This window comes from Taudactylus pleione, unplaced genomic scaffold (assembly GCF_031769625.1).
Source record: "Taudactylus pleione unplaced genomic scaffold, aTauple2 ptg000081l, whole genome shotgun sequence".
Lineage (NCBI taxonomy): Eukaryota > Metazoa > Chordata > Amphibia > Anura > Myobatrachidae > Taudactylus > Taudactylus pleione.
In genome coordinates this window covers 1,088,695-1,160,783 of record NW_028284483.1, presented here as the reverse complement: position 1 = coordinate 1,160,783, position 72,089 = coordinate 1,088,695, and positions in this window count along the sequence as shown.

Sequence of the window (72,089 nt, the reverse complement as noted above, 5' to 3'; positions counted from 1 at the left end):
TCCATCCTCTGTTGCACAGTGTGCCCTATAAAGCACAGTCCCTGGTGACTCAATGTATCCTACAGAGCCCGATGTACCCTATAGATCACAGTCCCTGGTAGCCAGTGTATCCTACAGAGTCCAGTGTACCCTATAGATCCCAGTCCCCGGTGACCCAATGTATCCTACAGAGCTCAGTGTGCTCTATTGATCCCAGTCCCTGGTAGCCCAGTGTGCCCTATAGAGACCAGTCCCTGGTAGCCCAGTGTGCCCTATAGATCCCATTCCCCGGTGACCCAATGTATCCTACAGAGCTCAGTGTGCCCTATTGATCCCAGTCCCTGGTAGCCCAGTGTGCCCTATAGAGACCAGTCCCTGGTAGCCCAGTGTGCCATATAGAGACCAGTCCCTGGTAGCCCAGTGTGCCCTATAGATCCCATTCCCCGGTGACCCAATGTATCCTACAGAGCTCAGTGTGCCCTATTGATCCCAGTCCCTGGTAGCCCAGTGTGCCCTATAGAGACCAGTCCCTGGTAGCACAGTGTGTCATATAGAGACCAGTCCCTGGTAGCCCAGTGTGCCGTATAGAGACCAGTCCCTGGTAGCCCAGTGTGCCCTAGAGAGACCAGTCCCTGGTGTCCGAATGTATCCTATAGAGTCCTGTCCCTGGTGGCCAGTGTGCCCTATAGATCCCATCTCTGGTGACCCAATGTATCCTACAGAGCCCAGTACCTGTGGCCCAGTGTATCCTACAGAGCCAAGTCCCTGGTGGCAGAGGGTGCCCTACATAACCCAGTCCCTGGTGACTCAATTTATCCTAAAGAGTCCAGTCCCTGGTAGCCCAGTGTGCCTTGTAGATCCCAGTACCTGGTGACCCAATGTATTTTACAGTGTCCAGTCTCTAGTGGCAGAGTGTGCCCTATAGATCCCAAATCCCTGGTGACCCAACATATCCTACAGAGTCAAGTCTCTGGTGGTCCAGTGTACCCAATAAAGCACAGTCCCTGGTGACCCACTGTATCCTACAGATCCCAGTACCTGGTGGCCTGTTAGTTTCTCCCTCACTGAACTACGACAAATAAGAGCTCCATGCAAGCAGGGGCATCACTGGGGTTGGTGTCATCCAGTGTGCCAAATAGCTTCCCGTGAAGTGGTGTGATCTTATGGGAAGGGGGCATGGCATCGTTGCACACCCCCATTTTTCTCACTCTGAGAGCATGACCAGCCCTCCTGGAGATGCTGGGCTGCTCCCAGAGACTGTCTCCGCACTGCCAGGTCCACCTCAATGACCGGGAGCAGGGCACTGCACAATAACATCACAGTGCTGCGTTTGGTTCTCGGTCACTGTGGAGGAACCAGCAGTTTGGTGTCACCCCATCAGATAATGACACACAGTGCTCCTCACATCTCGCTCATGACACCTCTGCGTGCAGGACAGGAGACTGATCATTATGAGCAGGACCATTACAAGGTTTCTAGAAGCCCTAGGCACAATTTTAGCCTATAACCTCACCTCCCCCAAGTACCCGCTTCCTAGTTCCTCGCATGTGATTTTTGAGGTGCCATCATCCCAAAGATGTCACTAGGAAAATGGCACCATGAAGGAGGAAGTACTTGTTTGCTGGCAAAGGTGAGCATACTAGAGACTTGTGTGCACTGTCCCATTCTAAATACACCTATGGCAGAGACATATTAACATGTGCAATGGGCCCCCTCCTCTGAGCAACAGCCCACCATCCCAAGTTAAGCATCTGACCTTGTGCTGACAAGCAAGTCCCTTCTTCTCTGTGGCGCCAAGGTTATTTAGGAAGATGGCACATGCACACAAGAGAAGAAAAGCCCTGGTAAAGAGTTTTTGCTTTCATTGCTTGGCACCATCTCCCTGAAGATGTCACTATGGATGCAGGGTATGTGGTGTGGGGGCCCCCTGGAACCAGGGGCCCACGTGCACCACACACCCTGCACCCATTATAAATATGCCTATGGGCAGGAACAAGTGGAAGAAGAAATAGCTGGTCTTCTGACCCATGAAAAATATAATTATTTCAGAGTTTCAAGAGTTGTATGTGCATCCGGTTATAGGTGTGTTTAAGTACAGTGTGTTTTTAAATAGTGTACACGTGTATTGAAGTGTGTTTGTTTGGGAGAGGTGGATGCCCATAGCCATTGTGTGGCTTGATCTGGACTAACTTTTTATTTGCGGAATGCAGATTACAAAAACTACACTTGTAAGGATAAGCCATCAGGAACAGTTCTTACATCACTACAGAGAATGATGACGTTCAGCCATAAAAACAATGCACTTTCCACTGGGTCATACCTGCATATTTTAGCACCCTGAGAAGTCACCCCCCACACGCACATTAGTAGCGATAGTCACATGCACTGCATAGAAAAGGGAGCTGGGAGCAGGAAGATGGAAGTCAGGCGTGTCCTTTAGTGCACCTGGCACCTCTCCAGCTGGATACAGGCTGCCTTGTGCCCTGGGCAGCATCACCAGCCTCACCAGCCTTGTTAGGGGATGCAGTCAGGAAGCCGACGGTCGAAATGCCGACCGCCGGCTTCCAGACTGTCTAATCCCGGCAGGGGTCTAATGATAGGCGCTGAAATCCCGACGCCTGTCATTTTACCTACAGTATGCCGGGAGCCCGACGCCCGGCATACCGATCGAAGGTAATCTGGGTGGCGGGCGTGGACAGCTGCGGGGGTGGAGGGTTAGGTTATGGGCTCCCGTGGGGGGGGGGAATTAGGGTTAGGCATCCCCCCGGGAGACTTAGGTTTAGGTTGCGGGGAAGGAGGGGGTTAGGTTTAGGCACTTACAGGGGGGGTTAGGGTTAGGCACTTGGGGGGGTAGGTTAGGGTTAGGCACCACTAAGGGAGGGGTAGGGTTAGGGGGGGGGGGTTTAGGTTAATGAATATAGAAAATACTTACCTGTCGGGTTAATCACTGCCGCTCTTCCAGCGTCGACATTCAATACCATCTTGCTGGCCAAAGGATCATTAACACAAATGTTTCCTCTGTTGCCTGGAACATCCTGAAAACCCAAGCCCCCAACATTCTGTCCCAACATTCTCCTCTCTGTGCAAAGAAGAAAAATGAAGAATGACCTAGCTACACTTGGCCTTTCATGGCTGCCACATAAGTACCTACCTAAAGTATTTTATCATTGCCAGACTAAAGCCTGAAAAGTTACTAAAAATTCAATTTAAAATGATTTCAAAATATAATCATTTCTGGTAGAAGTAACACTCCCCACAGTCATGAAAATGGGTCTGGTCATAGAAGTACAGTATATACCTCTCTATCTTCACATGTCAGAAAATACAATACCCTCAATCCATGTAACAATTCTCATAGCGGAGAATTTCCCATTTGACGGTGTAATGTTAGATGCAGTTACTGCAAGAGTTAAGAAGAAAAGAAAGCAATTACACTACGTATAAATTATAACCTGCCATTAAGTGATTGTGTTTGCCTGTGTATTTTGGCAAAATCTCGTGTGCTAGAGAGGTGGAAGAGTACACCTAAACGGTCCTCAATAAATCACACAGGCGAGTGCTAGAGCGATAATGTGTGTTTACATTGCTCCTTCAGTTTATTTTAGCGTTACTGTTATGAATAGTTACTGATCGGGGGCTGTATAGATTACTGCACTGAATCACTGCAGACAAATGTGATTGTAGAAACTTTGTAGAAACTAAATGAAAACAATTTAGCAAATCAGTGTTGAGCTGGTGAAAATACACTGCAGCAAGGAGAGTACATTTTAAGCGGATATCAACACTGTATGGGCAGGGCCGGCCATAGCCCAAATTTTTTGGTATACGAGAAAGTTTTTTGACGCCCCCCCTATGCAGTGCCCACGGTAGTGGTCCCCCCTGTGCAGTGCCCCTTGTGCCCCCATTAGTAAGCTTATATAGTGCCCCCAGTAGTAGTCCCCCTATGCAGTGCCCCCAGTAGTAATCCTACCTTCTAGTGCCCCCATTAGTAATCCCCCCTTCAAGTGCCCCCAGTAGTAATCCTCCCTTCTAGTGCCCCCAGTAGTAATCCTCCCTTCTAGTGCCACCAGTAGAAATCCCCCCTTCAAGTGCCCCCAGTAGTAGTCCCCCCTTCTAGTGCCCCCAGTAGTAATCCCCCCTTCAAGTGCTACCAGTAGTAATCCCCCCTTCAAGTGCCCCCAGTAGTAATCCCCCCTTCTAGTGCCCCCAGTAGTAATCCCCCCTTCAAGTGCCCCCAGTAGTAATCCTCCCTTCTAGTGCCCCCTGTAGTAATTCCCCCTTCAACTGCGCCCAGTAGTAATCCTCCCTTCTAGTGCCCCCAGTAGTAATCCCCCTTTCAAGTACCCCCAGCAGTAATCCTCCCTTCTAGTGCCCCTTGTAGTAATCCCACCTTCAACTGCCCCCAGTAGTAATCCTCCCTTCTAGTGCCCCCAGTAGTAATCCCCCCTTCAAGTACCCCCAGTAGTAATCCTCCCCTTCAAGTACCCCCAGTAGTAATCCCCCCTTTAAGTGCCCCCAGTAGCAATCCCCCCTTCAAGTGCCACCAGTAGTAATCCCCCCTTCAAGTACCCCCAGTAGTAATCCCCCCTTCAAGTGCCCCAGTAGTAATCCCCCCCTTCAAGTGCCACCAGTAGTAATCCCCCCTTCAAGTGCCACCAGTAGTAATCCCCCCTTCAAGTACCCGCAGTAGTAATCCCCACTTCAAGTGCCCCAGTAGTAATCCCCCCTCCAAGTGCCCCCAGTAGTAATCCTCCCTTCTAGTGCCCCCAGTAGTAATCCCCCTTCAAGTACCCCCAGTAGTAATCCTCCTTCTAGTGCCCCTTGTAGAAATCCCCCATTCAACTGCCCCCAGTAGTAATCCTCCCTTCTAGTGCCCCCAGTAGTAATCCCCCCTTCAAGTACCCCCAGTAGTAATCCCCCCTTCAAGTGCCCCCAGTAGTAATCACCCCTTCAAGTACCCCCAGTAGTAATCCCCCCTTCAAGTGCCATCAGTAGTAATCCCCCCTTCAAGTGCCCCCAGTAGTAATCCCCCCTTCTAGTGCCCCCAGTAGTAATCCTCCCTTCAAGTGCCCAAGTAGTAATCCTACCTTCTAGTGCCCCCAGTAGTAATCCTCCCTTCTAGTGCCCCCAGTAGTAATCCCCCTTCAAGTACCCCCAGTAGTAATCCTCCCTTCTAGTGCCCCTTGTAGTAATCCCCCCTTCAGCTGCCCCCAGTAGTAATCCTCCCTTCTAGTAAGCCCAGTAGTAATCCCCCCTTCAAGTACCTCCAGTAGTAATCCCCCTTCAAGTGCCCCCAGTAGTAGTCCCCCCTTCTAGTGCCCCCAGTAGTAGTCCCCCCTTCTAGTGCCCCCAGTAGTAATCCCCCCTTCAAGTGCCACCAGTAGTAATCCCCCCTTCAAGTGCCCCCAGTAGTAGTCCCCCCTTCTAGTGCCCCCAGTAGTAATCCCCCCTTCAAGTGCCACCAGTAGTAATCCCCCCTTCAAGTGCCCCCAGTAATAATCCCCCCTTCTAGTGCCCCCAGTAGTAATCCCCCCTTCAAGTGCCCCCAGTAGTAATCCTCCCTTCTAGTGCCCCCTGTAGTAATTCCCCCTTCAACTGCCCCCAGTAGTAATCCTCCCTTCTAGTGCCCCCAGTAGTAATCCCCCTTTCAAGTACCCCCAGCAGTAATCCTCCCTTCTAGTGCCCCTTGAAGTAATCCCACCTTCAACTGCCCCCAGTAGTAATCCTCCCTTCTAGTGCCCCCAGTAGTAATCCCCCCTTCAAGTGCCCCCAGTAGTAATCCTCCCTTCTAGTGCCCCCAGTAGTAATCCCCCCTTCAAGTGCCCCAAGTAGTAATCCTCCCTTCTAGTGCCCCCAGTAGTAATCCCCCCTTGTAGCCCCTCCCAGTAGAGACAAACGTAATAAAAAAAAAAACCACTTACCTGAACCCCCAGCTCCTGCTCCCGCCGCCGCTATCATCTACTCCCGACCATTCTCCAGGGCTGCTTTGCATTATGGGAGAGACTTCATGACGTCATGAAGTCTCTCCCATTACCCACTGCTGGAGCCGGAAGATGGCTCCCGCAGTGGGAGCAGCAGCAGCCAATGAGAGTCTGACAGACTCTCATCAGCTGCTGAAACAAACACACAGCTGCCGGCACCGGCGGCTGTGTGTTTGGCACTGTGTAGCGCTGACCGAACTCCGTCCGGTCAGCGCTACACGCGCAGTGCAGCTGTGTCACAGAGACACAGTCTGCATCGCGGTAATTCTGCATGGTCGCGGCCGCGGCGCCCTTCACCATGTGGTGCCTTACGCGGCCGCGTACCATGCGTAACCATAGAACCGGCCCTGTGTATGGGCCTGATTCATTAAGGATCGTTATTGCTAAAGCGTACGCAGACGGCCGATGGTTGCGTACTGCGCATGCATCGGAAAGCGCGAAGGTACCACTGCGATTACATTGCAATCACACAGACCACAGAGTGAGTGACAGGCAGTGAGTGTTTGGGGGTAGTGACGGTCTGAGAAACGCAGGCGTGCCTGTAGGTTTGAATGCCGTTGCATGGGCGTGCATACATTTTCCAGTGCGATTGAGTACTTACTTCGTGCAACGAGGTTAGCAATTTCTAAGTAAGGTCAGGGCTGCTGTAATCCTGCGTGAGGAGCCCATGGTACCTGAAGTTACCGATGTTTATGGAGGTTAGCAAGGTATTACGGATGTGAGATAGCTGTAGTGGGCGTCTCTATGCTGGCAGTGCGACGGTATGGCAATAGCAGTCATTAGCGTATTTTCACAGCAGCCCTGCGTGTGTAATCGCAGCCACTATCGCATTAGCGATCCGTAATGACTCAGGCCCTATGTCCTGTAAGTTTCTATTAACACTGTTGGTACGAGGGTTGCTCTGTGCCTAGAAAGTACATAATAAAATACATAATTGAAGTTCTTGCGCAGTACAAAACACAGTAATGCTCATTAGCTCTGCTTCAATTTGCGCAATGCTACAACCACAGTAGCTATGCAGTTTTCAGGATCCATCTGATGATACATTTGGTGTAATAGTGAAATGTAACAATCTAACTTTCCTTTAGTGCCAAGTTTGGTGCCCATTTTAGTTTTATTACTCACTGCTTATTACCCAGCCAAAGGCATTGATAGGGCCTACTGTACCAACTATAGGTTAGTTTCACGTAGTTGTTAAGAAGAGGGGCTAGTGACATAAGTGAAGTCATACACTGATCAGCCAGAACATTAAGGCCCCCATTTAAATGTCACTGTGTATGATAAATGGTGCTCCAGCCAATCAGCTCCCAACTGTCATTTTTCTAACAGTTGACAGTTGGGAGCTAATTGGCTGGAGCACCATTTATCATACACAGTGACATTTATCACTCGTTTTGGTGATAAAACTCATTAGTAAATGGGGGTCTAACATAGCAGACAGGTGAAGTGAATAACATTGATTATCTCGTGAAGAAGTGGGATATATTAGGCAGCAAGTGAACAGTCAGTTCTTGAAGTTGAAGAAGTTGATGTGTCGGAGACAGGTAAAATGGGCAAAGCGTAAGGATCTGAGCGACTTTGACAAGAGACAACATGTCATGGCAAGACGCCGGGTCAGAGCATCTGCAAAACGGCAGGACTTGTGGGCTATTCTTGGTATGCAGTGATTTGTACCTACCAAAAGTGGTCCATGGAAGGACAAGTGGGGAACCAGCGGCAGGCTTATCGGGGCCCAAGGCTCTTTGTTGCACCTGAGGAGTGAAGGCTAGCCCCTCTGGTCCTATCTAATGAAGAGCTACTGTAGCACAAATTGCTGAAAAAGTTAACACTGGCTATGATAGAAAGGTGTCAGAATGCTCAGCGCATCACCGCTTGCTGCGCATGGGGCTCTGCAGCTGCCGACCAGTCAGAATGCCCATGCTGACCCCTGTCCACCACTAAAAGCGTCTACAATGTGTATGTGAGCGCCAGAACTGGACCATGGGGTACAAGAAGAAAGTGTCCTGGTCTGATCAATCATGTTTTTCTCTACATCATGTGGAGGTTTAGGTGCCCGTGCGTCATTTACTTGGGAAAGAGATGGCACCAGGATGCACTATGGGAAGAAGGCAAGCCGGCGGAGGCAGTGTGATGCTCTGGGCATTGTTCTGCTGGGGAACCTTGGATCCTGGCATTCATGTGGATGTTACTTTGACATGTACCACCTACCTAAACATTGCTGCAGACCAAGAGTTGAAGGTGTTGACTTGGCCTACAAATCTCCCAATCCCATTGAGTGTCTTGTATTTATACTCAGACAAAAAATACTGAATGTCAATCTTTTGTCTCTTAAGAAATCTTTTTTATTCAAGATTTTATGAATTGTAGATCTTCCTTTGTAATTTATCTGATTGAATGTGGATGTAGTTTACAATACGTGTGTCACATAACAAGACCACTCCACGTTCAATTTATGGAACATAAAAGAAATATAATACAGGGAATAAAAAATCATCCTGTGTATAAACACTAAACACATTGCTTTGTGCCAGAATGGACAAATAAGTAATGTTATATAGAATAAAAAATAGAATTAGTTAAATCTACATGTGGGGGGACAGATTTTGTATACTTTGTAGACGTGAAGCATATTGGTTCTTTCGGCTAAAAACTCTTATGCCATAAGGACTAAGGACCTCATTCAGAGGCGCTCGCAAAATGCGAGCGCTCGCTCTGAATGAGGGCGACCGCATCTATTTTCCGGCCCGGCCTCCTGGCCGCTCGCTAGGCTGTGGGTGACCACCCACAGCTTTAGCGAGCGGCCAGGTTGATGGTCGCCATGGTCAAGACTATCGCGACCATCGGGGCTTGCGACAAGACCCTTGTGGTAGGGTCTCATCTGCCGCAAGCCCCAGTGAGCTTTCGTCTCTATTAGAGCCGGAAGCTCACCACTGACATCACGAGTGATGTCAGTGGGGCCGCCCTCAAACGGCAGGTGTTCCGTCTGGAACGCCTCAGTTTGGCAAGCCGCCCCGCCTACAAAATGGTGCGAGCTGTCAATCACCATCGACAGCCGCCCCTTTTGTAGTAGGCCCCGGGGCGAGAGAATTTCTCTCTCGCTCCGAGGCTTGCGCATGCGCAGGGCCTCTACATCGACCCGCTTGCGAGCGCATTGGCGCTTGCGAGCGGGTCTGAATAAGACCCTAAATGAGACAGTGGAATTAAATATCTTATAGATGAATACCTCCCCCCCACCCCACCTCTGTATTATGGATATGAGTTCATTGATATATTACCATCTTGAATTAAACTATGAAATTTTTTGGGTCTTTTATATAGTTAGTCTTTTTTTTTAGCTTTTATATTGTTAAATTTTATGGCTTCAAATATATGTCACAATTTATGTCGTATTTAATAATTTATATATTATGTGTCCCTATAGATAGTAAATTGGATCCCCATTATATTTCTTCAGTGGAACACATGAAATATGGCATTTGGAAAACATGAGAAAAACTATGCACATGTAAGATTCATACTTTGAAAACGAGGCCTGAAGTGTATAGTGGTTTGCACATGCACTATACACGGAGAAATGCCGTACTTTCAGCAGGAAGCCGGTATAAAGGAGCCTAACTGAGTAATGATGGTTACTTCTGAGGAAGCCGCTGACCAGTAAAGTAGGTGGAGAAACGCATAAAGTAAACACTGGCAACGTTGGTTGTTTTTCGGACTCCAGCGTGATCTTAAGCCAGCGTGGATATGAGAGTCCTGGTTGGAAACCCTGTTAAAAGTATAATACAAGATATCCTCCTGAAAGGCTGCATAATAGTAAGTACAGCAGCTGGGAGACAAGGGACTGAAGCAGCATTAGCTTGTAAACTTTCTACCACATTGGTGATTATTTATATACATTACTGGATAAAGCATAGTAAAAGAGATATGTTTATAATGATGCACTGTCTTTTGTTGGCTTATGCCCTCTGAGGGGGACGGTATTAATTACTGCTATTGCTATTGCTACAGAACTCTTGATACTAATTAACAAGTAACATTGTGGCTGTTCCAAATTGCTACTAATTATCAACTAAAACTGCTATTGCTACAGAACTATTGCTATTAACAAGTAACATATCAGCTGCTCTAACTTGCTACTAATTAATATCTATACTAATATAATAAGAATGTTGTATCTGTCTATTTGTTCCAAGTTGGCACAAAAACTATTGACCATTTTCCTGAAAAAATGCAGAAATTTGTAGTGGAAACTCCTAAAAATAGCCTGCATTTTGTTTCATCTCGATCCGTAAAGTTAAAGCTGAGTAATAACAAAAACAAAATCTAACATCATCAATGCAAGAGATTGGTGTGGCACCATGCACGTGGCCGGTAAGGGGTGGAGGGAGAGTTGCTTTGGGTCACTTGAATAGGATAGGCTACATAGCAGTCTGTGCACAGGGCACACAGTAACATTGGTGTGAGTGGTGGGTGACTAGGATAGGCTACATAGCAGTGTGTGCAAAGGGCACACAGTGACATTGGTGTGAGAGGTGGGTGACTAGGATAGGCTACATAGCAGTGTGTGCAAAGGGCACACAGTGACATTGGTGTGAGAGGTGGGTGAATAGGAGAGGCTACATAGCAGTCTGTGCACAGGGCACACAGTGACATTGGTGTGAGTGGTGGGTGATTAGGATAGGTTACATAGCAGTCTGTGCACAGGGCCCACAGTGACATTGGTGTGAGTGGTGGGTGATTAGGATAGGTTACATAGCAGTCTGTGTACAGGGCACACAGTGACATTGGTGTGAGAGGTGGGTGAATAGGAGAGGCTACATAGCAGTCTGTGCACAGGGCACACAGTGACATTGGTGTGAGTGGTGGGTGATTAGGATAGGTTACATAGCAGTCTGTGCACAGGGCCCACAGTGACATTGGTGTGAGTGGTGGGTGAATAGGATAGGCTACATAGCAGTCTGTGCACAGGGCACACAGTGACATTGGTCTGAGTGGTGGGTGAATAGGATAGGCTACATAGCAGTCTGTGCACAGGGCACACAGTGACACTGATGTAGGTGGTGGGTGAATAGGATAGGCTACATAGCAATCTGTGCACAGGGCCCACAGTGACATTGGTGTGAGTGGTGGGTGAATAGGATAGGCTACATAGCAGTCTGTGCACAGGGCACACAGTGACATTGGTCTGAGTGGTGGGTGAATAGGATAGGCTACATAGCAGTCTGTGCACAGGGCACACAGTGACACTGATGTAGGTGGTGGGTGAATAGGATAGGCTACATAGCAATCTGTGCACAGGGCACACAGTGACACTGATGTAGGTGGTGGGTGAATAGGATAGGCTACATAGCAGTCTGTGCCCAGGGCACACAGTGACATTGGTGTGAGTGGTAGGTGAATGGGATAGGCTGCATAGCATTCTGTGCACAGGGCACACAGTGACATTGGTGTGAGTGGTGGATGAATAGGATAGGTTACATAGCAGTCTGTGCACAGGGCACACAGTGACATTGGTGTGAGTGGTGGGTGAATAGGAGAGGTTACATAGCAGTGTGGTGTGAGTGGTAGCAGTCTCCTCACAGGGCACAAAGTGACATTGGTGAGATTGGTGGGTAAAGGCACTGCTGCCACCAGTCTGTATAGCGCTGCTGGTCATGTGGGCCACTCCCGCGACAGGGCCCCCATGCAAAGCAGTACAACTAGAGCACCACACATAAAAAATATGTTGGCAGAAGTGATTTCATGGTGGGTAAAACTGCGGGCAACAGCTAGTATTTTAATAAATATTGTATTATCTGACTGATAGCACTTCCATATTTGTATTTGTTGTACATCAGTAAGATTGGCTGGAGAAACTTTTCCAAGCAATGGAGGCGAAATCCTCGGAACGTACAGAAAAAAGATCTACTGCTAATGCCTTGGTGCCTTGACGGGTCAGAGCTGTTTTGACAGCATGAGAGGGACCTAAACCATAATAGGCAGGTGGTTTTAATGTTATGGCTGATCAATGTATATAATGGCTTTGCAACTCAATAAGATCCTAAAGGTACTGTAGCAGAAGTCTGGAACACACCATCTGATATTCACCATGGAACGCACATAGCTAGCATAGGACTACTTAGTCTTGGGGTCACAGTTTGTGGACAACGGTAATCCTCTCAGTGATGTCATCTTAGAGATAATGATGGCATGTGGGGACACAGTGTTGCATGCGGGGAGAACATAGAGCAATTACGTGAGCTAGTATGGTGACAGCATGTGGGGAGCACTATATGGCATGTAGGGGCATAATAATAACATATGGGGCACTGGCAGTGATTGCATGCAGTATATGGACTGTTTCAGTTATGGCATGTAGGGACCACAGTAATGGTATGCAGAGACATAGTGATGGCATGTGAGGGCAGTGTCAGTGATGGCATACATTATATGGACTGTTTCAGTTATGGCGTGTAGGGACCACAGGGAATGTACTGTAGTCAGGAAGTCGGTGGTTGAAAGGCCGACTGCCGGCTTCCCGACAGTGAGAGGCCGTCATTAGATTAATGATAGGTGTTTAAATACCGATGCCTATCATTAGTCCAATGCCGAAATCCCGACCGAATGTAGGTAAGCCAGGTGTCTGGAGTTGTTAGCTGTGGGGGGAGAGGGTTAGGTTTAGGGACTCCCAGGGAGACTTAGGGTTAGGCACCCCTGGGAGGGTTAGGTTTAGGGTGCATTAATGGGGGGGCTAGGTTTAGGCACTAGGGGGTGTTAGGGTTAGGCACCACTAAGGGAGGGTTAGGGGGGGAGAGGGGTAGGGATAGGATTAATACTTACCCTGCCGGGATCACCGGCCTTCCGGGGTCAGTATTTCATCCGCCGGGCTTAGGTCTGGCGGTATAACATACCGATTCCGGAGCACAGAAATGGCATGTGAGGGCAGTGTCAGTGATGGCACTATATGTGACCGGTTGAGGCACAATTATGACATATGGGTACATGGGATCCAGTTAAGATGCCGGTGGATGGGATTCTGGACATCAGGATACCAAAGCCAGAATCCCGACACCCATCAGCAGGGGCATAGGGAGGGTGGTTCTAGTGGAGCGCAAACTCGAAGGGTCCGGAGTTGCCGCCTGCTCTGTACCTGGCAGCTGTCTAAGTTGACAGCCTGCCGGGCAGAGGCGGGCTGGGCCTGGGAGCATGGTGCCATGATGTGCCCACTGGGCCGCGGGCAGTCCGTGTCTCGTGTAGTGCTGACTGGACACATAGCCGTCTCTCATTGACTGCTGCGCCCACTGCCAGAGCCGGGCTGGAGCTCACTCATGAGCTCCATGTTCCGGCTCCCACAGAGGGTAGTGGATAATGTAGAGCGGACCGGCCATGAGGACGAACGGAAAAGCTGATGTCGGCGGCGGGAACGGGGATTCAGGTAAGTGTTTTTTGTTTTTTTTATTGCTTGTGTGTCTACTGGGGTGGGGGGGGGCACTACAAGGGGGGGACCACTACTGGGGGCACTACAAGGGGGTTACTACTACTAGGGGGACTACTACTGGGGGCACTACAAGAGGGGACTAATACTAGGGGCACTACAAGGGGGAGACAACTATTAGGGGCACTGCATCAAGGGACCACTATTGGGGCCACTGCATAAGGGAGGACCTCCACTGGGGTCACTATAAGGGGGGGACTACTAGTAGGGGCACTACAAGGGGGAAACTACTACTAGGGGCACTACAAGGGGAGGGGACTACTACTAGGGGCACTGCAATGGGGGGGGAGGACTACCACTGGGGTCACTGCATCAAGGGACCACTACTGGGGGCTCTATATAAAGGGCAAAACTGGGGGGACTGCATAGAGGGGACTACAACTGGGGCCACTATTTAAAGGGCACTGCATAAGGGTTAGCACTATTGAGGGCACTGCATGGGGGGACTACTACTGGGGGCACTATATAAGGGGCACTGCATAGGGGGTACCACTACTGGGGGCACTGTATAGGGGGGATTACCACTGGGGGCACTTTATAAGGGGCATACTACTGGGGGCACAAGGGACACTGCACAGGGGGGACCACTACTGGGGGCACTGTATAAGGGGCACTGCATAGGAGGGGGTCACTACTGGGGATACTACTGGAGGCTTGCATAAGGGGGACCTCTCCTGTGGCACAAGGGGCACTGCACATGGGCACCACTACAGGGGGCATTGCATAAGGGCTCAACTACAGGGGGCATTGCATATGGGCACCACTATAGGGGCACTTCATATGAGCACCACAACAGAGGGTATTGCATATGGGCACCACTACAGGGGGCATTGCATATGGGCACCACTACAGGGGGCACTTCATATGGGCACCACAACAGAGGGCATTGCATATGGACACCACTACAGGGGGCATTGCATATGGGCACCACTACAGGGGGCACTTCATATGGGCACCAACAACAGAGGGCATTGCATATGGGCACCACTACAGGGGGCATTGCATATGGGCACCACTACAAGGGGCACTTCATATGGGCACCACAACAGTGGGCATTGCATATGGGCACCACTACAGGGGGCACTTCATATGGGCACCACAACAGAGGGCATTGCATATGGGCACCACTACAGGGGGCATTGCATATGGGCACCTCTACACGGGGCACTTCATATGGGCACCAACAACAGAGGGCATTGCATATGGGCACCACTACAGGGGGCATTGCATATGGGCACCACTACAGGGGCCACTTCATATGGGCACTACAACAGAGGGCATTGCATATTGGCACCACTACAGGGGGCATTGCATATGGGTACCACTACAGGGGGCACTTCATATGGGCACCACAACAGTGGGCATTGCATATGGGCACCACTACAGGGGGCATTTGCATATGGGCACCACTACAGGGGTCACTTCATATGGGCACCACAACAGAGGGCATTGCATATGGGCACCACTACAGGGGGAATGGCATATGGACACTACTACAGGGGGCACTGCATATGGGTACCACTACAGGGGGCTGCCCCATATCTTTATTTTTACTTCTTTTTACTTTAATCCCACATGGAGCCACCTCCTTCCTGGAACACTTCAGGGGGCGGGGGGGTGGCGCCATAACACGCATGTGCTCTGGGTGCCCTGGCTACGCGCTACTCCTCTGCCAGTCAGAAGACCGACGCCGCTATCTGACGCCGCTGTCTTGAAGAGATCAAGATACCGACGTCAGCATCCCTACAACTGGCATCCCGAAGGTAAGCATGCTGGTTAGCATTAGGGCTAGCCCAGGGGTGGGGTGGTTAGGTTTAGGGACCTCCCGGGATGGGCTAGGGTTAGGCACCACTGGGTGGAGGTTAGGGTCGGGCACCAGCCCAGGAGGGTTAGGGTGCAGGAAATGGGGGTTAGGGTTAGGCTACGAGGAGGAGTGGTTAGGGGGAAGGAGGGGTTAGTCTACTTACCGGCCCTTGTCAGTATTTTGCACATCGGGATGCCACTGTTGGTCTTCTGACTGCCGGCATCCCGTCCGCCGGTCATTGATACCGATTCTGGATACACTGCGACAGGGATGGTATATGGGGGCTTGTATGGTAGGAGCAGACACAATCGAATTGTAATTGCAAATATGAATAAACTAGCTTATAGCCTTCCTCTCTCATTTACCTCCAGCTTGTGCCATCCAAATATCTCACTTTAATGTTGTTGCTGATCTTAGTTTTTTTTTAAGTGATCTGTTTTTGGTTCTAGCAAAGTTGAAAATATCTTGTGGTAATAAATCTATGTATCTCTTGTGGAATATTGAATGTCTGACTCGTTCATATTTCAAATATCTACCAGCAGCTGACATCCATCCATATTTAAGTGGTGCCCTTTCCAGGCTCTAGGAAACTCTGGAAGTCTGATTAAACTACTAAATTCAATTTCTAGCCTGGTGGCGTGTGCCCCAGGGAGCTGTGGGCAGTTTCAACTATGAAACATTTTCTTTTTTTGGCCAGTTACCACTCTTAAATATTATTACTTCAAATAGTTGATGTGTTGAATTTTACATGAAAAGCAGTTTCATCCAGTATAAATCCTGATAGGAAAAACCAGCTCCATGTGTGTATACTGGCAATACCAAACTAGCAGGTGAACATCTAAGAATAATATATGACCCCATAACTCATTAAAATGAACAAAAAGGGTGGTGAGATTCCATTTTCATCACATCACAGGTTTGATTCTTCATGGTTGCTGTTCACTTTTTGGCATGCGTTCTTTGAGGCGCGGAGCCATAGTGAAGTGAAAATACCTTAAAAAAGACTCATGCAAACTCCAGTCTTGTTTTGCAGTGTCTGGCCCAGTGACCACTGTATCTGCAGCAACACCTCTCTGTTGTTACAATGTTGCAAAACATGAATCTTTCTAATGTCGCGTACACACTAGACGATAAAAAAGAACGATAACGGTATAGTTCAACGATATATCCAGGGGCGTATCTATAATGGATGCAGGGTGTGCAGATCCAGGGGGGCCCTGCACCCATATAATTTATAACTCATCTGTCCGTGGCCCCGCGTCGGGTGTCAGTGCTGCACAGAACACCGGAAAATGGCCGCCACGGCCATTTTTCCGGCGTTCTGCGCATGCGCAGTAGACTTAGTGCCCAGAGTCTACTGCTTCTGCAGTGGCCGGCCAGCCACGTCAGTCGGCTGGCGGCCACCGCTGAGAGAGGAGAGAGCCCTGCACGGAGAATGCACACGGGCCACCTCCTCTCTCTCGTTTATCATGGCTGACATCGGTAAGTGTGTGTATACACTTACCGATGTCGTCTCCCCCAGCTGGGTCCCGTCGCTGATGATATCTCCGCCTACACATATCGTCTAGTGTGTATGCAGCTTAAGAAGCAGGAATTCTGTACTGTTAAAGGAAGACAGTGAGATATACGCTATTCCAATGTTTATGCAGTTAAGGGATAATGCATAATCTGCTTATGCGCATGAGTGGCATGGCGCATGCGTCAAAGTCCATTACCATTGTCGCTCTCAGCGTCAATTTTCACGCAGGGTGATTATCAGTTGGGCACCATTTGGGAGAGGTAACGGGGGTAAGGGCGGTAAAAACGCAGGCATGTTGACACTGTATTCAGGGGGGTCGAAGCCTGTACCTGCGATCCAGTACGCAGTTAACATGGCTCCGGCATCTCTGTACATATGTCCATTCTGCACGACCAAAGGGCTACTCAGAAGTCCAATTATCGAAGGATCTGTGTCCAATTTTGTGGCCCTGTACGCTGTCGCCTGTATTTGCGAAGCCTCAGGTGGGCGTCTCAATACATACCCATGTGGCTGCTTATTGCATAGTCTCACACAGTTGCTGCCTACAAATACATATAACTTGACACTAAGGGCCTGATTCAGAGCCGGACGCTCTGACCAGAGCGCTCGCTCTGAATCAGGGCCCTCCTCCATTAAAATGGAGCGTCCTCCTGGACGCTCGTATAGCTGTGCGTCACCACCCACAGCATATACGAGCGTCCAAAAAGATGGTCGTGATGGTCCTGACCATCGCGACCATCGGACTTGCGAGGGAAACCCTGCGGTCGGGTTTCCCAGCCACAAGCCCTCGAGTGATTTTGGCTCTTTCAGAGCCAAAATCACTCCCACTGACATCACTAGTGATGTCAGTGGGGCCGGCCCCAGACGGTAGGCGTTCTCATGGGAACGCCTCCGTCTGGCAGGCACGCCCACCAAAGGGGGCGTGCTGTCAATCAACATCGATAGCACGCCCCCTTTGGTGCGAGACCCCGAGCGATGGAAAGCCCGTCGCTCGCCGGGTCACGCGCATGCGCACGATGGAGCTCCCTCCGTCGTGCGCATGCGCAGTGGGGAACATCGACCCACTTGCGAGCGTACTGCCGCTCTCGAGTGGGTCTGAATGACCCCCTAAATTCACTTCATCAGATTCAACATCTTCTGGTTACTCAGGATTCTCATCTAGCGACCAAATCGCAAGGAAAACGGTGATTATGGTCCTCTGATGACTCCGGACGGCGGACACTGTAAACATGTGTGACTGATGTTCCAGGCACGGCCCTTCTACATTATACAAAAAATAAATTGCTGCAGCAATATTAAGCCAACATATAAATGCAATTGCAGCTACGCAACGATCCTTAGCACAATACTTATAAACTAAAAGGCATAAACTAAGATCCCACCCTCCGCAGCCTCTCTCATCCTTAAGTCAAATAGTTCAGTTTACATCCTCCAACTTTTATTTTTTTTTCCGGAGCAAATTCTGCACCAAGTAGCTGGATTATTGCAGGGCCAGAGTTAGGACCACAACGGCCAGGAGTTGGAAAATGCCCCGAGGGCCTATTGTGCGAAGCTGTAATTAGTGATGTGTGGGTGTGGCCAGTGGCGTGTGGGTGTGGTCATTGCCAAATGGGCATGTACAACTCCTACACTATCATCCCAGGGCGGGATGCATGACACATCGCACCACTCTTTGCATGTATGTCGGCATTAATTACGCCTATATGCATAAGGATAAAAGACACTTCTCTCGGTAAGAGTTGTCCTTTGCGAGTGAGGCACTTCTATGACCCAGAAGTCCCTCTTGCGTCCTTCTGAGCGCAGGCCGCGGGGGGTGCTGGGAGGGATCTGATTGGAGCCCTCTCACATCACTTTGCGCATAGAAGCCCATATACTACATCCAAGTCCCGGAATGTATCGCATTCCAGGGCTTGATGCGATGAGAAATGCGGTCAAATCCCCGAAGACTGCATTTTTTTGGGAGGTTTGATCGCAGCATGCCACCCAATGACTGAAATGCGTGAAGGTACAAATGTTGCATCATCTCGTGAGAAATATAGAAATAAAATGTTAATACATCATGCTGCTATGATGATGGGCCTAATTTTTTGTAGAGGCCTGGGGCTGTAGTCCCACCTGCACCATTGTTATTCCAGCCCTGGATTCTTGTCTATCTCTAAATCAGACGTATATATCTGGCCTGATTCAAGTTGAACACTATGCCGATTTTCACGCAGTTGAGTGATTACCAGTGGTCTGCGCTTGCGTCACAGCCGCATCCCTGGGAGGTGCCTCCTGTTCACTGAGGGCGTGTGGCTGAGCGGGAACATCACAGTGGAGGAGTGGTGGCCGGAGTCCACCTGCAGGTTCAGAATAGGAATGGACATCGGAATCCGATGTTTACTAACCATCAATGTTTTTGTTCCAATTGCAGTGTTTTTACAATTTGATGGTGGCTGTCCGATGTTTGCCACCATCGAGTGTTCTGGTGGCTGTTTTTTTAAATTCCTGATAGCTATGCCTCCACTGGCTTCTTCCTGGCTACTGTGTCTGCAACAGGGCATCTTCATGGGTTCATTGGAGGCTGTCTCTCACTCTCTGTCTACCTCAGACACTAACCTACTCGGTACCTGACTCCCTCCCCACTCTTGGCTGCTGCTGAGCAACACGGCACATTGCTATCGCTGATTGGCTCTCACTGTCTCTTGCTGTTTTAGCACCCTGGCCAGCTCCTATACAGCAGCTTGGTGCAAGATTTGTTTTCTGTGACTTTGCTTCACTAAAATCGTCACTGCTCAGCTCCCTTTTGTCACAGATGAATGGTTCATACACATAAACCTTCCTCAACAAATGCTGTAAAGAATAGTTAAAACCCCATCAAAATCCATCCAGTGATTCAAAAGATTAGCCCGAATGAACAGGCAGACCCCTAAACCGGGGACTTTATTATATATAGAGAGAGAGATTAAGACACACAAGCCGAATGCATGAATGAGACAAAGTAGTCTATTTGTGATATCATTGAGAGGCCTTATACCAAATTAACATAAAAAGAATAGTTAAAAGACAATGCAGGGAATGTGGGCTAAAAATGGCGTATAGTTACTATAAGTAGGCGGTGCATAGGAGAGATGTATCAATTCATCTGGAGAAGTTACCCATAGCAACCAATCAGATTCTACCTATAATTTTCTAGAATATGCTAAATAAATGATAGCTAGGATGTGATTGGTTGTCCCCATTAAAAGGTTTGATAAAACTCCACCTAAGATACTAACTTGGGCCATTGTACCTAGAACACTTGTTTTGCACAGAGGTCTAGCTCACAATACCCTCTGAGTTTCAGAAAATCTGTGGCCTATTTACTGTATGCACTACGTAAGTGTGCACGGGATGTAGTTTGGAAGCCGACGGTCTAAATCCCGACCGCCGGCTTCCAGATGTTCTAATCCCGGAGTGGTACTAATGACAGGCGTCTAGACGCCCGTCATTAACCAGATGCCGGAATACTGACGCCCGGCATCCTGATCGAAGTGATGCCGGGCGCGGACAGCCGTGGGGGGGGGGAGGGTTAGGTTTAGGGCTCCCGGGGGGTACTTAGGGTTAGGCACCCTCCCAGGAGGTTAGGCTAGGGGAAGGAGGGGTTACGGTTTGGCATCCCCCCGGGGGACTTAGGCCTAGGCGACGGGGAAGGGGGGATTAGGTTTAGGCACTTACAGGGGGGATAAGGGTTAAGCACTTGGGGGGAAAGTTAGGGTTAGGCACCCCTAAGGGAGGGTTAGGGGGGGGAATTAGGTTAGCGATACTTACCTTAGGGATGATCAGGACTTTCACCCTTCCTGGGATGCCGCTGTCGGGATTTGAACTGCCAGACATGCGTCCGGCGGTAATACTTACTACACAGTGCACAAACAGATGCTAGAGTCCCAAGGATATGTGTATATTCGCGCTAAGCTTACACATTAGAAATTACCTAATTATCTCTCTAAAATGGAAGTATCTTATTTTATACTGTGCAAAGAAGTATATGGGACCTATTTTGTTCTATGCAATATCCATCTCTCTGGAAAAATGATTCTTTGAAAGCAAAACTTAACTTAAAATAAACAAATAAATTAGACACTAGCATCCTATGGTGAAAAACTCAGAAACGCTTGTCGCAGTTTAAAAAAAAAATGTTTCAGAATTGTACAGAACCAGAGGACAAACTGTGGTTGTTTCATGAATGTATGTTTTCTCAGCTCGAGATTCCCATTTTTCATTCTTGGCCGTCTTCTTGTGCTGTCTTGTCTATTATGATGTTGGCACACACTTCAGTCTCTGGGGCTTCAATACTAGAACAAAGGAGAGAACGATCTCCAGGTTCCCTGTCAAGCACAATTCCCAAACTCCCCCAATGCTTAGTAGGAGCCATGAACTGAACCGAAATTATCATTTTTGTCCTTTTTCCAGCCAAAACCGTCTGAAAGGGTTTTTTCCCCCCCAGTTTTTGTGTTATTGTTCTTTTTAAGAGAAGAATATTTCAAGACACAGAACCATCTCTGTAAGACGCACCTTGTAGTTTATAGTTATTTCTGATCATATGACAAAAAGGATTTACATTCAATGTACACAGGATAAAACCACTTTATTGCGGGATTTACATGTTTCCTTGATGACATTTTGTGGCTTTCGGCTGCGACGGTGAATGCTGAGTATATACTGTGGGTATAGTGATTTATTACGTGAAAAGCGAACATTCTGCCGGAATCACAAAATCACAAAGTGCATAAACATGAGGCTATGAAGGATCGGTAAAGTATAAAAAGTTACTTTGACTACAGCCCACAAAACTATCATATACTATAATAACATATAAGTACAGTTGAGTAGAATCACAAAAGTGTACACACTCTATATTGCACTTACTTTGCCCAACCGGCTCAAAGCTGGTGGACAGTAGGGCAGGCCCGCCAAGAGCCACGGCGGGCCCGGGTAATAGGGGCGCGGCCTAATCGTGGGAGGCGCTGGCAAGGGAGGCGCTCTGAGCCCCCTCAGCCCGGCGCAAAGCCAGGGGGTCGCGATCAGTGTGATCGCTCCCCCCACAGGCATAGGAGACTGCTGTAGCTGCTCCAAGCAGTTTCCCATTGCAGCTCAGCACACCCTGGGCTGATGTGAGGGTGGGGGGGCGGCGTTGGACCCGGGCCCCCGCCGGGCCCATTAGGAAGCCCAGGCCTGGGTAATTTGTACCCGCTGCCCCCCCTCTCGGCACCCCTGCATTAGGGGTCTGATTCAGAGATGTACACAAATCCCGACGCAACTGCGTTTTTTGTACACAGCAACTGTGCAAAAATATACAAATGTCGCAGTCATGATGACACGCCCCATTTTTAAGTGGAAATGCGCCATTTGACCACACCCATTTTTCGGCGCGCACATGGGGGGGGGGCCATTTTTCAATTTGGCATGGGATCCAAATACCCTAGTTACGCCACTGGGTTACACATGTAATTAAAGTCAATACCATCCAGATTTTACATTTTACATGTTATTATTCAGAGCAATTGTTGGCAGTAAGAGGCAGCCAGTATACGAATGGCCAATTTGATTAGAGCAGTGATGGGCAACAGGAGGACATAGGGCCAAATGCAGTCCTCCAGCCTTTCTCCTTTGTTGTCATATTTGTCTGAAAGACTGGGGGCAAGAACCAGCCACAATTTTCTTTTGTGCACACATGGGGATAAGGGGTGGCCTTGCGTGACACGCCTCGTCTCAGCATGACAGCTAAACAGCAACTGGAAGCTGAGCTCCTTGGGCAGGCCCTTCAGGTAGGTGGACTGACCCATCTGGCCATTGGCCCTTATGGCATTTGCCACAAGTGCCAGATTGCCAGTCCAGCCATGACTATAGCTTGTAATGCTTGTTTCAAATTCCTGATGATATGTTTATTCCATTATTCCAAAATGGAATAAATTCATTTTTGTCTCAAAATTCTAAACAAAATACCCCATAATGACAACCTGTAAAAAGTTTTTTTACGATTTTTGCAAATTTAATAAAAAAAAAAAACCTAAGAAATCACATGTACATAAGTATTCACAACCTTTGCTAAAGACTTTGTTGATGCACCTTTGGCAGCAATTACAGCCTCAAGTATTTTTGAATATGATGCCACAAGCTTGGCACACCTATCTTTGGGCAGTCTCGCCCATTCCTCTTTGCATCACCTCTTAAGCTCCATCAGGTTAGATGGGAAGCATCGGTGCACAGCCATTTTCAGATCTCTCCACAGATGTTCAATCAGATTCAAGTCTGGACTCTGGCTGGGCCACTCAAGTACATTCACAGAGTTGTCCTGAAGCCACTTCTTTGATATCTTGGCTGTGTGCTTAGGGTCATTGTCCTGTTGAAAGATGAACCGTTGCCCCAGTCTAAAGTCAAGAGCGCTCTGGAGCAGGTTTTCATCCAGGATGTCTCTGTACATTGCTGCATTCATCTTTCCCTCTATCCTGACTAATCTCCCAGTTCCTGCCGCTGAAAAACATCCCCACAGCATGATGCTGCCACCACCATGCTTCACTGTAGGGATGGTATTGGCCTGGTGATGAGAGGTGCCTGGTTTCCTCCAAACATAACGCCTGGCATTCACGCCAAAGAGTACAATCTTTGTCTCTCATGGTCTGAGAGACCTTCAGGTGCATTTTGGCAAACTCCAGGCGGGCTGCCATGTGCTTTTTACTGAGTGGCTTCCATCTGGCCACTCTACCACACAGGCCTGATTGGTGGATTGTTGCAGAGATGGTTGTCCTTCTCTCCGCAGAGGAATGCTGTAGCTCTGACAGAGTGACCATCGGGTTCTTGGTCACCTCCCTGACTAGGGCCCTTCTCCCCCAATCGCTCAGTTTAGACGGCCGGCCAACTCTAGGAAGAGTCCTGGTGGTTCCGAAGTTCTTCCATTTACGGATGATGGAGGCCACTGTGCTCACTGGGACCTTCAAAGCAGTAGATATTTTGCTGTACCCTTCCCCAGAATTGTGCCTCAAGACAATCCTGTCACAGAGGTCAACAGACAAATCCTTGGACTACATGCTTGGTTTGTGCTCTGAAATGCACTGTGGGACCTTATATATACAGGTGTATGCCTTTCAAAATCATGTCCAATTAACTGACTTTACCACAGGTGGACTCCAATTAAGCTGTAGAAACAGGATGCTCAATTTTGAGCTTCATGGCAAAGGCTGTGAATACTTATGTACATGTGATTTCTTAGTGTTTTTTTTTTTTTATTAAATTTGCAAAAACCTCAAGAAAACTTTTTACACATTGTCATTATGGGATATTGGCCCTCATTCAGAGCCGTACGCTCTGAGCAGAGCGCACGCTCTGAATGAGGGCCGGGCTCCATTTTCATGGAGCGTCCTCCTGGACGCTCGTATAGCTGTGGGTCACCACCCACAGGCTATACGAGCGTGCTTTTTGATGGCCGCGATGGTCGAGACCATCGCGACCATCGAAATTGCGAGCCGGAGCCTGCGGTTGAGGTTTTCAACCGCAAGCTCCGGAGTGATTTTGGCTCTATCAGAGCCAAAATCACTCCCACTGACATCACTAGTGATGTCAGTGGGCCGGCTTCTGACGGGAGGCGTTCCCGTGGGAACGCCCCCGTCAGGGAGGCACGCCCCCGGCATGCCCACCAAAGGGGGCGTGCTGTCAATCAACATTGACAGCACGCCCCCTTTGATCGGACACAACGAGCGAAGGACTTTCCTTCGCTCGTCGCGTCTGGCGCATGCGCACGACGGAGCTCCCTCCGTCGTGCGCATGCTCAGTGCATAACATCGACCTACTTGCGAGCGGACAGCCGCTCGCGAGTGGGTCTGAATCAGGCCCATTGTGTGTAGAATTTTGAGGACAAAAATGAATTTATTCCATTTTGGAATAATACTGTAACATAACAAAATGTGGAAAAAGTGAAGTGTTGTGAATATTTTCCGTATGCACTGTATATGTGTATGTATGAGTTAAGCTGGCCACACATCTAAAGATTATCTGTCCAACCAGCCAACTAGTTGATTGGTTGGAATGAAAATCTGGTAAGGAATACAATCAGCAATTTGCTTCCAAACGCTGCAAAAATGGACCAAAACTGTTGTTTGAACAAATAGTTTAGATCAGACATTTAACAAACTTGTCTAACGACCATTTTCATCTGTTTTCCGGCATTTAGGAGCAAATTGCTGATCATCAGTTACTCCCATATGTTACCAGGTTTTCACTCCAACCAATCAACAAGTTGGCTGGTTGGATGTAAGTTGGTCTAGTGTGTGGCCAGCTTTAGTGTAGTGAGTATATATGTGTATGTATGTTAGTGTGTATATATGAGTATGTGTTAGTGTATATGCAGTAAGTGTATATGTGTTAGTGTGTGTATACCGTGTATATACAAATTTATACATGTTTGCTACATATATATCGTGTGTGTATGCTTAACAAACACAGACACTCACAATAATAATAATAATAATAATAATAATAATAATAATAATAATTTTATTTATATAGTGCTTTTCTCCTAAAGGACTCAAAGTGCTTTACATTTACAGTACAAAATACAAAATAATCTTAAACAAGGGACATTACAAATGAAGGGACATAACAAATAGAACCCACCCCCCTAGAGAATCCTGTGTTTGCCCCTGCTCCACCTTATCTCTCTCCAATTCTTAGTACATGCCCCCTCCCCCCATATCTTTGCAGATAGTACTGTAGGCATGATTTACATCCCTAGATCCAAGGTGCCCATGGCATAATATATGCTGAGGCTATATAATCTACGCACCCATTTGCAATTTCCACTTAAAACTCCAGTGACTTCATAGTAGAGCACTATTACAATAATATTGTTACTATGCTGTTACACATTATCACCCACATATCAGGAAAAATTGCCAATTCCTTCCAAAATGTCAGCAGACTGTATAAATAGTCTGTATGACTACATTTGGGGAGTTCTGTATCCTAACCACATTCGTCCTTCACTAAATCCACCCCAGTGTTATTTGTCCATTTTAAAAAATGAATACTACAGGAAAATGCACCATTCATATGAAGAAAGTGCGCTCCTATTTCACGCAATTAATAAGGTTTACAAAATAAAGGAACTTAAATTCCAAACGTCTCATCCTGAACGTCAGGCTGCCTAACAAACAAGGATTTGGCCTACAGAAATAGGTAAATTAGCTAAATGAGGCCGCAAAGTATATTACTTTTATTTTTAAATTTAATAAGAGGTGTTACCATAAGCTTGTCTACCTTCCTGATTTGGCCATGAGCCTTCCGAATATCGGGTGCCGCTCCCAGCCCCCCGGAATTGCAGGCAAGCCTCTTGCCCCCCCCACAGAGTAAATATAGAAACTCCCGCAGTGGGGGTGGGGGGGGGCATTGACGCTTCACAACGCCATTTATACCAGGATTGTGAAGTGGGGGCGGGGCCATGATGACGCCGCTATACGTCATTACTGCCCGGCCACGCCCCCCACTGTAGGCAGACATTCAGCTCCCTCCCGAAAGGAGGGAGCTGAATGTCGACAAGTATGTGTTACCATGCTGAGAGTTGTGGTGCCACACAGGAAAAAGAAAATGCAGGTGCACACTCTAAGCATTAAGAATATTAGGGTGTGCAGTCCATACTCCTTCTGTCTGGAACTAGAACCCCTCCCATCTGCCCTTAGATGATTTTAATCACCGCATCGCATTACTGTGTACATGTTAGAATTAGAGATGAGCGGGTTCGGATATAAGAGATCCAAACTAAGGGGATCCGAGTCGGATCCAAGCCGGCTCGGATGTAAGCGCCTTACTCGGATCTCTGACATCGAGGCAAAACCATAGAGACGAAATCTCGTGGCTTGCGAGCTTCGTCTCTATATATAAGGGACGTGGCGGGCGCCATTTCACTCCGGTTGTGGAGACTAAACAGGGAGGGTGGGTAGTGTAGGGCTGGGGAGAGGTGCTGTGCTGTTCTGTCTGCTGTGTCCTTCTGGGCTATTGCTGATCCATTCTGGGCTGGTGCTGTTGTGCTCAGTCTGCTGTGTCCATCTGGGCTTTTGCTGATCCATTCTGGGCTGGTGCTGTTGTGCTCAGTCTGCTGTGTCCATCTGGGCTTTTGCTGCTGATCCATCTGGGCTGGTGCTGTCTGCTGTGCTTTCTGCTGCATCCATCTGGGCCCGAGTTCTGGACCCAAATAAAGTGTATTTTTTTTGTGTAATATATATTTGTCTGTGTGCGTTAGGCTTAACCACACAAAATACAGCAAGTTGGCAATGCAAGCTAGTGCTGCCTGACTCCAGTCATCATCAATCTGTGCTCTGGGCCCAAAGTTCTGGAGCTGAAAAAAAGTAAAAAATACATGTCTTTTTTTCTAATAATTGTCTGTGTGTCTGGGCGTGTAAAGCTGCATACACACACAACGATTTAGTTAATGAACGATTTTAGTAAACGATTTTCTACCTTGATAAAATTAACTAAAATCGTTTACTAAAGTTGTTCATTTACTATGTTCATTTAAATGTAAGGAACGATTTTTATGAACTACAAACAATTTTTGCATATTAACTTAATGAAAATAGTTGAGTTGACAAGTCTGACTGAACTACAAACTACAAACTACAAACGTGAATGCACATGAACAATAATCGTTCATCGTTTGACTCAGAAAGTGAATGATTTTTTCAAACGATTATCGTTAAACGATATTGATTAACGATAATCGTTCCAAAAATCGTTGTGTGTGTATGCACCTTTAGGCTTAGCCGCAATAGATCTAACAAGTCAGCAACGCAACCTAGTGCTGCCCGACTCCAGTCGTCACCAATCTGTGCTCTGGGACCAAGCTCTGGACCCGAAAAAAAAATAGTGTACCTTTTTTCTGTGTGCGCACGACTGCACGTGTGTGAATTTTGTAACCGCAGCTTGGCAACACTATTGGTGCTTGTGACACTGCTTCAAGACCGCAGAAAATATGGAGGGCTGTCACATGACAGGAGAGCAAGGCCAAGAACCACATGTTGTAGCTGCTGCCAGCAGTCATCATGATAATGCAAGGCCGTCAACTTCCTTGTCCTCTATGAAGGCCCATGCCTTCAATCCTCAAGGGTATCCCAACCACCATCTTTGCACAGTCCTCAACTCTATTAATAATTATATCAATCAGTTTTGAGCCAGCAAGCTGGATGCAACATTTTGGCCCTTTAACTAGATGAAAAAAATCAATATTGTGAGCTGTGAAATTGACTGGAAATGAGTGGAAATAAATGTTATTGAGGTTAATTATACTGTAGGAACAAAAAGAGGCAAATTTTATGGGATTTTAGCAGTTTTTTTGATTTTTTAAGAAAACATCCAGATCCAAAACCAAAACACGAAAACAAAACACGGTTGTGAAGTTTTGGCAAAACCAATCTAGATCCAAAACCAGGGGAGATCCAGATCCAAAACCAAGACACGGGGGTCGGCGCACATCTCTAATTAGAATGTGCACTATTATACAGTAAGTCCAGGATAGTATTAGGGATGTTAAGGACCCATTATTATTATTTATTTCTATGGTGCCACAAGGGTTCCGCACCTCTTCACAAATGAGCAAAACAAGAAACCAGTGACTTACAGTACAAAATAATACAGGACAAGTACATGGTTTATAACATTGCTGTATCAGTGATCATAGCACTCAAGCAGCAGGGGGCAGCAGCAACCAAGGGTCAAGAAAAAAGTGCTGGTGCTGACAGTTGTCACTTAGGTGTCTCACAGAGATGTGTAAAATATAGTGCACAAAAATCTATGTATATATATATATATATATATATATATATATATACACAGTCAGGTGCATAAATATTGGGACATTGACGGAATTTTCATATTTTGGCCTCTATTCACCACCACAATGGCTTTGAAATAAAACAAACAAGATGTGCTTTAACTGTAGACTTTCAGATTTAATTTGAGGGTAATTGCATCCAAATCAGGTGAACGGTGTAGGGAGAGGGAGGGCTCCATCCACAGGCCACTCCAGGTTTTGGGCCTTTCAGCCTGGTAGCAGACTCATGCTTACACCTGGAACTGGCTGATTTAAGCTGTGTTCAGTTGTAGCTGAGTGTCTCATACATGGGAGAGCAGGCCGCAGGTTAGCTTGCTCTGAGACACTGTTGGCTGTAAACCAGAAGGTACTGTGGATGGGGAATTTGGTCAGTGTTCTGTTAGATAGGGAACTTGCTGTCTAGTTAGTGCCCAGCCGGGGTAGGGTTTATTTTATGTTTTGTTTATTTGATTGTTGAAATTGCACAATAAAAACAGGCACCGTCCAGCTTGCACGAAAATCCATGACTGGAGTGCTGTTTCCTGGCTGCTGTGTGTAAGGTGGTGTCCATCTACCCCAGGAGAGGGACCAACTACCCCGACCGTATCACAATTGGTGGAGAATGCAGGCAATCACACACTGAAATTGCAGCAAGCAAAAATTTTACCTTTAAAATTTAAAGGGACAGACACAAGTTGTGGAATCCATAAGGGTGGCATCAGCAGATGCTCAGAGAGTCCAGGTTCTGTTTTCAGCCTACCCCTAAAGACAACATGGAGGACGTTGTAAAGGTGTTGCTCCAAGCTACGGCAGCTCAGCAGGAAACAAACAAAATTCAGCAAGAAGCTACCAGGGCTCAGCAGGAATCCATCCAGGGGCAACTATTTGCCTTGGAGGCAGCCCAGAGGCAACAACAAGTCACCATCGAGGAAACCCGCCAGGCCATAGTGGAAAACAGCCAGGCCATAAAAGAGGTGGTACAACAGCTTGTAGTCTGGTCTGGAGATGCTTCCCCTGCTCTACTCACACAATACGGGCCAGTCACTTTCTGCAAAAGATGACCCAGTGTGAGATGTGGAGGCATACCTTATGGCCTTTGAAAGAACCACTGAAAGAGAGAAGTGGACTAAAGAGCAGTTAGCAAGTCTTGTGGCACCCTTCCTGTCTGGAGAACCACAAAAGGCCTACTATATTTTATGCCTGGATGATGCCAAGGAAGTTAAAACAGGAGATCCTAACCCACTTGGGAGTCACCTCATTTGTTCGGGCCCAATGAGTCCACCGCTGGGAGTTCCAAATGGAAAAACCTCCATGCTCACAGATGCATGACCTCGTCCATCTAACCACAAAATGGCTGCAGCCCGAGACGCTGATAGGACCACAGATTGTGGAAAGAGTCATGATGGACCGGTATCTGAGATCGCTACCTGCATCTCTGCGCAAGTGGGTGAGCCATGCAGACCCTAAGTCCGCAGACCAGCTAGTGGAACTGGTGGAGAGGTATGTGGCGGCTGAGGAGCTGATGAGTGTGCCCCACCGAGCCCCATGGCACATCGGTGAACTCCCATCGGCACTGGTAAGACTGATCCAGGGAAGAAGGGTGCTGGGCGATGGAATGTACTTAAGACTGAGGGTGAGAAACCTGGAGACAGGCCAGCCAGGCAAGGAAGGTTCCTTCCCCGTAAAAGACTAGATTATAATGTGATTCAGTGTTTCCGATGTGGTGGTTTTGGCCATATTGCAGCTAATTGTCCACTTACCTCTGAACCTAAGATACTGCTCATGTATACCGCAGGGGGTCTTTCTTTGCACAGCCGGCCTGTACTGCCAACCGGCGGGCTGAGACTGATAAGCACATGTGTGTACTTACTGTAGAAGGCAACCGTGTAGAGGCTCTGTTAGATTCTGGTAGCCTGGTGACACTTGTGAAAGCGGAGCTGGTGAACCCCTGAAGCATAACGGGAAAATGTTGGTGTGACCTGCATACATGGGGACAATCGCTATTATGTTACTGCAGAAGTGAACATCGAGACATCATGTGGTTCCGCAATAGTCTCTGTGGGTTTGGTACATGGCTTAATGTATGATGCAATATTGGGGAAAGACTTTGCTCACTTCTGGAAGTTGTGGGAAAGCCGATTTTGCACAGAGGTAAATTGCCCTATCTCATTTGAGAGGGTTACTGGCGTAGTAGCAGAGTCAGAGATGTTCCCTTCTTCTAGTATGATTTGCGAACTAGAGAATGCAGAGCGTGATGGTGGCTCGCTAAGTGATGTGCCTCCCACTGAGGTGGGTAGTGTTGTTGAGCCAGTTGATCGTCTGCCTGATTTAGAGGTCAGAAGAGAGGTCTTTGCAGTGGAGCAGTTAAATGACCTTACTCTGGTAAAAGCCAGGGAGAATGTCAAGGTGATCAATGGTAAACCCATAGACCCCGATAGTCCTTTGTCATATCCTCACATGGCAGTATGTCAGGATTAGTTGTATTAGGTGACTAAGAAGGGGGAAGATATTGTGCAATAATTAATAGTACCCAAAGTATACAGAAGAACAGTGTTAGATCTGGCCCATGGCAGGCCACCTAGGGGTAGAGAAAACTACTGAGCGAATTGTGCAGAGGTTATTTTGGACCAGGGTCCATAAAGAGGTATCTGACTATTGTGCATCCTGCCCTGAATGTCAGTATCATGCTCCAAGGCCACATTTCAAAAGTCCCCTGGTTCCGTTACCCATTATTGAGGTTCCGTTTGAAAGAATAGCTATAGATTTGGTTGGGCCATTAATGAAATCTGCCCGGGGGCATCAATATATTCTGGGGATAATGGATTACGCTACCAGGTACCCGGAAGCGATACCATTACGCAATACATCAACCAAGACCATTGCTAGAGAATTAGTCCATGTCTTTAGCAGGTTGGGTATATCTAAGTAGATCCTAGCTGACCAAGGTACCCCATTTATGTCAAAAATCATGAAGGAGTTATGCCGCCTGTTTAAAATTAACCAGTTAAGAACCTATGTGTACCATCCCCAGACCGATGGGTTAGTGGAGAGGTTTCATAAAAAACTTTAAAACACATGCTAAGGAAAGTAGTGGACAAAGATGGTAGAGATTGGGATTACTTGTTACCTTATTTGCTGTTGGCCATAAGAGAGGTTCCCCAATACTCCACAGGGTTTTCCCCTTTTGATTTATTGTACCGGAGACATCCAAGGGGATTACTTGACATTGCCAAAGAGACATGGGAGGGACAGTCCAGTTTGTATAAAACAGTTATTGAGCATGTTTCTCAAATGCAAGAAAGAATTGCTGCTGTGGTGCCGATAGTAAGAGAGCACTTGCAACAGGCCCAACAGGCACAGCAGAGGGTATACAACCGCAATGCTCGCTTACGCAACTTTGCTCCTGGGGACAGAGTGTTGGTGTTGGTTCCCACAGTAGAAAGTAAACTTTTGGCTAAATGGCAAGGACCCTTTGAAATCTTAGAAAAAGTGGGGAAGGTCAATTATAAAGTTTACCAGCCAGGGAAAAGAAAGCCAGAACAGATATGCCATGTAAATCTTATAAACCCTGGAAGGATAGAGCAGCACTGTCAGCCGTCCGAGCCCCTCCAGTAAACCCTGGGCCCATGGTACCCGAAGTGACAGTGGCAAAAACCCTGTCAGCCAGTCAACAGCAGGAAGTTAAGGAATTTCTGATGAGAAATAGGGTGCTGTTTTCTGACCTACCAGGGAAAACCACGGTCATCAAACATTACATAATCACTGACCCAGGGGTTAAGGTTAACCTAAAGCCCTATAGGTTACCAGAAGCCCAAAGAGAGTCAGTGTCGAAGGAAAGTAAAAAATTTTAAAAGTTGGGTGTAATTGAAGAATCGCATAGTGAGTGGTCAAAACCCATTGTGCCCATTGCAAAACTCGACGGGAGTGTGCGATTCTGCAATGACTTCCGAAAATTGAACAGTGTGTCAATGTTCGATGCCTACCCTATGCCTAGGGTGGACAAACTAATTGAAAGGTTGGGGACAGCCAGATATTTAACTACTCTTGACTTAATCAAAGGGTATTGGCAAGTGCCATTAACTGAGAATGCCAACGAAAAGACAGCCTTTTCTGCACCAGAGGGGTTGTTTCAATACAAGATATTGCCCTTTGGGCTACATGGGGCACCTGCTACCTTTCAAAGAATGATGTATAGGATTCTAAGGCCCCATAGACAGTATGCTGCTGCTTATCTGGATGATGTGGTCATTCATAGTCCTGATTGGTAGTCTCACTTGCCCAGAGTACAAGTAGTGTTGGACTCCATCTATAAGGCAGGTTTGACAGCCAACCCAAAAAAGTGTTGTCTGGGGATGGAAGAAGTAAAGTATCTTGGGTACACCATTGGCAGAGGTTTGATAAAGCCACAGCTCAATAAGATCGAGGCAATACAAAACTGGCCACGACCCCTGAATAAGAAGCAGGTGAGAGTCTTCTTAGGGATCACTGGGTATTATAGGAGGTTTATACCCAATTTTGCCAACATTGCAGTCCCACTGACTGACCTTACCAAAGGCAAACAAGAAGTCATGATGGAATGGGGTCCTGAAGCAGAGAAGGCTTTCCAGGAGTTAAAAATAGCGTTATGGAGAACACCCGATTTTCTTCTTAAGCCGGAAATTAAATGTACATGAAAGAAACTATGCTACGGTCGAGAAAGAAGCATTGGCCATAAAGTGGGCTTTAGAGACTCTCAGGTAAAACTTGGTGGGAAGGAAGTTCAGATTGATCAATGACCATGCCCCTCTGAAGTGGATGTCAGAAAACAAGGACAGAGTTGCGAGAATAACGAGATGGTTCTTGGCATTACAAACCTTTAAATTTATGGTAGAACACAGGCCAGGAAGCCAGCTGCCCAGTGCAGATGCTTTGTCATGTGTCCATTGTTTGGGGGCTGCAGTTTTTCTGCCCCACAGGTCGAAACAAAGGGGAGGGATATGTGATAGAAGCACTGGTAAAGTGGTCAATGGCAGGTACGTTGTCCTAGGTTTTTGGCCTATGTGTTCTAAAAAAACCCAGGAGAAGTCTGTTTTGTAAATAGACCAGAGTATGGGCTTTTGGAAAAGCCTGTTTGGGTCCTGGGGGTGTGGATGTGAGGAGAGGGAGGGCTCCATCCACAGGCCACTCCAGGTTTTGGGCCTTTCAGCCTGGTTGCAGGCTCATCAGGGCTTAAACCTGGAACTGGCTGAGTTAACCTGTGTTCAGTTGTAGCTGAGTGTCTCATACATGGGAGAGCATGCCACAGGTTAGCTTGCTCTGAGACACTGTTGGCTGTAAACCAGAAGGTATTGTGCACGGGGATTTTGTTTAGTGTTCTGTTAGATAGGGAACTTGCTGTCTAGTTAGTGCCCAGCCGGGGTAGGGTTTATTTTATGTTTTGTTTATTTGATTGTTGAAATTGCACACTAAAAACTGGCACCGTACAGCTTGCACAAAAATCCACTAGTGGAGTGCTGTTTCCTGGCTGCCTTGTGTAAGGTGGTGTCCATCTACCCCAGGAGAGGGACCCGCTACCCCGACCTTATCACTATATATATATATATTATATATATATATATATACATACATATATATATATACATATACACACACAGTATATACTATATTATGCACATACACTTTAAAAATAAATAATAATAAAAGTGTAATAACATTTCTCTATACAGTTTGAATAAACTGTATACTGTATATAAATTAGAGATTCGCGGGTTCGGATCTCAGAGATCTGAGGCAAAACCTCGTGACCCCTCTGTCGAGTCGCGAGGTTTTGTTTTGAGCGGGCTTAACGCTGATTAGCTGGGAGAGCTGTCTGTCACGTCTCTCAGCCAATCAGCGTTAAGCCCATTGAAAACCGCACAAAGAGGAAAAGAAGATGGCGCCCGCCATCCCCCGCCGCCTGACCGCCGGCACTCCCCGCTGCCGACACTGCCGGTACCCCCACTGGCAGCATCCCCCGCTGCCGACACCACCGCTGCCGACACTCCTGCACTGCTGCCCAACGTACTGAGGACACCGTTAGCAACCCCCACACTGCCGACACTCCCACACTGAGGACACCACCAGGACCTCTGCACTGCCGACACAGTCAGCAAACCTGCTCTGAGGACACCGCTGGCATCCTCGCTCTGCCGAAACCGCCGGCACCCTGCATTGAGAACACCCCTGCACTGCCGACACAGTCAGCAAACCAGCAATGAGTACACCGCTGGCACCCCCGCACTGCCGACACAGCAAGCGCACCTGCACTAAAGACACCGCTGGCATCCCCGCACTGCTGACACAGCCAGCAAACATGCACTAAGACACCGCTGGCACCCCCGCACTGCCAACACAGCCAGCAAACCTGCACTAAAGACACTGCTGGCACCGCTGGCACCCCCGCACTGCCGACACAGCCAGCAAACATGCACTAAGACCCGCTGGCACCCCCGCACTGCCGACACAGCCAGCAAACCTGCACTAAAGATACTGCTGGCACCCCCGTACTGCCGACATTACCGGTACCCTTCACTGAGGACACTGCCAGCACCGCAGCACTGCCATACCATGTACTGAGGACACCGTTAGCAGTGTCGGCAGAGCAGGGTTGCTATCATAGTAAGTATCCAACCCACACTGTATAACACACTGTATCCGTGTTGGAAATTAGAAACTGAACTGCCATATGTTAGTGTCGCCCACTGCGTCACTTAGCTTAGTCATCAAGCTAGCTGGATGCAACCTTTTGGCCTTAACTGGATGAAGCAAATAATATTGTGAGGTGGTCAAAATTGATTGGAAATTACTGGAAATAAATGTTATTGAGGTTAATTATACTGTAGGAACAAAAACAGGCCCATTTTATGTGATTTAAGCTGTTTTTTTATTTTTTAAGAAAAAATCCAGATCCAAAACCAAAACATGAAAACAAAAAACACGGAGGTGAGGTTTTGGCGAAACCAATCCAGATCCAAAACTAGGGGAGATCCAGATCCAAACCCAAAATACGGGGGTCGGCGCACATCTCTAATATAAATTGTAAAAATAGAATATGTATTCAATTATTCTAAATTAAAATAGTACATAAAAAACACATGGAAAAAATTGTACAACTGTATATGTAAAGTTCAAACCTGATTGGGTTGCTGGATAAATGCAAGTCACTTAATCAATGGTGAAAAACAGCAGTTCCTGAATTGTAAATGTAGATGGATTACCCTGTTTGCAGTTGAAGTTAGTAGGGCAAAATGAATACTCAGGAAAAATGATAATTTTGCTGCTCTGTGCAGTCCCTTTAAGGGTAGGGTAGCTGCTTCAGTCAGCCATATTCACTATTGCGGTCCCTTTAATTATACAGGCAGATGAGTTACCGGGGGTGGATGATATTTCTGCAGCTCCTTGCAGTCACTGCAAAGGTCGCCTTTTCAATAGCCCTTGATCCATAAAGTTTGGAACTTCTCTGAAGCAAGGGGACCATTTTCCCAAAAGGTATATTTCCAGAGGGCAGATGTATTTGCCACAGGTAAGGTCCGCCTAACACGTTTCCCTGTGTGACACAGCTTCATCAGAGGCATGATGTACAGGACGGGCTTGAGGGACGCTCCTGCAGTGCGGCTGCACAGGGCAGCATCAACCGGGCCGGCTCCGGTGAAGAGGAGCTGCATGAGATCCCTGCCCTGGGCTCAGGGGGAAGGAGAGGGGGAGGGAAGGTGCCGCAGTGCAGCACAGGGTGTACTGCCGTCCTCATACGACCTGCACAGGATGCTAACACACCTGGGGCCGGCACTGATGATGTGCACTATTATAGGTAAGTCCACGATAAATTGATATAATGTGTTAGTATTAGAGATGTTAGGGACCAATTATTATTATTTTTCTTTATTTTTATTGTGCCACAAGGGTTTCGCATCGCCTTACAAATGAGCAAACCAAGATAACAGGGCAGAAGCAACCAAGGGTTAGGCGCCGTTTTAGTTAGTATGGAGTGTCACAACCCACCATAGAGACCCCAGAATCAGACCCCGCCACTTACCTCTCAGGACGCTGGGGCGTGGCTCTCTGCTTCCCAGCCGGTCCGTTCCTGCGGGCGGTCTCTCTCTCTGCTCCCCAGCGGCTTCTGCATCATGTTCTCACCCTCTGGTCCGGCGTCTTACACGTGGATCTGCCACGGGTCTCCGGTCCATGGGCGCGGCCATCTTGGATTGCCCATGTGACGCGATCTCCTCCAATGAACATGCTTCTCCTTCTCTTCCAGCCAGTCAGCATCCAGTATCTCCTATAAAAGGATCTCTACTTCTCACAGCAAGTTGCCAGTGCAACAAGTCCCCTTAGCTAGTCTGAGAGAACCTCCACACTGCGCTCTGAAGTAGTTGCTGACTTCTCTGCTATCAATCATCTACGGCTCCCTAGCCGCAATAAGTAGCTTCTGCGCTACCACCTATTATCTACGGCTCCCTAGCTGCGACAAGTAGCTTCTATGCTACCACCTATTATCTACGGCTCCCTAGCCTCAACAAGTAGCTTCCACGCTACCACCTATCATCTATGACTCCCTAGCCACGACAAGTAGCTTCCATGCTACCACCGATCATCTATGGCTCCCTAGCCATGACAAGTAGCTTCACGCTACCACCTATAATCTACGGCTCCTAGCTGCGACAAGTAGCTTCCATGCTACCACCTATCACCTCACGGCTAACCAGCCGCAACAAGTAGCTTCCACGCTACCACCTATAATCTCATGGCTAACCAGCCGCAGCAAGTAGCTTGTGCTTCCACCATTCACCTCACGGCTAACCAGCCGCACCAGCTAGCCTGTGCACCACCAATCACTTCTCGACTAATCAGCCGCATCCAGTGACCTGGACTTCCACTGCTCACCTTACGGCTTCCTGGCCGCACCTAGCAGCAACCGAGTTATTGACCCTACCTCAGCTACACCAGCACCCACACTACAACCTCAGCACCATCCTGTGCTGACATTGACTCTCCCTATTTCCTTTACTCACCCATAAGTTACTTTTGACCTTGTATCCTCTTTCATGCGTAGGAACTTCATTAGACCTGGTCTCCTCCAGAGGGCATCTGAGTTGAATAAAGCTAGTCCTAACCCCAGCACGGGAACACAATCTGAAGAAACCACATCCGTGACAGTTTGCACTGGCCCGATGGACTCGGCAAGTGGTCATGGATCTTTCTCATCTGGAAAGACAGGAGACTTCTCAGTCCAACTCATCCAATTCATTCAAGATATGTCTTCACATTTGGACAGTATTCAGGCTCTGTTATCCAATCCTGTGCCAGTCAGTGTTCAAGCCTCAAATCCTTCCTCCGTGCTGCCTTCACCTTCAGTACCACCTACTCCTTGTCTTCAAATCGCATTACCCAGCAAGTTTAACGGCAAGCCCAAGCTATGCAGGGGTTTTCTGAACCAATGTGAGATTAATTTTGAACTTCAACCAGCTAACTTCCCAACTGCTAGAACTCGAGTAGCTTATATAATCTCATTACTCTCCGGATCAGCCCTCGACTGGGTTTCTCCACTTTGGGAAAAAAATGATCCGCTACTCTCTAACTACTCCAAATTTATTGCCATGTTTCGTAGGATCTTTGACGACCCTGGAAGAGTCTCTTCTACCTCAACAGATATTCTTCATCTTTGGCAAGGCAGTAAAATGGTCAGGCAGTATGTTATCCAATTCTGAACCTTGTCTTCTGAACTTAACTGGAATGAGGATGCTCTCATTGCAGCGTTTTGGAGCGGGCTATCTGAAAGGCTTAAAGACAACTTAGCCTCTCGGGACCTACCTCAGAAATTGGATGAATTAATTTCTCTTTGTAATAAAGTGGACCTATGGTATAGAGAATGTGCTCTGGAGAGAGGCAGATTCGACCGGGGTAAACCTCGACCTGCTCCTCGATTCCATTCACCTCCGGCAATGTCCTAACCCCAGCCCGGGAACATAATCTAAAGAAACCACATCCATGACATATAGTAGATGATAGTATAAGTAGGGTAAAGGAATCACAGATGGGGTAGACAGGAAGGAGCATGGAGCAGCAGGTTAGGATGAGACCTAAAAGGCTTGGATGAAGTAGTGGGTCTTGAGAGCCCATTTGAAGTTTTGTAGATATGTAGAGAGTCTGATAGGGAGAGAGAGAAAATTCTAGAGGTAGGTAGCAGCACTGGCAAAGTTTTGGAGGCGGGAGTGGGAAGAAGTAATCAGATGGCAGGAGACGTGGCATGAATTAGTTGAGCAAAGTGGACAGGTTGGAGTGTGAAGAGAGATGAGGTCAGAGAAGTACTGTAGATTGGAAAGGATTGGATGAGGACTTTGCAAGTGAATGTGAGAAGTCCAGAATTGGGTCCAGATATGAAAAGAGAGCCAATGTTGGGCTTGTAAGAGAGAGTGTTGGGCTTGTAAGAGAGTAGTGGCAGGTGTAGTACTTTTGGAGAGATAGATGAGCCAGGCAGCAGCATTGAGGACAGATTGGAGTGGAGAGAGGTGGGAGTCAGGTAGGCTAGATAGGAGGGTACAGTAATCCAATCTGGAGATGACCATTGAGTGGATGAGGGCTTAGTTGCCTTCAGGATGAGAAAGGGTCTGATCCTAGAAATATTTCTGAAATAAAAATGGCAGGACTATGAAAGGAACTGAATGTGTGGTTTGAAGGAGAGGTAGGAGTCAAGGATAACTCCAAGACAGCACACTTGGGGATAAGAGGAGATGGCTGTGCTGTCAATAGATAATGAAATTGTAGTAGGAGAGGTTATGCGGGAGGGTGGGAAGATGATCAGCTTAGACATGTTAAGGTTAAGAAAGTGCTGGGACATCCAGGAAGAGTTACAGTAGCAGAGAGACAGTTGGAGATACAAGTGAGGAGAGTGGGAAAAAGGTCAAGGGAGGAGAGGTAGATTTGAGTGTCATCAGCATAGAGAAAATATTGGCAGCCAAAAGAGCTGATGAGCTCATCTAGAGAGGATGTATAGAGTGAGATTAGGAGAGGTCTCAGAACAGAACCTTGGGGGACACCTACTGTTAGTGGAAGTGGGGTGGGGGAGTGGAATCATGAGAGGAGACAGAGAAAAAGCTGTCAGAGAGGTAGGAGGACAGCCAGAAGAGGGCAACATCATGCAGATCAAGCATGTGGAATCCAAACCGCTCCAAACAGCGGGGATTCGAGTCCACCTGAGCCACGGCTTGGGTGTTCCCGCCTGACTCGGATCCCACTGCGAGGCCGAATGTCATCCTCCTGACATCTAATTCTCATGAGAATTTGCGTCTTCATAAGGTGCAGAGACCGGGACTCGGTGCCATTTCACTCACATTGCCATTTGTACAGAGACTCACAAGCTGATTAAGTGGCTGTGTCCAGACTTACAAGTGGCTGTGCTGGTAAAGTGGCTGTGTATAGGAGGCACACTGCATGCTCATGTATGCTGCGCTATACTCTGCTGATTAAGTGGCTGTGTCCAGAGACTCACAAGTGGCTGTGCTGGTAAAGTGACTGTATAGGGGGCACACTGCACTCTGATGTATCCTGCGCTATACTCTGCTGATTAAAGTGGCTTTGTTGAGACTCACAAGTGGCTGTGTGTACAAAAAAAACTTTTATAAAGTAAAAAACACTTTCAAAAAAGTTAAAAGTTTAAATATTAAAAAAAAAAGAAAAACGTATTTTTGGGTGCTGTACCCTCTTGTGTATATAGGCACCGTGACTCCTTGGGCTGTACCCCACTGTGTATACAAGTACTGTGACTCCTTGGGCCGTAGACCACTGTGTATACAAGTACTTTGACTCTGTTGGCCATAGCCCTCTGTGTATACAAGCACTGTGATTCCTTGGGCCGTAGCCCACTGCATTTACAAGTAATGTGACTGCAGGCCATAGCCCACTGTGTATACAAGCACCGTGACTCCTTGGGCTGTAGCGCTCTGTGTATATAAGCACTGTGACTCCTTGGGCCCTAGCCCTCTGTGTATACAAGCACCGTAACTCCTTGGGCCTTAGCCCTCTGTGCATTCAAGCAACGTGACTCAATGGGCAGTAACTCTCTGTGTATAAAAGCACCGTAACTCCTTGGGCCTTAGCCCTCTGTGTATACAAGCACCGTACCTCCTTGGGCCTTAGCCCTCTGTGTATACAAGCACTGCGACTCCTTGGGCAGTAGCCCGTTGTGTATAAAAGCACCATGACTCCTTGGCCCTTGGCCCTCTGTGTATACTAGCACCGTAACTCCTTGGACCTTAGCCTTCTGTGTATAAAAGCACTGTACCTCCTTGGGCCTTAGCCCTCTGTGTATACAAGCACCATGACTCCTTGGGCCTTGGCCCTCTGTCTATATAAGCACCATGACTCCTTGGGCCTTAGCCCTCCGTGGATACAAGCACCATGACTCTTTGAGCCTTAGCCCACTGTGTACACAAGCACCGTGACTCCTTGGGCCTTAGCCCACTGTGTAAACAAGTACTGTGACTCTGCAAGCCATACCACACTGTGCATACTGTGACTCCTTGGGCCGTAGCCCACTGTATATACAAGTAAGAATGACTCTGCTGGCCATATCCCACTGGTTGGGTGGGAGGTCCCAAGGACAATTCCATCATGCACTACCTTTAATTTCTGCCACTGCTGTGTGGCAATGTTTCATTTAAACTGCAGTGTCTGTGCCGCTGCTCTGTCGCTTAGGAACCAGTCAGCTCACTGCTAGCCTTTGGTCAATAATGGTGAAAACACCATTGTCAGCTTGTGGTGGTCTAAATTGACTGTAAATGATTGGAAATTAATGTTATTGAGGTTAATAATACTCTAGGAACAAAAAAAGCCCAAATTATGTGATTTTAGCCTTTTTTTGACAATTTTTGTAAAAAATCCAAATCCAAAACCAGCCACGGCAGGTTTGGAAAATCCAAAGCCGTACGACGAATCAGAGCCAAATCCAAATCCAGTAAAAATGTTCCGGTGCACATCCATAGTTGCGGGCGTATCACATAGAGATGTGTACAGACTCCCGTATTTTGGTTCTAGATCTAAATGATCGTATTGTTTTGATTTTGGTAAAACCACCCTCAAGTGTTTTGGTTCAGTTTCGGTTATCGATTTTTAATAAAATTGATTAAAACAGCTAAAACCATGTAACTTGGACCCGTTTTTGTTCCTTTAACATTATTAACATTAACTTCCAGTAATTTCCAGTCAATACTGACCACCTCATGCGGGAGGGACTTAAATGGAATCCAAAATACGTGAGATCTGTTTTGTAGAAACAAGTTCCGAACTTGGCGAGAAGACCCGAAGCAGGACTCAGTTCTAAACAGAACCCCAAAATGATCCGAGCCAGGACTCCCTCCAACTTGAAACCTCAAAGTTAGGGTATATTTCAGCAAAATCTATCTGCTTATCTCTAGTATCACTGAAATGGTTGGAAACTCAGACATTATAGGGTCTATTCATTATGTTAATTATCGGGACCCTGATAATTAACATACTAACTTGCGGCAAGCAATGGAGACAGCTGATCCGAAAATCAGTAGTCTCCCCGAAGCGACTTCACTACTCCTTTCGGACCAGTGAAATATAGCACTGCCAAGTTGACTCTGCAATGCTAGTGCACTTGCGTGAACTACAGCACGCTACCTGGCCTAAGAGTGCGTGATACTCTAAAGAGAGAACAAATTGCCATTAGCAACCAATCAGCTTCTACCTATCATCTTATAGAATGGACTTGATAAACGCTACCTAGAAGCTGATTGGTTGCCACGGGCAATTTATTCACTCTTTAGGAGGCTTCACACATCTCTCCCTTTGATAGCAGAGACAGCAGCTAAACTATGTGAGAGTCCTAGTGACTAGGGTCTTTCGAACCCAGGGCAAATTGAAGAACAGCGCCCCTCCCCCCCACCACCACAAAAATACATTTAAAAATGGGTGTGGTCACATACCGAAGGGGCATGGCCACTGACACGCTACCCATTTCTTGTCACTCTGGGAACATTCCTTTCCATTGTATATGCACCTTACCTATACGGTGTTTCTCTCAATGTGGAACCTCTGAAGAAATGTATCCTCCCTGGGAACACGACGTCTTCAGTCGGTATTCACTATTTATGTAGGTCACATTGTCTGGAAGATGCCTGTTTGTGTAGGAATATTAAGAAGGACATCATCATACAACAACGGTTCTACCAGACTTGTTCCCCATGTGTAACCTTTTTCCCCCTGCATCTCTCAGCCACACAATCTCCCCCTGTGTTGTCTCTCAGCACACCATCACCTCCCCCCTGCGTCAACCATTAGCACACCATTGCCTCCCCCTGCTGTTTCTCTCAGCCACACCATCACCTCCCCCTGAATCGTCTCGCAACCACACCATCACCTCCCCCCTGCATTGTCTCTCCGCACATTATCACCTCCCCCCTGCGTCATCTCTCAGCCACACCATTGCCTCCCCCCGCATTGTCTCTCAGTACACCATCACCTCCCCCTGCATCATCACTCAGCACACCATTGCCTCCCTCCCTGCATCGCCTCTCAGCAAACCATTGCCTCCCACTGCGTCATCTCTCAGCACACCATCACCTACCATTTGCGTCATCTCTCAGCACACATCACCTCCCCCCCTACATCGTCTCTCAGCCACATCATCGCCTCCCCTCTGCGTCGTCCCTCAGCCACACCATCGCCTCCCCCCTACATCGTCTCTCAGCCACACCATCGCCTCCCCCTCGGTGTCATCTCTCAACCACACCATCTCCATCCCCCTCTGTCGTCTCTTAGCATACCATCATAGATACACACACACTCACACAGATACACACACACTGACAGAGATCAGATACACACACACTGACACAGACACTGACACAGAAACATACACACACTGACACATACACACACCTCATTCACACAAAAAAGCACCCCCTCCCCTCCTGCAGCAGTCCAGCCCCCACCTCTTCCCCGTGGCAGTCCACCCCCCCCTCGCAAAAAAACAAATACTCACCTGGCTGCTCTGGACTTGAGAGAGCACCAGGGAAGGAAGACTGTCACCCGGCAGCTCCCAGGATGGGAATGACTGCCTGGGAGGGGCTGCGCACTTCTGCTGCAGCTCCCCCTACAGTCAGCAACAGCAGGCACAGCTGCCTGCTCATTACATGACAAGTTCTCTTCTTCAGTCCGGGAGCAATGGTGCCGGGGGGAGGGAGGGTTGGTGGTGCGGTTACGATGCCATGGCCGCAGGCGCCCCCCTCTGCTGGGCCTGCCACGATGCCCAGGGTACGTGTCCCGCTCAACCCCCCTAGTTATGCCACTGGTCACGTCTGAGGGTTGGAACAGGCATGGGAGACTGAAGTGGAGATTTGAGAGGTATGGATGAACTTAGGTGGCTTGAGCCGGACCTCCTCATATATAGGTTGTGAAGAGGTAGCGTTAAAGCAGTGGACGATGGGCCTGAAGGCGAGAACAGGAAAAGAAAGTCTTTATTGAACAGCAGGTTGGAATGGAACTGAATATGTAAGACTGAATGAATGAGCAGAATTGGATTGGGACCGATGATGCTGGATTGAGAGCTGGGTCGGTTTGAGACTGATGTTGATGATTTGAAAACTTGATGGAATTGAGGTAATGAATCAGACCCACTCGCTTGGAAGCGTTCGCACGCAGACTGCCAATGTTTGCATTGTGCGCATGCGTACGCATCGCAATGTGCGTGTGCGAACCAGTCCGAGCAATCGGGAAGCGTTCGCTCGCTGCACATAGACTGCCCAGCTGAGTGAGTGACAGGAGAAGCAGTTTGTGGGTGGTGACAGGTGTTGGTCTGTGGAAACGGGGGAGTGGAGGTGCAAACGCAGGTGTGCCTGAGCGTCTCAACGCCGTTTCAGAGGCGTGCATAATTGAGATACGGCATCATAGTACACGTCACCTAGCTGGATTTTACACTGAAGTGCTCACAGTGCTTGCAGTAGGATATGGTCAAGCACAAGCACTGCGTTCGCTTCCGATGGTACCAATGGTTGCATACACTTCCTGGAGATGACGTTTATAAGTGGGTGTCTTAAGACAAGCTGGTGGGCGTCTGCATACACAGGGTGATTGCACGCCAAGACATAGTGGGCGTGCTTATGCCTTGCTGTGCGATCGCCTGCCTTGCTGTTAGTTAGCCGAATTTGCATACAACCCGTAGTTGTGGATATCGGCTGCAACCGATGGTTGCTGTAATACCAAGTCTCAGTGGTAAAACCAGACTGGTGTGCAAAATGGTAAAAGAAGCTTGTGTACCAGATCTAGGAACTGGATATAATGGTCTGGCACCATTCAGATACAGAGTACCTGGGAGCTCAGGGCCTGATTCAGAGCCGGACGCTCTTTAACCACTTAACTGACGAATTCTTTTTCCAAAAACCGCTCCAAAATTGTCGGTATCTTTTATGATTGAATTAGGTCACGGACATAATTTTAAACTTATCCATCACTATTTTATTTGAAAAAAATATTTTTTTAAAACACAGTATAACATAAAAATAGCAATTTTTATGTTATACTGTAGTGATGGCCATTGACGACTGTAGCATCGATGGTTCAACCATCGTTAGAAGCCATCAAATGTTTTGCAATTGGTCGAAGAGATCTGTGTAGACCTCAACTGCCGATGTTTCCTAAACATCAATTGAGGATTACCATCGATGGTGCAACATTGATGGCCACCAGCAACGGCAAACCACTTGTAAACCATCGATGGTCAGTTGCCATCCCTAATCAGAGGCTCTGCGATAGCCATCAATATATATATACACATATGTATATATATATATATATATATGTGTATGTATATAAAGTCCAGTATTAGTCCACACTCACGTCTGAAAATCCAATTGCTGGGGTAGCCACCCAAAAGGGATCACCTGTATCCCTGCATACAAAAAATGAACAAAGGGGGTGCACTCACCAGTCTTCTAAAATGAGTTTTTATTTCATCTTTTTAAAAAAAAATTTACAGCATCATAGTAAAGCTCCGACGTTTCGGTCCTAGCCATGGACCTTTGTCAATATACAGTCAGGTGCATAAATATTGGGACATTGACAGAATTTTCATATTTTGGCCTCTATTCACCACCACAATGGCTTTGAAATTAAACAAACAAGATATGCTTTAACTGCAGACTTTCAGATTTCATTTGAGGGTAATTACATCCAAATCAGGTGAACGGTGTAGGAATTACTACGGTTTCTATATGTGCCTCCCACTTTTTAAGGGGCCAAAAGTAATTGGATAAACTAAACAATCCTACATCTAACTTTCACTTTTTAATACTTTGTTGCAACTCATTTGCAGGCAATTACAGCCTGAAGTCTGGAATGCATAGACATCACCAGACGTTGTGTTTCATCCCTGGTGATGCTCTGCCAGGCCTCTACTGCAAATGTCTTCAGTTCCTGCTTGTTCTTGGGGCATTTTCCCTTCAATTTTGTCTTCATCAAGTGAAATGCATGCTCAATCGGATTCAGGTCAGGGGATTGACTTGGCCATTGCATAACATTCCACTTTTTAGCCTTAAAAAACTCTTTGGTTGCTTTTGCAGTATGCTTCGGGTCATTGTCCATCTGCACTGTGAAGCGCCGTCCAATGAGTTCTGAAGCATTTGACTGAATATGAGCATATAATATTGCCCTAAAAAATTCAGAATTCATTCGGCTGCTTTTGTCAGCAGTCACATCATCAATAAATACAATTGAACCAGTTCCATTGGCAGCCATACATGCCCACGCCATGACACTACCACCACCATGCTTCACTGATGAGGTGGTATGTTTTGGATCATGAGCAGTTCCTTTCCATCGCCATACTCTTCTCTTTCCATCAATCTGTCCATAGGATGTTGTTCCAGAACTGTAATGGCTTTTTTAGATGTTGTTTGGCAAACTCTAATCTGGTCTTCCTGTTTTTGAGGCTCACCAATGGTTTACATCTTGTGGTGAACCCTCTATATTCACTCTTGTGAAGTCTTGTCTTGATTGTTGACTTTGACACATATACGCCTACCTCCTGGAGAGTGTTTTTGATTTGGCCAACTGTTGTGAAGGGGTTTTTCTTCACCAGGGAAATAATTCTTCTGTCATCCACCACAGTTGTTTTCCATGGTCTTCTGGGTCTTTTGGTGTTGCTGAGCTCTCCGGTGCGTTCTTTCTTTTTAAGAATGTTCCAAACAGTTGATTTGGCCACACCTAATGTTTTTGCTCTCTCTGATGGGTTTGTTTTGATTTTTCAGCCTAATGATGGCTTGCTTCACTGATAGTGACAGCTCTTTGGGTCTCATATTGAGAGTCGACAGTAACTGATTCCAAATGCAAATGTCAAACCTAGAATCAACTCCAGACCTTTTACCTGCTTAATTGATAATGAAATAATGAGGGAATAGTCCACACCTGTCCATGAAATAGCTTTTGAGTTGATAGTCCCATTACTTTTGGCCCCTTAAAAAGTGGGAGGCACATATAGAAACCGTTGTAATTCCTACACCGTTCACCTGATTTGGATGTAATTACCCTCAAATGAAATCTGAAAGTCTGCAGTTAAAGCACATCTTGTTTGTTTCATTTCAAAGCCATTGTGGTGGTGAATAGAGGCCAAAATATGAAAATTCTGTCAATGTCCCAATATTTATGCACCTGACTGTATATATATATATATACATATATATATATATACATATATATATATATACATATATATATATATATATATATATATATATATAAAGATGTCCGGCACTCAAATATATATAGACAACTTGCCTGGGTGCACATCCAGGGAGGTAATGTATGTAATGGACAATCGGAGGCACTCGGCAGGACTAAACAGCTACTCACAAGTAAAGCCAGATGGAGCCGGTGTATGAGTCAACGTTTCAGCAGACTTGCTGCTTTTATCAAGACATAAAGATACTAAAAACAAATACAAACATATATAGACTTACCCCGTGTCCATCACCTCCACGGCATCCCCCGCCGCTGCGTCGCGCGATGACGTCACCACTTGGGACACACCAACGCTCGCGCGTCAAAAGGGGGCGAGGTCAAACACCCGTGCCATCACCATGACTACATAAATACAACAAACAATGATACACATAAAGATAAGGATAGAGAGATGTGTGTAATTACACCTAAACTTATGGGCTAAGCAAACTAAAGCATGTTCATAATACAGACATACCCTTAGATAATGTCCCAATAAGTACAATCTCAAAACCCAGATAAGGGTAAATGCATAATAACAATATGAGGCTTAATCCAGAAATACTCAACTTGACACATTACTATAGATCACCTGCAAATGAAAACATGTGATACAACTATCTACTAAACTATCAGATACTGTAATGGCAAACATAAATGTAACGGACAAAGAAGGGGGGTATTCATAGGTAACAATTAAAGGATAAATTCTCGTTAAGGCCCATAGGATGCACAGTCTGTAGTATATAGATCCATTTCGCCTCCCTCTGCAACAACAAACGACCTCTGTCACCTCCCCTGTTGCTAGGGTGTATCCAATCAATCATCTTATATCTTAGGCTTGAGAGATTATGTTCCTGTTCTCGAAAATGACGTGCAACTGGTTGGTCACAACCCTTACCCTCCAGCGCAGCCCTAATACTGGACCGGTGTAGCGCCAATCTCTCTTTAAACTGACGAGTGATTTTTCCAATGTACAACTTGCTACATGGACATCTGATGTAATACACTACATATTTACTTGAGCACGTTAGTGCATGCTTGATAAATAATTGTTTGCCAGATCGGGGATGTAAAAATGAGTCTCCTGTTTCAAGGAAGCCACAAGTAGTGCATCCTGTGCATTTAAAATTACCTGGCTTACGTGTCAAAAAATGATGGGGTTTATTTTCAGAAAATTGACTGATATCATTGTGGACTATAATGTCCCTGATGTTTCTCCCTCGCTTAAAAGATGGCAAAATAGAAGATCCGCATAGGGCTGGCATTTGTTTGTCTGTAGAAACTATAGGCCCCATGGCCTTAGGAGTTTGCATCAAATCATGGCTACCTTTAGAGTATGTTTGTGTCCAAACCACTTGGTTCTCTGATATCTTCGGTACAGCTGGTGAAAGAGCATCTTTGCGGCTCACTGCCAATGCACGGTCTCTGGCTCTAATTAGGATTTTATGATGATATCCACGTTGAAGGAACTTCATCATCATGTTCTGAATTTGTAATTGTGCATCTTGCGGGTCACTACAGATTCTTATCACTCTCAAAAATTGAGAGAAAGGAAGTCCAAATTTGAGTGTCCTTGGATGTTCACTATCTGACACTAAAAGCATATTCCTGTCTGTATTCTTGTAATACAAAGAGGTGCATATGGTCCCATCTGGTTACATCTTGATGGAAACATCTAAAAACTGTATGCTAGTGTAGCTACTGACCGAGGTAAGTTTAATGGGACACTCCGGATCATTAATATCTTTGATGACTTTATCATATTCCTCTGATGTTCCTTTCCATAACAGAAAAATGTCATCTATATAGCGTCAGTACTCACATATATTTATTCTAATGGCTGGATCAGAAAAGAAAAAATCCTCCTCAATGACAAACATAAAAATGTTCGCAAAGCTCGGGGCTACGCATGATCCCATTGCGCACCCCGAGCGTTGCAGATAGATCTTTTTATCAAACAAAAAATAATTTCGAGTAAGGGTCCAAGTGAGTAGTTGAATAAAGAAATCAATCTGAGGACCTCTATAATCCGGTCTCTGCAAGATATATTGTCGAACAGCCTCTATTCCCTGTGCCTGAGGGATACTGGTGTATAAATTGGAGACGTCCACCGTGCACATCAAAACAGATTGCTGAACAGGTGAAAATGCCTGTAATTTGAGGATGAATGCTGTAGTGTTCTTTAGAAATGTATTTTCTTTCTGAATGAGGGGCTGTAAAAAGTGATCCAGGTACTTTGAGATATTGTAAAATAACGAATCTCGAGCTGCTATAATTGGCCTCCCTGGTGGCGAGGTGGCATTCTTATGTAGTTTGGGAATAGTATATAGCGTAGGAATTTTAGGATATGGCTGAATTAAAGCATCTTTAGTATATTGATTAATGATGTTACTCTGCACCGCTTGAGTCAAAAATATATCCAACACATTTTTAAAAGTCATCGTAGGATCTGTTTGTAATACCTCATATACAGCAGGATCATTGAGTTGTTTATATATCTCAATTTTATAAGCTGATAGATCTTGGACAACGATGCCTCCACCCTTATCCGCTGGGCGGATAATAATGTCCTGATAAGAGCCCAAATTTTTCAATGCCTGTCTTTCAAGATAGGTGAGGTTGGATCTATACTTCACCTTGTCAGGTTTGTAATTCTCAATAGTGTTATCCATGAAGTTAGAAAAACACTTAATGTTGCTGTTATGTGATATTGGAACAAAGGTAGATTTTTTAAGAATTGGACATTGGTCCAATTGTATAGCTGATGTCCCAAAATGTTCTTTGAGTTTGATGCGACGATCAAATTTAAATAAATCAATCTTATTTTGATAAGCATCAAACTCCCTAGACGGAACAAACGATAGACCCTTGTTTAACACCTTAAGCTCAACGTCTGATAAAGTTCTTGAGGAGAGATTAAACACTACCGTCTCCGTTTGTGAGGTTTTCTTCACCTGCCGAGCCCACTGACCTCCGCGCCTGGTGCAGGGTCTTTGGTAAGATCCAACATGGTCCTGGTGGCTACCCCTAAAGGGGGCCTGCCGCTGGAGGATGCTTTGGCTTGGTCGGCACATTCTGTCTCACTGGACGAAGCTGCTGCACTAGACTGATCGGTCTCCAAAGGAAATCTCCTGGTTTTGCGGAATTTAGTTCTTCTCTCACGGTTCTGTCCACTATTGTAGGCCCAGCTATAGTCTCTTAACTCCGCATAATCTCTATTCACAGTATGCAGTTTGGATTTTTTAAATTGTACCAAATCTGATCTGTATTTGTCTATTTGGTCCTGTAATCTTTTAAGCCAATCCTGGGATGTATCCGCTCGAATGTTTGTTAGATGAAGAGTTTCAAAACTATCGATCTTTTCTTTAACCAGGGACAACTCCCTCCTGGACTCCTCTATAACTAACATAATTAAATAGTAGGAGCATTTATTTAAAACTGCCACCCAACGTCGACAGAATTCCGGATTATGGCCCTGATTCAGACCCACTCGCGAGCGGCTGTCCGCTCGCAAGTGGGTCGATGTTCTGCACTGAGCATGCGCATGACGGAGGGAGCTCCGTCGTGCGCATGCGCCAGATGCGACGAGCGAAGGAAAGTCCTTCGCTCATTGTGTCTGATCAAAGGGGGCGTACTGTCGATGTTGATTGACAGCACGCCCCCTTTGGTGGGCGTGCTGGGGGCGTGCCTCCCTGACGGGGGCGTTCCCACGGGAACGCCTCCCGTCAGAAGCCGGCCCACTGACATCACTAGTGATGTCAGTGGGAGTGATTTTGGCTCTGATAGAGCCAAAATCACTCCGGAGCTTGCGGTTGAAAACCTCAACCGCAGGCTCCGGCTCGCAGTTTTGATGGTTGCGATGGTCACGACCATCGCGGCCATCAAAATGCACGCTCGTATAGGCTGTGGGTGGTGACCCACAGCTATACGAGCGTCCAGGAGGACGCTCCATTTTTATGGAGGGCGGCCCTCATTCAGAGCGTACGGCTCTGAATGAGGGCCTATGTCTTTAAATAGTCGGAATATTCCTTATTTGAAATCCCCGGGGTATTTTTTTATCTCTATAGTAATCAGACAACGACACACCATGTAAGAAAAAGTCCACCTCACGTTTCTTAAGTCTAACAAGTTGTGCTACGAGTTGTTCCACAGACTCTACACCAGAAGAATCATGTAGTTTTGCTTGAAAAAGGATGTTTTCTGCATCTGAATCAGTCAAACAGAGTTGCTCGCCCGGTGGTAACAATATATCTCTGAATCCTAAATTACCTTCGGTGTTAGACATCCCGTAGGACTGGTAACACAGATACACACACAAAGAATATAAAAAATCGTGAACACAAAATAGTCTGATATATGAGAAAAATATGTAGCAGTGGTGCCTTGACAGAGAAACCGCTAAGTGCCCCTGTGAGGTGACAAATGCAGGATCCAATGTACAAATAGAAAGATGTCCGGCACGCAAATATATATAGACAACTTGCCTGGGTGCACATCCAAGGAGGTAATGTATGTAATGGACAATCGGAGGCACTCGGCAGGACTAAACAGCTACTCACAAGTAAAGCCAGATGGAGACGGTGTATGAGTCAACATTTCAGCAGACTTGCTGCTTTTATCAAGACATAAAGATACTAAAAACAAATACAAACATATATAGACTTACCCCGTGTCCATCACCTCCACGGCATCCCCCGCCGCTGCGTCGCGCGATGACGTCACCACTTGGGACACACCAACACTCGCGCGTCGAAAGGGGGCGAGGTGTGTCCCAAGTCTGCTGAAACGTTGACTCATACAACGGCTCTGTCTGGCTTTACTTGTGAGTAGCTGTTTAGTCCTGCCGAGTGCCTCCGATTGTTCATTACATATATATACATATATATATATATATATATATATATATACACATAAATATGTATGTATATATATATATATATAAATATATATACACACACAAACATGTGTATATATATATATATATATACACACATATGTATATATATATATATATATATATATATATATATATATTTTACAACTGTATATATATATATATATATATATATATATATAAATATATTGCCTGATCACTGTGGGCAGCAGTGATCGGGACACATGGGCACTTGGGGAGGCGGAGCTGAGGCCGGAAAAGGGTGGGCGAGGGCGGCAGGGGACATGGCAGCAGCCGCGGCTATCAGAGCCGCTGCTGCTCCACCTCCTACACAGTGATCTCACTGATCACTGTGAGTGTATTCCAGCGCCGCAGCGGGTGGGTGTCCCGCTAGCGGCCCGGAGACATAGCAGCGGCGGCGGCTACCAGAGCCGCCGCTATGGCTTCTGATGGTCCGGCTGCCCGATCACTGCTGGCCACAGTGATCAGGTCACAGCAGCAGCCGCGGCTACATGAGCCGTGGCTGCTGCTTCTAGGGTGGTGTTGCCGGGGCCCGATCACTGTGGCCAGCAGTGATCGGGACACAAAGGAGGGGGAGCCGCAAGTGTAGAGGGACCAGCAGGTTCCTCTGAGGTGGGCGGCTGCTGGAAGTTAACTTGACTAATGAGCAAGTGTTAGCTCTTGAACCAAGTGGATGCAAAGACTGGTGATGGATGTGATGTTAAAGATATGATTTATGCTGCAAACTGCGAATGTTAGAAGGAGATTTTTGCAATGCACAATGGACCTCATTCAGAGATGCTCGCAAAATGCGAGCGCTCGCTCTGAATGAGGGCAGGCGCATCTCTAAAAAAGAGCCGGCCTCCTGGCTGCTCGCTAAGCTGTGGGTGACCACCCACAGCTTTAGCGAGCGGCCATCGGGGCTTGCAACGAGACCCTTGTGGTAGGGACTCGTCTGCCGCAAGCCGTAGAGAGCTTCCGACTCTGTCTCATCACACCTGCATGTGTAGGGAACTTCGTCTTCTGACTTTGGCTTACAGAACACTTAGGTGGGAGAGACTGAGCTACATCCGGGGAATTGAACTAAAGGTACTCTGCGGCAATGTTCATGAAGTACCAACTACCACATCGTATTCATGCACACAGGGATAACAAAGTAAAATATGATGATGACATACTGAGATTGGTAGTTCTACAGCAGCTGGAGAGATGCAAAAGGATGATGCCTGACTTGGGGGAATTGTGTCACAATCCCAGCTATCGACTCCAGAGTCGGTATTCAGTCGTGAAGCCGGCGGATGTAATCCCGACAGCCAGCTTCCCGACCTTTCATATCCCGGGGAGGGTTAAATGACCGGCGTCTAAATATAGACGCCTGTCATTTTACCAACGCGGGGAGACCGGCGCCCGGCATCCCGATCGAAGTGATGCTGGGCACCGCTGCGGACAGCCGCGGGGAGGTGGGTTAGGTTTAGGGCTCCGGGGGGGGACTTAGGGTTAGACACCCCCGCAGGAGGTTAGGCTAGGGGGAGAGAGGGTTAGGGTTAGACACCCCTGGGGGGGACTTAGGTTTAGGCGGCGGGGAAGGGGGGGTTAGGTTTAGGCACTTAGAGGGGGGATTAGGGTTAGGCACTGGGGGGGAAGGTTAGGGTTAGGCACCCTAAAGGAGGGTTAGGGGGTTAGAATTAGGTTAGTATATACAGTACTTTCCTTCGACGATCGGGATTTCCTCCTCTGCCGGCCTCCTGCTGTCGGGATTCCAAACACTGGGCACAGGTCCTTGGTAAATCATACTGATTCCTCAGAGTCAGATGTCACCATTTGCCTCTCTCGGTGCTGTCTCGGCTTGCTGGGGGTCACCAGCGTATCCACTTCTCCTCCCTGTAACTTCCAACATACTCATTGGTTTCCATGTGCAGCATTCCCTCCAGAACAGACCGCTGGGTGCAGCCATGACAGTCTTTTTCAGGTGACTGTCCATCCTCCAACAGAACACCAGTTTGCTGTCACCTGACATCTGCAGCCAATCCCTGCTCTCACAGAGGTATATAAGGATTCTCTGAGCACTTGGTTCCCAGCTTACTTGTGTGATTTCATATGAGTTCCTGCGGTTATTCCTGCGATAGATCTTCAGTGCAGATTATCATCTTGCTGCACCACTGGCTCCAGATTCTGGTTCCATCCCGGTGATCCTGAACCATCGCTTCCAGTCCGATATCCTGCACCATCGTTTCCAGTTTGATATCCTATACCAACGGTTCCATCCTCGATGTCGTCTAGTCCAGTTCCATTCCAGTGTCGTCCAGTCCAGTTCCTTCTTGGAAATTCAGTCATCAGCTGCAAGTACAGGGAAACCCAAGCAGAGGACCGAGACCTGCATGTCGTGCGCAGCTAAGCCCAAACTCCCTTGAATGGTAGACTCCGCGACTCTGTTCTGGGTCTCAGCCAATTCCCCAGTACTGTTCAGCTTCCTTCAGCCTCAGATTACATCTCATGAGCCGTAACTACTGTATATACCACCATCCAGTTTTCAGACTCGTGCTCCAGAACCCATTCCAACCATCGACTCCAGTCCGGCTCCACAAACAAACACAAGCGTGACAAATTATCTGAAACTTTCTAAACAGTGGACAAGTGGTGAAGTTGTCCATAGCAAGTAGCAACCAATCAGCTATCATTTTATAGAATGTATCTGATAAATGCTAGATAGTAGCTGATTTGTTGCTATCGGCAACTTATCAACTTGTCTTATTTTCCACTCTTTAGAAGGTTTGAGATATCCACCCCCCACCCATCTTATTTAGAGTGCAATTTAATGTGAACCTTTCGGACAATGGAGCTGATTCAGAGCCGCTCGCATGATGTGTATGCAAATTGCGTAGGCAGTGCTATCGCACAGCAATGCATTAGCACGCCCAGTATTTCTTAGAGAGCGATCACATAGTGTATGCAGACACCCATCAGTCTGTCTTAAGACACCCACTTGTGCATGTCCTGTCCAGGAAGTGTATGTGAGGTGCCGTCAGCAGGTGTGTCGGCAGCGGGGGGTGCCGGCCGCGGGAACCAGCGCCATCTTCTTTTAGTTGTATTTTCCCTGCATTCAATGGGCTTAACGCTGATTGGCTGAGAGACGTGACAGATGGCTCTGTCAGCCAATCAGCGCTTTGCCCATTGCAGGCAAAGGGATTTTCAAAAATGGCTGCTCGAGGTAAAACCTTGAGATCCAACAGCAGATCGCGAGGTTTTGCCTTAGGAGAGGGAGCCGAGGCAGGCAGGCAGATCCGAGCTTTGTTCGATCCACGAAATTCAGGTGGGTTCGGTTCTCTGAGAACCGAACCCGCTCATCCCTATTCAATACTTTTTCCCTGTGTCATTTCACATTATTACACATAACTTAAAATATGGACATCTAGGGGTAAATTTACTAAGGATCGAGTTTGGTCGAGATGACAATCTCAGGTGAGTTTAGGCATGTTTTTCATCTCACAAATTTACTAAAGGCAAAGTCAGGTGAGTTACAGAGAGATTTCTCTCATCTCACTCGCAAAACTTGGGCGAGCTAGCAAACTCGAATCTTTTCACCATTGGCCAAACTCTGAAGTACTTTTCACCTAAAAGATACATCTTGCAAATTTACCAAGAATCGAGATGAGAAACTCGAGTGAGATGCCTGCAAACTCTCTACCAAATTGATGTTTTAAACACTCACCTCCAGATCTGCGAGTTTGGCTGAAACATACACAAATCATTGTGTTTTGTTTTTTTAACTTGTTAATTTTTTTTAATTATTTAAAAAAAAAATGATGTGAGGTCCCCCTCAAAAAGACTAACCAGCCCCGGACTTGTCAGCCTATCCTGGTTCTTAAAATTACAGGGAAAAAAATGTGTAGGGTTCCACTGTAATTTAAGAACCAGCACCAAGCAGCAGGATATACAGTTAGAAAAATTGCGTGAGGTTCACCATATATTTAAAACCAGCTCTGGACCCTTTCCACAGCCAGGGTAGCCCTTTCACCAGGCCCCCCAGCTGCAGCATCAGCCCTGACCACTAGTCAGCCCAGGCCAGGGATCCCTGGGGAGTTGGGGACCCCTTCAATAAAGGGGTTCCCCTCTCCAGGGCACCCCATGGCCTAGGCTGATAGCCCGGGGCTATCCCTGTCACCCCTGGGCGGTGGGTGGCGGGTTGATAGTGTAGGTGTAGTGTGTCAAAATTAGAATAATTAACATTGTCTTTACAGTGGAACTACAGGTCCCAGCAAGCCTCCCCCGCATGCTGGTACTTGGAGAACCACAAGTACCAGCATGCGGGGCATTAAGGGCTCAGGGCTCAATGGTATGTGTAGTTCACCTGTAAAGAAATGTGTAAAAAACAACGCACACTGTGATAATAACATTTTATTACATTCACATCCCCTTCTCAACGTAAAGGATCCATTGAAAGTACCTGTAAAAAAAGATCCAATACTCACGTTTTGTAGCCAGATTGTGATGAGCAGTGCACTACCTGCATCACCTTCAGTCACCAATCATGCATCCTGCGTTTGAGTTACTTTACACTTCTGACACCTACCAGACTTACCTTGCTAATGTTTTATTTTATTAACGTGGAAAATCGCATGCTGCAATGTCATTGGAAGACTTCAAGTACGAAAAAATAAAACAACATTATTTTCCCGAAACTCAACCACATCACTTGCTACACTATTGTCGATATGAAATTTATCACCAATAGCATCAACAATGAAAGCAAATCCTGCTCTGGACTCCAACCCAAAATCCATCTACCAGATGTTAAACACATGAAGTACGATACATGCAAGATAGGATAAAGATAACTGTTTAACATATACTTTAAGTGAATGTTACAAAAGTTCAGTTGTAAATTACTCTTGAGCGCTTTGAATAGACTAAATCCATCTTGAACCAGTGCTAGGATTTACAGTATGGGGATTCCCGGGAGAGACGTTTTTATGATGAAAAGATGGCCTTCAAAAGGACTTATAACAATATAGATTTTTTTTCTTTCTTTTTTTTTTTTACTGCAATCTTCGTTTTATCTTCGGATGTCTGCCCTCCACGCTATTCAGTGCTATTTAGGATTTAGGAAGGTGTGAGAAGGATTTGAAAACATTAATGAGAGATAAAAATGGAACATTTGAGAGGTTATAAACCAAGAGGGAATCCTAAAGTAAAATATATAGGGCAGCTCCGTTTTATATATAATATTGAGATTCCTGAAGGATTTAGGCAGCACAAAGCCAGACAATGAAACAAAGCCCCGCAGTGAGTATGGATGGAACATGTTGGCTGTACAGAAACTTTTTTTTTTTTCGGAGTGTCAGCTCGCCTTGAAACACGGGGAGATGTAACAGGTCCCTTAAGTGACTGTATATTCATATAAATCATTGTATAAATATCAGAGTATGGTGCTGCCTCAATATTACATTCTCTCTGTGCATCTTTTGTTCTCAGCATGCTTTCTGGGACTGGAGAAGTTACAGACTTAGAGACAACACAATGGGAAAAAAAATGTGCTTTTAAAGGACATTTCCTCATTTGGACAATTCCTATCTCTTATACCCATATAGTGTAATTTGGCCACAATGGGGACAGGACTTAATGACGTGGAGAGCCTGGCCCCGCCTCCGAAGCTGTCAGCTTCATCTCCTCTCCTGGAGAGAAGATCATTAAAGTATGCAAGTATGGAATTATGAGGGTCTTATTTTATGTGCAAAAGTGCCTCAAACTAATTTTCCTATCACTGTGTGCCAAAAGTAATTCCTGCTCTTTGTTGCCCCTCCTATTCTGGGCATGTTGCTTTTGCAAAAGACCATGCTCCACAGTTAGATGTTGCACCATGTAGAAGCTCTGTTAAGTACATTAGGTAATTCCTTAAGGTCATTATTCATCATAGAGAGTTGGCGCAGTGCACATATCTACAGTATATTAGGAAGCTGGCTGATGGAACAGGTATGGGGAGGGGATTGATCATTCTTGTACTGATCCCTTAAGCCAGCTCCATCAATCACACTCTAAGAAGGCCTTGTGCACAGACACGATGTCTCTCCGAAGAGATAAGAGAACCAGATGAGGTTCTTTTCACAATGACAGGAGAACAAAAGTGAAATGGATGGGCGGTGGCACTGCTGATGTCCTCACCATGCCTCCTGGTGACCAACATGCTTCTCTCATCTCCACCAGTGCTCTGGGTCATGGCTGCTCTGCAGTAGATAAATGCACAAGGGTTGGATGGTGGTCCAAATCTCCAGCACTCCTTGCTGCTGTCACTGTAGCATGGTAACTGGCACTCTCAGAGGAGTAAGGGCAGGAGAGGCAGAGAACGAATCCTCCATCTCTTGCCAGTGGCGTAAGTTCATCCCAGACACCCGGAGGCAATTTATAATTTCCCTGTCACAGCTGCTGACACTGTAATGTAGCAATTTGCATGCAGACAGGCTATAGATAGACGAAGGTAGCAGCTGATGGTCTGACATGGAGCTCTCCTCTAGTGTATGGTGGCTTCTCAGGTGCTGGGAAGGGGTCCCATGTATTGGGCGGCCGTGACGGTACACTCCGGCTACATAGTTACAGCCCTAAGTGGGGTGAATATGTTGTGGACAATGGAGGAGGTGCCCCTTCAGAGCTGGAGCCTGGCGGCAGGTGCCTCCTTTATCTCCCATAGTTCTGCCCCTGTCTCTTACCTCAATTACTCTCTCCTCATCCAGCCCACCGCTGACATGCATGAGCATCACTCAACAGCACCACACCTCCTCTGTGCAGTGAGCCACATACTCCGTAAATAATGCTGCATCATTTTCATCTGATCTGTGGCCTAATGACTTGCTGCTAGTAATTAGTTGTCAGCACCTAAGGCTTATTTCAGGCCATTGTCCTGGACACAATACATTGCTATTTTATTGAGCTTATCTCATTGATTCAGCACTCTGGATCTTGTTGCTACCTGGCTGCTTCCTGTTTAGGACACTTGGCTTTCAGACGACTACCCTCATTGTCTTGGACCCCTGGCTCTCTGATTTTTTTACCTCTGGCTCTTGGACGACTAACTTCTCTGGCTCTGGTTCACAGTATCTCTTTTAACAAAAAATTCTTCTATTCTGTTCCTGCTACTGGAATCCAACAATCCAAAACAATTCTAGAGACCTGACAATAATTTTCTCCTGAATGCAGAATATTGATATAGTTTATTGGGGTGTTTGGCAGAATGTAAAAGTGAGTGTCATGCCACACAGTCATTAAACAGGATGCTGGGATTATTGATATCAACAGGGTAACAGTGGTAGCACAGCGGAATCAGCGGTAAGCAGAATAGCAGTATTGCGGAGGTTAACACGCTATTTTGATTGTCATCTCACACACTGCACTGTGACACTATATACAGTAAAGATGGCATCGGCTGCACATGAGCAATAGCCCGGTGGTGATGTAATCAGGTCGGACCTCCCGGTGACTCCGGGTCCTAGTGCCCTGAGTGCACTGCTCTGTAAGACAGAACATTTAACATAGCAACGGTTATGGATAGAGATGCATGAAATTATTGCACCATTTTGCATAAATCCAGTGTTGCGACAGAGCAGCTTATTTCTGAGAACCTCAATGTTTCAGCAATGCTATTTACAAATTCTGGTTTTGCTGTTGTGCATTATATTTTACAATTTTCATTACACAAAATGAATAGAGGTAGTTCATCAATGGTCAATGAATTCTTCTGTGTGGTGGGATTGTGGTAGAACTGCAAATACATAAGGTTATATTACGTTGGCGAAATGCGTGACATTTTATGGAAAAATGCAAACCGAGGTGAAAATTTTGCAGAACATATTTCAAAATCTATTAATCTTGTAAGTGGAAGCATTGTAGTGAGCTAATGTATCACTGTGGCAATGTTAATGTTTAGCATTTTTAAGTTTGTTTATATGTACTATATACTATCATATACAGCAAACAGTCAGATCTAGTTAATGTGAAAATAGTGTTTTTCTGAAGCATATAATCATCCTTATTGACACAATAAATCAAAAATAACATGTGAGCAATTATTGTTATACTAAATAGCATATGGGTCAATGTTGGGACTTACTCACCACTAGAACAATATATAAGGGCCACTGAAGTCACCGGAAAGTGAAACCACTGCTAGTAATTGTGTTCTCACTTTGTCTTCAGAGAAATAATCACCTACAAGTGTGAGGCTGCAGGAATATATAATGCATTCAGAATATAATGTAATAAAAATGTGTTGAGTTGTGCATTGAGCCAAAAGGCTCTGATTTAAATTGGTTTGGCCCAGATTCATTCCAGATTTCATGGCGTGCCTGATCCTGCAGTACATAGTGTATATTACAAGTGACTTTGTGACTGTTACTAATATAAAGGGAGAAAAATATGTATATTCTTTAAAAAGTGTTGTTTTCCAATTATACTGTAGCATCTGTCCAATAATTATTTCCTAAATATAAACATGTTTTAATTTGCTTAGTTTGTTGTAACCTACTGTATGTGAGAATCAGAGGTACTGTAGTAGAATTATTATTATTATTATTATCCTTTATTTATATGGCGCCACAAGTGTGCCGCAGCGCCTTACAGAGTACATAAAATATTTGTGAACAAGAAACAAGTGACTTACAGTACATTACAGTGCAGGACAAGGACATGGTTTATATACATTGCTGCAATAGTGATTAAAACACTCACAATAAGCAGCAGGGAGTAAGCAGTCAAATGTTAGATGCCATTGTGGGGAGTAAGGAGTAGAAGAAAGTGTAAGGAGAAGCACATGAGGGAAGAGGTCCCTGCTCATGAGAGCTTACATTCTAAATGGGAGTGGCAGACAGACAGGCGTGGCACAGATGGGGTATATAGGGAGGAAAGAGCGTGAAGTGGGTTAGCATGAGAGCTGGAAAGCCTTGATGAAGTAGTGGGTCACGAGAGCCCATTTGAAGATTTGTAGAGAGTCTGATAAGGAGAGGGAGAGAGTTCCAAATGTAGGGAGCAGCACAGGCAAAATCTTGTAGGCAGGAGTGGGAGGAAGTAATCAGTTGGCAAGAGAGTCAGCATGCATTTGTTGAGCGAAGTGAATGGGCGGGAGTGTGAAGGGAGATGAGGTCAGAGATGTAAGTGGGAGAGGATTGGGTGAGGGTTTTGTAGGCGAGTGTAAGAACATTGAATTGGCATCTGAAGGGGAATGGGAGCCAATGTAGCATTTGAAGGAGTGGGGAAGTAGATGTAGAACGTCTGGAGAGGAAGATGAACCGAGCAGAAGCATTGAGGACCAATTGTAGTGGAGAGAGGTGGGAGACTGGGAGGCCAACTAGGAGAAGGTTACAGTAGTCCAATCTGGAGATGACCAGCAAGTGGATAAAGGTTTTAGTAGCATCCAGGGTGAGGAAGGATCTAGTCCTGGAAATATTTTTGAGATGGAAATGGCTGGACTGCGAGAGGTGCTGAATGTGTGGTTTAAAGGAGAGGGAGGAGTCTAGGATAAGACAGTGCACTATGGGTCTAGAGGAGATAGTTGTGCCATCAATAGATAATGAAATTGTGGGAAGTGAGGTAATGGAAGAGGGTGGGAAGATGATCAGCTCAGTCTTAGACATGTTAAGTTTAAGAAAGTGCTGGGACATCCAGGAAGAGATAGCAGAGAGAAAGTTGGAGATACAGTACAGTGAGGAGAGAGGGGGACAGGTCAGGGGTGGAAAGGTAGATTTGAGTATCATCAGCATAGAGATGATATTGGAGGTCAAAAGAGTTGATGAGTTCACCTAAAGAAGACATATATAGGGAGAATAGGAGAGGTCCAAGAACAGAACCTTAGGGAACTCCTACTGTTAGTGAAAGTGGGGGGGAGAGGAGTTATGAGAGGAGACAGAGAAGGGACGATCAGAGAGGTAGGAGGACAGCCTGGAGAGGGCAGTGCCACATAGACAGAGAGTGAAGGATTTGCAGGAGGAGAGGGTGGTCAACAGTGTTAAATGCAGTAGAGAGGTCAAGGATAATGAAAAGAGATTAGTGGCCCTTGGATTTGGCAGCAAGGAGGTCATTGCATACTTTCATGAGGGTAGTTTCAGTGAAGTGGAGAGAACAGAAGCCAGATTAATATGAGTCAAGGAGGAAGCGGGAGGACAGGAAGGTGGGAAGGCAGTTGTAAACAATATGCTCAAGGAGTTTGGAAACAAAAGGTAGGAGAGAGATGGGACGGTAGTTGGAGTATGTTAGGATCAACGGTAAGTTTTTTAAGAATGGCGGAGACTCCCTGTGCCAGATGATAGGGAGAGATTGAGGAGGTGGGCAAGAAGGGAACAGGCAGAAGGAGACAGGTAATAGAGGAGACCAGAAGGGATAGGGTCAAGGGGGGGATGGAAGGAGGGGAGGACCGGCTGAGGGCTATGACTTCCTCTCCAGAAACAGGAGAGAAGGATGTCAGAGTTGGTGAGACAGATGGGGAGGGGTTGTCAGGGAAAGGCAGGGCAGGAGTGCTGAGGGTCTGATGGGATATGATGTCCTCACGTATGGAGCCGATTTTAGATGTAAAATAGGTAGCAAGGTCAAGAGCAGAGAGTGAGGAGGGGAAGGGCAGAAGAGGGAGTTGAAAGTGGCAAAGAGACGCTGGGGTTTTAGGATTGGGAGGAGATGAAGTTCTTGAAATATGATTGTTTGGAGAGTGACAGTGCAGCACTGTAGGATGAGAGAATAAACTTGAAATGTTGGAAGTCTGCCCTAGAGTGTGATATCCTCAACTGATGCTCGACAATTTGTGAACACTTTTGCAGGTATCTGGTGCATTTGGAATGCCAGGGTTGTGGTGTGGATCTGTGAGGGTGAGTAATCATTGCCAGAGTAACAGAATCAAGAGCAGAAGTGAGGCATGCATTGTACAGGGAAGTGGCTTGTTCAGGACAGGAGAAAGAAGTGAGTCCAGCAGGGAGGAAAAAGTAACAGTCTCAATAGCCTCAATGTTACGCTTAGTAATGGTAGCCTTAGGAGGTAAAGGAGGGGAAGGAGAGAGGGATAAGTTAAGAGAGAAGGTGATGGTCAGAGAGGGGAAATGGGGAGTTGGAGTAGTCAGAAATATCACAATGGTGAGTAAAGACCAAGTCGAGAGGCCTATTCATCAACACTAAAATAACGGTTTTAAGGACCTTTTCCTTAATTATCATTTTTTTTTAGTATTCATTAACACACTTAACACAGGAGATATCACTGATATCTCCTGGTTAAGTCCATCTGCATTAATATCCACACTCCCCATACATTAGTACATTAGCATGGGGATGTAGAAATTAGGCTATTCACCAAATTCCGAAAATTATGTATTTTCGGAATTGGATAGTGTTACTATACGCCACTATCAGGTGGCGTATATCGGGTTTCACTTACCTGCTTTCAGCGTGAGCAGGTCCTCCTCTCTGTTTCCTCCATCACTCCCTCATCCCTCCTCTGGCTACGGCTGCTGCTCCGACTGTGTTTTCCCAGCAGAACACAGTAAAGTTTTAAAAATATTTTTATATATATATAGTCAAGATATGTCCACACTCATGTTTTTGTAGTTGAAAATTGCTGGGGTAGCTGCCCAAAAGAGACCTACAGGTCCTGTGTATAACCTTGAAAAGAGGGGTGCACTCACCAGTCTTCTAAAAAAGTCCTTTATCCCAACAATTAAAAGCAAATACAAGATCAACGTTTCGGTCCCAACCGTGGACCTTTGTCAAGACTGGTGAGTGCACCCCTCTTTTCAAGGTTTTATATATATATATATATATATATATATATATATATATATATATATATATATATATATATATATATATGGAAAAAGGTGAGGCCCCCAGAAGAAAGAGCAGCAGGAGAAATGGTGTCATAGGGTGAAATCCAGGTCTCAGTAATGGCTAGGAGATTCAGGGAGTTTGAGATAAAAAGGTCATGGGTGGGGACCAGTTTATTACAGACTGACCTGGCATTCCAGAGGGCACAGATTAGAGAGATAGCATTTGTGGGGGAGATGCGAATAAGATGCGAATACGATTATCCGGGTTGCTGTAACGTGGAGGTAAGATTAATTTGGGGGACCGATATGAATAGAGTTTAGTGATGGTGCGGGCACCTGAGCTAGAAAGGGAACCTGTAGGAGGTGGGCAGGGAGGGAGATGTGGATGGCAGTGGGGTGAAGTGACAGGGAGAGGAGTGTAGGAGGAAGGATTAGTGATGGAGTAGTAGATCAAAGGGGGGGTAGAACAGGATGATAGAGTAATGGGAGAGGAGGGGAAAGTAGGTAGACAGAGGAGGGGGGAGAAGGGGAAGAGGAGGTGGAGGAGACAAGGGGGAAAGGATAAAGGCAGAAGCAGGGGGCAGAACAGAGAATTAGGTAGAGACTGAGTGAAGGAGGGAGTTAAAAAAAACCTTGTCATGGTGTTGATAAGTAAACTAGAGGGACGAAAATTGGAAATATAAATGAGATATGAATGCAAGAGAAAGTGCAAGAGATTTGCAGAAATGCAAGTGAAAGAACAGTGTTGATAAATATGTATGTACATTAACACAAGTTTGTTATTGAGCGGAATAAAAGTGGTGATATAATGTGTGCAGAATTTGAATAATAATGTATACTGTAAGCAGATAAAGGATGTGAGGCTAGGCAAGAGAGCTATGATAAAAGACAGAGGGCCTGATTCAGAGCCAGACGCTATTTGCGCTCGCTCGTTCAGAAAAAAGGGGTGGCTATTCGAATGAACCGTTCGCTCTTTGCGGTATGTTCATGCCTCTATGTCTGAACGAGCGAACAAAACTTGCGGTCGTTTTTTGGGAAACTACGCCCCCTGGCCGCTCGCATCCTACGTCATGTCCGCTATTTATTAGATTAATCGAGTACATCGACCAGCGTATGATCTGCTCGCTATTCTTGTGGTTGGTTTTTCCTACTGCAATCTTGCGAGCAGTTCTGACTATAAAATAACCCAGTGACGTGGTCAATGACGCTGCTGTATTAATTATGCACACCCATAAAACGCCCGTTTTGACCTTTAAGCACGCCTGCGTTCGGATCTCCACTCCCCGTTTTCAAGCACCTTCCCCTGTTACCACCCACATACGCCTCCTCCTGTCACTCAAAATAGCAGGCATTCGCTATTTAGCGAACAAACGATTTTCGGCCGCAGTGACTGGTTCGCGCATGCGTATTACGATCCGTACGCATGCGCAGTTGTGCAAACATCGCTCGGAACGAACGAGCGGCCGCTTTCAAGCGGCTCTGAATCAGGCCCAGTATTTCCAAGTGGAAAGAGGCAAACTGACATAGGCACATATACAGTATGCATTGAGATGTATGTGAAAGTCAGAAGGCCAGCATTATTAATAGCAATAGAAGTATATAAACTGTATATAAACACCTGGGAAGGACTGTGTGCAACATCCCCTCCTTCCCTTATGTTGGTGGCGCTATCTTCCAGGTGAACTTTTCCTAAGATGGTACATGCTCAGCAGATAACAAAGTCTTTACTATTACCAGTGCCAGCACCATCTTTCCGAATATATCACAAGGAAGATGGCACTAAAGGCGGATTCTACATCTCCCCCATAATACCAAAGGGCTGTCCAATTAGGGCCCCCAGACCTATTTACCACGTGACGAGGGCCTGGAAAGTGGACAACCCATTTAAATCATCTATCTCAAAAAAATTAATGACCACCAAAAAAACATTCCTATCCCAATGGATAGCGCCAGGCAGTGCCAGATTAATGTCCACATGGGCCTGGAGCTGAAATTCATGAAGGGCCTATTGCGCGCCGCTGCCACCCCGGGAGTTTTAGGGTTAGGCATCCCTAAGGGAGGGTAGGGGGGGTGACAGGGGAGGGTAATAGTACTTACCTGCCCTAGTTGGGACCTTCATCCTGTCGGGCATCCGCAGTTGGTATTTGAACCAGCTAAACAGCTGCCGGCATTTCAATACCATTCCGGGAAGGAGATAGTGTGTGCAGAACATGCTATCCCAACCTTCCTATCTGACCATTGCAGGAGCATTTGGAGATGTTTATTGGCTAGCCCTCCTGCATATACACTATGCAATTATTGGCCCAATCAATGTTTCAGTCCTCTGGAAAGTTCTTGGTAAAAGTCCACAGAGGACTGAAATGTTGATCATAGACCTTTGTTCTCTCAATCATGGCAAAAGTGAGTGCCACCGTCTCTGACTATATACAGTGCCAAACTAGAGGTGTGCGCTCTTTGCGGCCCCGTCGCTGCTCCACGGCCCTTGACACTGGCAAACAGGTTGCTTGGAGCAGCACCCTGCAGCCAGTATCGCTAATGCAGTGCTGCTCAGACAGACACCCTGCAGTCTGTGCAGCATCCTCAGGACACTCCCCGCAGTGCTGCACTTTGTACTTCCAGGTGATGACACTCCCGCCCCCCTGTGCCATGGCATGGCGTCATGCACTTAGGGGACAGGACCAGTAACCTGCCATGCCACTAACTGTGTGTGTATATATATATATATATTAGGGATGTGCAGGCTCGGTTCTACTCGGTTCCGTTCGGTTCTTTTTACCGGATCTTATTGGGTTTCAGCTGTCACGAGTTTTGGATAGCCAATAAGGTTCGGTAAAAAGAACCGAACGGAACCGAGTAGAACCGAGCCTGCACATCCCTAATATATATATATATATATATATATATTATAGCAGTCAAATGGACGGCACTCTGAACAGCTTGTATAAAGTACACCAAAATCCGTTTACATTTGAAATGTTTCAGAACCTGTTTTCATACTTTTGTGAGGGATTACGGAAAGGACGAGTGCAGGTTCTGCAATTTTGAAACCAAATTTTAGTGTTTTATACAAGCCGACCAGAGTGCAGCCCATTCGACTGTTACATGGTCCTCTCCCTTCACAGGCAAAAGGTAATGAGGACACCAGGCACCATGACACAATACTTTGTACAGGAGTGCCGGCCTACCAATTGTGTATGTGTATATTATTATATATATATATATATATATATACACATATTCTAAAGGCAAATAACAGACGGCACTCCAGGTCTTATAAATCACTCGTATTGAAAGTATGTCACACATAACTTCCAAAGTTTCCTCTTATTTACCATTGTAGTCGCTTATATAGAGGAGGTCACCCGGGCACTTTACAATAGGAGGAGATTGAGTGCTGGTCCACTAATGGATTAATTATATAAATATATTATATATATATATTTATATATATATATATATATATATATGGAAACATAAGTACACAGGGGGCTAGACTTACACTGACCTGCTGAGCTGAAAGTTCATCATGCTGGGCTCAGGGCTGCCTTGCAAGATGGCCAGGGGGCAGAGCTTCAGGTTCCTAGGGGCGGAGCTTCGGTGGGTCCGAGGTGGGCGGGGCTTCAGCCGGATGTGTGTGTCCACCAGCAGAGAGGAGAGGACCAAGGGGGTGTGGGAATGGGCTAAGATTCGGCCGGCAAGGAGGTGAGTGAGCTGGGCTGTTGGTTTTGACAGGAAAATTTTTTTTGTTTTTTTCCTGTCTGCACGGCAGTCAGTTTCCTGTGGGCCTATTTTCAATGGGAGGCCTGGTGCTGTAGCTCCAACCGCCCCATTGTTAATCCGGCCCTGGCGCCAGGCCAACCTCCAATGGCGTTATTACTCCCTACAATATAATTTTTATTTCGAATGGACTGTACAGAAGAATCCCTCCACAAAGAACAATTGGTGGAATTTTTTTTTTTTGACACGTGGTTACCTTATGTACATACATTCACGCCCACTAGGAAATGTTGGTATAATCTGGAAACTCTTAGTAATGGTGCCCCCTTCTGATATGTGATATCTGGAACCTGTGTTATCGCCTATGTTTAAACCTGTGTATTCTGGGAATGTGAGCTCATTACGGTATAGACTAATTGTTACTGCTTAGGGACTTCCTGGATGAAATGTCTGCATTCTGTCTCTTCACTATCCCTGATTTACACTGTATCCCTGATATTTATTATTTATAACAAGCTATTATTTTATCTGGCTTTGTATTGTAGCACTGGACTCTTTTGTCAATGACATTTGTTTGTACTTTGCCAATCCATCAATACATTTTTTTTTAATATTAACAAAAAAATAATAATTATTAATTACCACTGTGAAATATGGGTCAAGTCTTGTGCAGTTTAGTAGAGTACAGTACAGTATGCCAATGTAGCCTGTTAAGAGCTCCAGTCATTTCCTGTATTCTCCCATGCAGTTTGGTGAGAGTTTATTAAAGAAGCACTTTGTATTTTGGCATTTGTTATCTTTTGCCATTTAAGTCAGATTTTGTGCATTTTCTGAGCTCCTTTGGTGCCTTCATTCTGGGATAATGGGGCTACTTTCCGAAACCGTATCTTGTGACATTTCATCCAATAAACAGTTATTCGAGAAATAACTGAACTTGTTCATAAAAGTGGTCTTATTGGAGATCCACGGTTACATTGCTCACAGATTTGTTTATATTTGCAGATATTTAACTGGAATGTCCATGAAAAATAATATTCCTTCACTCCGCCGAAGACTGAAAGGATGTAAGCTGTTTTGCCAACATAAAGTAACTTATTCTAAGAAATGTATTAAAAGCATTAAAATAAAATGCAAAAACCATTACATGTATGCAAAGTATATATACTCTATATCTATATGCACTAGGGGTGTGCACCGGCCACTTTTCGTGTTTTGTGTTTTGGTTTTGGATCTGGCTCTTTCTTCGTGTTTTGGATCTGGATTGGTTTTGCCAAAACCACCCTTCCGTGTTTTGGGTTCTGGGTTTTGGGTTTTGGATCTGTATTTTTTTTTTAAAAAGCATAAAAACACCTCACACCTCACAATAGTGTTTTTATGGCCAAAAGATTGCACCGAGGTAGCTGGATGACTATGCTAAGAGATACGAGTGGGCGGCACAAACACGTGGCACTAGGAGTGACACTGCAGTGGCAGACAGGATGGCAGTTTGAAAAACTAGGCCCCAAACAGTACATACTGCAAAGAAAAAAAAGAGGTGCAAGATGGAATTGTCCTTGGGCCCTCCCACCCACCCTTATGTTGTATAAACAGGACATGCACACTTTAACAAACCAATCATTTCAGCGCCAGGGTCTGCCACATGACTGGGGTTGAAATGATTGGTTCATTTGGGCCCCCACAAAACAAGCTGGCAATTAATCTGTCCCTGCACAAACTGGCTCTACGGAGGCAAGATGTCGTCCTCATCCTCCTCATCCACCGATTCCTTGGATAAAACAGGAAAAAGGGATTTAGGTGTCCCTGGACTGCTTACGGTCTTAGCCAAAGTTTCTGAACTTGACAGTAACTTTTTATGAACGCGCTGCAGGTGCCGTATAAGGGAGGATGTTCCTAGGTGGTTAACGTCTCTACCCCTACTTATTTCACCTTTACACAGAAAATATTTTTTTATTTGGTTTGGACTGGAGTGTACTTTGGGGGTTACAGCACCCTTTAACGGTCAAGCCAGCCAGCCCTTTACTTATGACACAGGCGCACACTTGGCACTACTTTATTGATGCTCGTGCGGCTACTGCGCACACAATTCACAAACAGAAAATATTTTTTTATTTGGTTTGGAGTTTACTTTGGGGGTTACAGCACCCTTTAACGGTCAAGCCAGCCGGCCCTTTACTTATGACACAGGCGCACGCTTGGTACTACTTTGTTGATGCACGTGCGGCTACTGCGCACACAATTCACAAACACAGAAATTTTTTTTATTTTTTTTAGCACTTGGGGGGAGCACCCCTGATGGACAGAGCACCCCCTGGACAACACTACAGCACCCCTTTAGGACTGGGACACTGCACAGGACTTTGGAGTGGACACAGCCCCTATGGACAACTGACTGCACAACACAGTCCAGCCAGCCCCTATGGCCTTTGAAGTAGTGGACACAGCCCCTATTAACAACAGCAGCACAGCACAACACAGCCAGCCCCTATGGACTTTGAAGTAGTGGACACAGCCCCTATGGACAACAGCAGCACAGCGCAGCACAGCACAGCACAACACTACTCTGCACTACACTACACTACACTACACAGCCCAGCCAGCCCTAACTCCCACCCTCCCTCTTCACTGTCCACAGCCGAGTGAGAAAATGGCGCCGACGCGGGTACCTTATATAGGATCCAAAACCCGCGAGACTCGGAAGGCGGGATGATGACGTTTTGCCTCGATTTCAGAATCCGAGTCAGGCGGGAAAAGTCGAGCCTGACTCGGATCTGCCTCGGATCGGGGGGGCTCGGGGGGGGTTCGGATTTCAGAAATCCAAACCCGCTCACCCCTAATATGCACACACATTGTATACAGTGCCAGATTAAGGTCCACATGGGCCTGGAGCTGAAATTTATGAAGGGCCTATTGTGTGTCACCGCAGGGGAGTTTGATAAGCGCTGTGGTGATGTGACTAGTGATGTGGGGGCAGGGGCGTATCTATAATGGGTGCAGGGTGTGCAGGGCACACGGGCCCCCGGGTCCAGGGGGGTGCCACACCGCACACCCGGCACCCATAGGTAATCATACTTACCTCTCCGCCGATTCCCGACCGGCGCTGTAGAGCAGCACAAACTGAGCGACGGCCATTTTCCCAGTGATCTGCATATGCACAGAAAATATGTCCCCGGGAAAGTAGGCACGGGCACCATTTTCCCGGAGACTCGCACATGTGCTGTAGATTCTGGCATGAAGCCAGGATCTACAGCGCTCCGTGCCGCTGAGCCACTGTCAGAGAGGAGGGGACCCAAACAGAGGCTGCACACGGGCTACCTCCGCTCTTAAAACGCCCCTGTGTGGGGGCATGCCTAGTGTGTGGCTGTGGTCTACACAGAATGTTTGGCTATCTCCATGGAGGGCATATGTGACATCTACATTCAATCACTTTATAGTGGAGCTATAACAAGAAAAAAAATGTGAGTGAGAACTGTATGGTTTGCCTTTCCTTTACATTAATAAGATAAGAAAAAAATCCAAAATTGTTCACTGATTTTGGCATATTTCTGTAAGTGTCCATCCCACATCCCTAACCACTGCAGTAAGTTAATAAATGAACTGTCTTTTTTGCTGCTGTTGTTTTAAAAAAAATAATGGCAATGCTGGACAATGACAGCAATGGCTAACTTTTACAGCGCCTGTAGCAAGGTAACAACCTGGTAGATTTGTGGTTCTTACCTTGTTACAGACGCAGTCAAAATAATGGTGATGTGGTGGTCCATAAAAATATCTCCTACAAACTTTCTATCATGCAGTACCAGTTATGTAATCTATTTTATTAGTAGAGAGAGAGAAAATATGTGTAAATATATATATATATATATATATATATATATAATATATAACCAGAATGCCGGCACTCCCGTTCTAAACAAACACTAAATTGCGTCCGGTGCCCTCCGTTTAAACTCCCATGCAAGTGGGAGAAAAATGTATACAGTCACTGAGTGCCGCCCACAGTGACTATATATATATATATATATATATATATATATATATATATATATATATATATATTAGGGGTGTGCACCGGCCACTTTTCGTGTTTTGTGTTTTGGTTTTGGATCTGGATCTTTCTTCGTGTTTTGGATCTGGATTGGTTTTGCCAAAACCACCCTTCCGTGTTTTGGGTTCTGGGTTTTGTGTTTTGGATCTGTATTTTTTTGAAAAAAAGCATAAAAACAGCTAAAATCACAGAATTTGTAGCTTTTTCTGCTCCTATGCTATTATTAACCTCAATAACCTTAATTTCCACTCATTTCCAGTCTATTCTGAATACCTCACACCTCACAATAGTGTTTTTATGTCCAAAAGGTTGCACCGAGGTAGCTGGAT